The sequence below is a fragment of the Hemitrygon akajei genome, unplaced genomic scaffold (genome assembly GCF_048418815.1).
Source record: "Hemitrygon akajei unplaced genomic scaffold, sHemAka1.3 Scf000043, whole genome shotgun sequence".
NCBI classification, from domain to species: domain Eukaryota; kingdom Metazoa; phylum Chordata; class Chondrichthyes; order Myliobatiformes; family Dasyatidae; genus Hemitrygon; species Hemitrygon akajei.
The window spans coordinates 8,008,177-8,080,265 of record NW_027331929.1 but is presented as its reverse complement, the minus strand read 5'-3'; the positions used below and the strand labels follow the sequence as shown (position 1 = coordinate 8,080,265).

At 48.4% G+C, this 72,089-nt stretch overlaps 2 protein-coding genes across 2 annotated transcripts; one reads left to right on the top strand and one right to left on the bottom strand.

The window, feature by feature from the left end:
• The first annotated feature begins 13,681 nt into the window (after positions 1 to 13,681).
• LOC140720487 (uncharacterized) lies at positions 13,682 to 49,900 on the top strand. The gene is made up of 15 exons (XM_073035337.1): positions 13,682 to 13,866; positions 14,304 to 14,375; positions 17,427 to 17,546; positions 23,320 to 23,499; positions 23,723 to 23,794; positions 25,473 to 25,592; positions 27,428 to 27,544; positions 31,642 to 31,746; positions 32,843 to 32,985; positions 39,838 to 39,902; positions 40,296 to 40,496; positions 41,007 to 41,103; positions 44,298 to 44,311; positions 46,641 to 46,695; positions 49,859 to 49,900. The coding sequence occupies exons 1-15, from the start codon at positions 13,800 to 13,802 to the stop codon at positions 49,898 to 49,900; spliced, it is 1,470 nt and encodes a 489-aa protein (XP_072891438.1). The 5' UTR covers positions 13,682 to 13,799.
• Positions 49,901 to 52,660: 2,760 nt separating this feature from the next.
• Positions 52,661 to 56,917, bottom strand: LOC140720458 (C-type lectin domain family 4 member E-like). The gene is made up of 4 exons (XM_073035310.1): positions 56,734 to 56,917; positions 54,512 to 54,654; positions 54,031 to 54,095; positions 52,661 to 52,925 (listed from the first exon to the last, which is right to left on the bottom strand). Exons 1-4 carry the CDS (start codon positions 56,801 to 56,803, stop codon positions 52,733 to 52,735), a joined length of 471 nt encoding a protein of 156 aa, XP_072891411.1. The 5' UTR covers positions 56,804 to 56,917; the 3' UTR covers positions 52,661 to 52,732.
• Between the last annotated feature and the right edge of the window lie 15,172 nt (positions 56,918 to 72,089).

Sequence of the window (72,089 nt, the reverse complement as noted above, 5' to 3'; positions counted from 1 at the left end):
CTGGAGTGTTTGAAGCGTCGGTGTGCAAGGAGCTTTACTCTGCATCTGATTCTCTGGATTTGAGGTGGGAGAGTGTGGAGGGAGTTTCACTGTATGTCTGATCTCGGGAATGTGTGATGGGATGCTGAGGAGGGAGCTGCCCACTGTGTCTGACGCCGGGATGATGCAATAAATGGCTTTGTTGCCCAGTTTGGAGTTGATACGACGTTTGGCAGAGGGACAGGTCGTGTCGAAGAAACAGACAGGATGCAGTAGGACTTTGACCAATTCGGTGAATGGGGAAAAGTGACAAATGAAATACAACTTTGCAAAATTCATGGTCATGCAATTCGGTAGTAGGTTATTGGTGCGGACTATTTCATTAACGGGGTGAAAATCCAAGAATATGAGATGCAGAAGGACTTAAAGATCCTTACACAAAACATTCTGAGGGTTAACTTGCTAGTTGAGTTGCTAGTGAGGAAGGCAAATGTGAGCATTTATTTCAAAATGTCTAAATTGCAAGAGCAAGGTTGTGATGGTGTGGCTTTATCAGGCACTGCTGAGGTCTCAACTTGAGCGTTCTGAGCAGTGTTGGTACGTTCATCTTAGAAAAAGAAATGCTGGCATTGGAGAAGGTCCAGAGGAGGTTTACCAGGATATTTCAAGGAATGAAAGGGTTAACATGCGAATAACGTTTGATGGCTCTGGATCTGTACTTGCTGGAATGCAGAAGGATGAGGAGAGATCTCATTGAAACCTTTGGAATGTTGAAAGGCATAGACAGATTATATATGGAAAGAGCAAACACGAGGAAATCTGCAGATGCTGGAAATTCAAACACCAACACACACAAAATGCTGGTAGAACACAGCAGGCCAGGCAGCATCTATAGGGAGAAGCGCTGTCGACGTTTCGGGCCAAGACCCTTCGTCAGGACTAACCGAAAGGAAAGAGAGTAAGAGATTTGAAAGTAGAGGGGGGAGGGGGAAATGCGAAATGTTAGGAGTAGACCGGAGGGGGTGGGATGAAGCTAAGAGCTGGAAAGGTGATTGGCGAAAGTGATACAGAGCTGGAGAAGGGAAAGGATCATGGGGCGGGAGGACTCAGGAGAAAGAAAGGAGGGGGAAGGGGAACACCAGAGGGAGATGGAGAACAGGAAAACAACTAAATATGTCAGGGATGGGGTAAGAAGGGGAGGAGGGGCATTAACGGAATTTAGAGAAGTCAATGTTCATGCCATCAGGTTGGAGGCTACCCAGCCGGTATATAAGGTGTTGTTCCTCCAACCTGAGTCATTTATATATTGGCGAGACCCGGCGCAGACTGGGAGACGGTTTCGTGGAACACCTACGCTCAGTCCGCCAGTAAAAGCAGGATCTCCCAGTGGCCACATATTTTAAATCCACGTCCCATTCCCATTCTGATATGTCTATCCATGGCCTCCACTATTGTCAAAATGAATACAAACTCAGCCACACCCGGGCTCAGCCACAGAAGGAATCTCCCTCCACACCATCCCATCACACAATCAGGGAATCAGACACAAAGTGAAGCTCTTTCCACACCGTCCCATATAAGCTCCAACCGCCAGACGCAAAGCGAAGCACCCTCCAAACCGTCCCGTTATCACACACTCCGGCATCAGACACAGAGAGAATCTCTGCCACACCGTCCTATCACACACTCCCGGGGACAGACACAGAGTGAATCTCCCTCCACACCATCCTATCACACAACCAGGGGATCAGACAGAAAGTGAAGCTCCTTCCACACTGCCTCATCACAAACTGGTGTGTCAGATATAGAGTGAATCTCCCTCCAAACCGTCTCATCACACACTCCCGGGGTCAGACACAGAGTGAATCTCCCTCCAAACCGTCCCTTCACACACTCCCGGGGTCAGACACGGAGTGAATCTTACTCCACACCGTCCCATCACACACTCCCGGGGACAGACACCGAGTGAATCTCCCTCCACACCGTCCCATCACACATTCCCGGGGTCAGACACAGAGTGAATCTCCGTCTAGACTGCCTCGTCACACAATCACCTGAACTCAGACACAAAGTGAATCACCATGGGATCAGACGGAAAGTGAAGCTCCTTCCACACCATCCCATCACAAGCTGCCGCCTCAGACACAGAGTGAATCTCCCTCCACACCGTCCCATCACACACTCCCGGGATCAGAGAGTGAGCGAAGCTTCCTGCATACCGCCCAAGCACTAAATCTCCGGATCATACCGACTGAACCTTCCTTCACACAGTCCCATTCACACAAACACGAGATCGGACACAATTTGAAACTCCATCCACACCTTCCCATCACACTCTCCCGTGGACAGACAGAGAGTGAATCTCCCTCCATATTCTGCCATCAAACATTCCCGGGGTCAGACACAGAGTCAATATCCCTCCAAACCGTCCCATCACACTCTCCCGTGGACAGACAGAGAGTGAATCCCCCTCCACATTCTCCCATCACACATTCCCGGGGTCAGACACAGAGCCAATATCCCTCTACTCAATCCCATCACATACTCCCGGAGTCAGACACAGAGTGAAACTCCCTTCACAGGGTCTCATCACACACACACACTTGGTCAGACAGTGGGTGAAGCTCCCTCTACACCGGCCATCACACAGCTCCGGGTTCAGGCTCAAGTGAATCTCCGTACGTCGTCACATCACACAATCACGTTTCAGACTCACAGTGAAACTTCCGACACACCGTCTAATTAAAAATTCCGAGGACAGACCCAGAGCAAAGCGCCCTGTAGAGTTCCGGGTTTCAGTCACAGAATGAAGCTCCATCCATACTTTCCCATCACAAACTGCCGAACGCAGACATAGACTGAAGTTCGCTCCACACTCTCCCACCACCCACTCACGGGGTCAGACAAAGAGAGACGGTCCCTCCAGCCCGGCCCATCACAAACACCCGGGTCAGACACAGAGTGAAACTCACTGACATACCGTCGTATCACACACTCCCCGGATCAGAGAGTGAACGAGGCTCCCTCTAAACCGTTCTATTACATATTCTCGGGGTCAGACGCAGAATTAATCTCACTCCACACTCTCCCATCACACATTCCCGGGATCAGACACAAAATGAAGCTCCCTTCACACTATCCCGTCACGCTCTCCTGAGATCAGACACAGAGAAAAGCTCCTTCCACACCGTCCCATCACACACTCCTTGGGTCAGACACAGAGAGATTCACAATCCAAACAGTCCCATCGCACTATCCCCGGGTCAGACACAGAATGAAGCTCCCTCCACACCGTCCCATCACACACTCCCGGGGTCAGACACAGAATGAAGCTCCCTCCACACCGTCCCATCACACACTCCCGGGGTCAGACACAGAGTGAATCTCCCTCAACACCGCCCCATCACACACTCCCGGGGACAGACACAGTGTGAATCTCCCTCCACACCGTCCCATCACACACTCCGGGGGTCAGAGAAAGAGGGAAGCTCCCTCCACACCGTCCCATCACACACGACCGGTGCCAGACAGTGAAAAGCTCTCTTAACACCTTACCAATACATAACACGGTGGCCAGACGCAGAGACACTCTCCCTCCACACCGTCACATCACAAACAGCCAGGGTCAGACAGAGAGTGAAGCTCCTTCTACATAGTTCCATCACGGACCCCAGGTTTCAGTCACAGAGAGAAGCTTCCTACACACCGTCCCAACACAAACTCCCGGGGTCAGACATAGAGTGACGCTCCCTCCACACCGTCCCATAGCACACTCCCATGTTCAGAGAGTGAGCGGATTTACCCTCACAGCGTCCCATCACACATTCCTGGGGTCAGACACAGACAGAAACAACCTTACACTGTCCAAACACACAATGCCTGCATCAGAGACAGAACCAAACTTCCTACACACGATCCCATCAAACCCTCCGGCAGTCAGACGCAGGGCGAATCTTTCACCACACCGTCTCATCACACAATCACGGGAACAGACGCAATGTGAATTTCCCTCCACACGGTCCCATAACTCACTCCCGGGGACAGGTACAGAATGAATCTCCCTTTTCACCGTCCCATTACACTCACACGGGGTCAGACACAGAGCGAATCTCCCTCCACACTCTGCCATCACACATACAACCATTTAGCAATTACAGAACGAAAACAGTCCATCTCTGCCCTTCTAGTCCGTGCCGACGCTTACTCTCAAGTAGTCCCACTGGCCAGCACTCAGCCCATAAACCTCCATTCCTTTCCTTTACATATGCTATCCAAGTTTACTTTACATGACAATACCGAACATGTCTCTACCACTTCTACCGGAAGGTCATTACACACAACTACCACTCTCTGAGTAAAGAAATTCCCCCTCTTTTTACCCTTAAACTTTTGCCCCCTAACTCTCTAATATTGCCCTCTTGTTCGAATCCCGCCTACTGTCAATGGAAAAAGACTATCCACATCAACTCGATCTATTCTCCTCCTTATTTTAAATACCTCTATCAAGTCCCCCCTCAACCTTCTGCTATCCAATAAATATAGACATAACTTGTTCAAACTTTCCCTGTAACTTCGGTTCTATAAACCAGGTAGCATTCTAGTAAACCTTCTCTGTACTCTCTCTATTTTGTTGACATCTTTCCTATAATTCGGTGACCAGACCTATACACAATATTCCAATTTCGGCCTTATCAATGCCTTGTACAATTTTAACATTACATCCCAAATTCTATACTGAATGATCTGATTTATAAAAGCCACCATACCAAAATCTTTCTTCACCACCCTATCGGGATGAGATTCCACTTTCAAGGAAATATGCACCATTATTCCTCGATTACTCTGTTCTACTGCATTCTTCAATGCCCTACTATTTACCACGTATGTCCTATTTAGATTATTCCTACCAAAATGTAGCAACTCACACTTATCAGCATTAAACTCCATCTGCCACAAAGTGAAACTCCTCAACACCGTCCCATCACACACTCCCGGGTTCAGACACAGAGTGAATCTCCCTCCACACCGTCCCATCACACACTCCCTGGGTCAGATACAGAGTGAATCTCCGTCCACACCGTCCCATCACACACTCCCGGGGTCAGACACAGAGTGAATCTCCCTCCACACCGTCCCATCACACACTCCCGGGTTCAGACACAGAGTGAATCTCCCTCCTCACCATCCCATCACACACTCCCGGGGTCAGACACAGAGTGAATATCCCTCCACACCGTCGCATCACACACTCCCGCGGTGGGACACAGAGTGAATCTCCCTCCACACCGTCCCATCACACTATCCCATGGACAGACAGAAACTGAAACTCCCTCCACACTGTCCCATCACACATTCCCGCGGTCCCAAGCAGAGTGAATCTCCCTCCATACCGTCGCAACACACACTCCCGGTCTCAGACACAGAGTGAATCTCCCTCCACACCGTCGAATCACACACTCCCGGGGTCAGACACAGAGTGAATCTCCCTCCACAGCGTCCCATTAAAACACACCCGGAGTCAGACACAGAGTGAATCTCCCTCCACACCGTCCTATCACACATTCCCGCGGTCCGAAGCAGAGTGAATCTCCCTCCATACCGTCGCATCACACACTCCCGTGGTCAGACACAGAGTAAATATCCCTCTAAACCGTCCCATCACACACACCCGAGAGCAGGCACTGAGTGATGCTTTCTACACACTGTCCCAGCGTCAGGTCACACACTTCCGGGGTCAGACACAGAATGAATCTCCCTCCACACCGTCGCATCACACACTCCCGGGGTTCAGACACAGAGTGAATCTCCCTCCGCACCGTCCCGTCACACACTCCCGGGGTCAGACACAGAGTGAATCTCCCTCCACACCGTCGCATCACAAACAACCAGGGTCAGACACAGAGTGAATCTCACTCCGCACCGTCCCATCGCACACTCCCGGGGTCAGACACAGAGTGAATCTCCCTCCACACCGTCACATCACACACTCCCGGGATCAGACACAGAGTGAATCTCCCTTCACAGGGTCTCATCACACACACACACTTGTTCAGACAGTGGGTGGATCTCCCTCTACACCGGCCCATCACAGTGCTCCGGGTTCAGGCACAAGTGAATCGTCGTACATCGTCACATCACACAATCACGTTTCAGACTCAGAGTGAAACTCCCGACACACCGTCTAATCAAACATTCCGCGAACAGACCCAGAGTAAAGAGCCCTCTAGAGTTCCGGGTTTCAGTCACAGAATGAAGCTCCCTCCATACTTTCCCATCACAAACTGCCGAACGCAGACATAGAGTGAAGTTCGCTCCACACTCTTTCACCACCCACTCCCGGGGTCAGACACATAGTGAATCTCCTTCCACACCGCCCCATCACACACTCCCGGTGTCATACACAGAGTGAATTTGCCTCCACACACACACTCACACACTCCCGGTGTCAGACACAGAGTGAATCTCTCTCCACACCGACCCATCACACACTCCCCGGGTCAGACACAGAGTGAATCTCCCCTCCACACCGTCCCCTCACTAAGCTAGAAAGTTTGGGGTGTGGGAACCGAACAGAAGGATTGGGGAAGAGGAGGTCAGCTCACAAATAGAGAAAGCTTGTAGACAGTGCGAGAGGGAGGTTAGGCAGGTGATGGAGGAGGGTTGCGCTTAAACCGAAGGGTTGAAATGTGTCTAAGTTAACGCAAGGGGTGTTTTGAAGAAAGCCGATGAGCTTAGAGCGTGGATCACTACTTGGAGATATGAAGTGGTGACCTTTACAGAGAAATGGATGGCTCAGTGACTGGAATGGTTACTTCAGCTGCCAGGTTTTAGATATTTCAGAAAGGAGAGAGAGGGAGGCGAATGCGGTGGCGGCATGGCACTGTCGATCATTGATAGCGCCACCGCTGCAGGAATGTTGGACGCCATGGAGGGATGCTCTATTGAGTCTCTGTGAGTGGAGGTTAGGAACAGGAAGGGGTCGATCACTTTACTTGGTGTTTTTTATAAGCCGCCTAATAGTAACAGGAATATCGATGATGCAGATACGGAATCAGATCCTGGGAAGTTGTAATAATAACGGATTGTCGTGATGGGAGTTTTTAATTTCCAAAATATCAATTGGAATCTCCCTAGAGCAAGTGGTTTAGATGGGGTAGAGTTTGTTAGGTGTCTTCAGGAAGGTTTCTTGATAGATATGCCTACAACAGGAGAGGCTGTACTTGATTTGGTTTTGGAAAATGTACCTGGTCAGGTGTCAGATCTCTCAGTGGGAGAACGTTTTGAAGATAGTGATCATCATTCTATCTCCTTTACAACAGCATTGGTGAGAGCTAGGAACAGACAATTTAGAAAAGCGTTTAATTGGAGTTGGATGAATTATGATGCTATCAGACAGGACACTGGAGGCTTAAGTTGGAACCAGATGTTCTCAGGAAAACGTACGTAAGAAATGTGGCAAATATTCAGGGATAATTGTGTAGATTTCTGTATAGGCACGTTCCACTGAGACAGGGAGGTTATGGTAGGATAGAGGAAGCGTGGTGTAAAAAGGCTGTAATAAATCCAATCAAGAAGAGAAGTTTACAAAAAGTTCAGAGAGCTAGGTAATTTTAGTGATCTAGAAGATTATAAGGCTACTAGGAAGGAGCTTAGAAGGAAATTAGCAGGGCAGAACGGGCTATGAGAAGGCCTCAGCGGGCAGAATTAAGGAAGCCACCAACGCATGTTACAGCTTTGTGAAGAGCAAGAGGATAAGAAGTGAAAGAATAGGACCTATCAAGTGTGACAGTGGGAAAGTGTAATGGAACCGGAGGGAATAGCAGAGGTACTTCATGAACACTTCACTTCAGTATTCACTGTGGAAAGAGGATCTTCGTGATTGAAGTGATGGCTTGCAGCAGACGGAAAAGCTTAAGCATGGAGATATTAATAGAGAGAATGTCCTGGAGCTTTTGGAAAGCATCAAGTTGGATTAGACGCCATAACCGGACGAAATGTAACCCAGGCTACGCTGGGAGGCGAAGGAGGAGATTGCTGAGCCTCTGCCGATTAACTTCGCATCATAAATAGGGACGAGAGAGTTTCCGGAGAGTTGGAGTGTTGCGGATGTTGTTCCTTCATTCAAGAAAGGGAGTAGAGTTAGCCCAGGAAATTATAGACCACTGAGTCTTACCTCACTGGTTGGTACGTTGATGGAGAAGATCCTGAGAGGCATGATATATGAGCTTTTGGAGGGGTATAATATGAGTAGGAGTAGTTATCATGGCCTTGTCAAGGTTAGGTCGTTCCCTACGAGCCTTATTGAATTTTTTGAGGATTTGACTAAACACATTGATGATGGAAGAGTAGTAGATGCAGTCATATGGATATCAGCGAGGAATTTGATAAGGTACCCCATGCAATGCTTGCTGAGAAAGTGAGGAATCATAGGAACCAAGGGGATACTGCTTTGTGGATCCAGAACTGGCTTGCTCACAGAAGACAAACAGTGGTTGTAGACGGGTCATATCCTGCATGGAGTTCGATCTCCAGTCGAGTACTCATGGATCTGTTCTGGGACCCTTACTCTAAGCATTTATTTTTTATAAATGACCTGGATAAGTATGTGGAGGGATGGATTAGTAAATTTGCTCATGTCACTGAGGTTGGAGTTGCTGTGGATAGTGTGGTGGGTTGGCAGCGGTTACAGCGGGACATTAATAGGATGACAAAATGGGCTTAGAAGTGGCAGATGGAGTTTAACCCAGATAAGTGTGAAGTGGCGCGCTTTGGTAGGTCAAATATGATGTCCGAATATGGTATTATTGTTAAGACTCTTGGCAGTGTGGAGGATCAGAGGGATCTTCGAGTCCGAGACCATAGGACACTTAAAGCTGACCCGCATGTCGACTTTGTGGTTAAGAGGTGTTACGGTGTACTGGCCTTCACCAATCGTGGAATTGAATTTAGGAGCCGAGAGTTAATGTTGCAGATCTATAGCACCCTGGTCAGACCCCACTTGTGGTACTGTGCTCAGTTCTGGTCGTCTCACTACAGGAAGAATGTGGAAGCCACTGAAAGGGTGCAGAGGAGATTTGGATTTCACCTGGATTGGGGAGCATGCCTGATGAGAACAGGTTGAGTGAGTTCGGTCTTTTTTCGTTGAAGCGAAGTAGAATGAGAGGTGACCTTATAGAGGTGTACAAAATAATGAGAAGCATTGATCGTGTAGATTGTCAGAGGCTGTTCCCCAGGGCTGAAATGGTTGTCACAAGGGGACACAGGTTTAAGATGCTGGGGAGTAAGTGCAGAGGAGATGTCAGGGGTAATTTCCTTTACTCAGAGAGTGGTAAGTGCGTGGAATGGGCTGCCGGCAACGGTGGTGGAGGCAGATACAATAGTGTCTTTTAAGAGGCTTTTAGATAGATACACGGAGCTTAGTAATATAGAGGGCTATAGGTAAGCATAGTAATTTCTGAGGTAGGTATATGTTCGGAATAACTTTGCGGGCTGAAGGGCCTGTATTGTGCTGTAGGGTTTCTATGTTTCACTGTTTCCAGTTAGCTTAACCTCAGTGGCTGGGAGAGTGTTGGAGTCTATTAATAAAGTTGAGGTTGCGAGGCACTTGGTGACTAATTCTAAAATTAGTCAAAGTCAGCTGGCTTCTGTCAGGGGAAATTATGCAGACAAATCTGTTAGAGTTCTTTGAGGATGTAACGAGCAGGGTTGTCAAAGGACAGGCAGTGGATGTCATTTACTGGATTTCCAAACGCATTTGGAAAAGTGCCATGAATGAGGTTGCTTAACAAGACATAATCCCATGGGGTTACCGGAAAGGCACAGGCATGGATAGAGGATTCTCTGACCGGCAGGAAGCTGCGAGTGGGAATAAAACGGGCCTTCTCCGTTTGGCTGCCAGTGACGAGTGGGAATAAAATGGGCTTCTCCGGTTGGCTGCCAGTGACGAGTGGGAATAAAATGGGCTTCTCTGGTTGGCTGCCAGTGACGAGTGGTGTTACTCAGGGGGGACTGTGTTGAAACCGCTATTTCTCACATTGATTTTCAATGCTGAGTGGAACAGATGACTTTGTGGCAGAGTTTGCAGATGAAACGGAAGTAGGCGTAGGGATCAACTGCATTTACAATACCATTGAACAAAGGTTTTATCGAACAGTCTATTAAAAGACCCCATTGAATCCGGCTCGAAGACCATCGCTAGAAGTGCATTCTCTCTCTGTGGCAGTCCACCACTCTCTGTGTGAAAAAAACATTTCTCCGACAGCGCCTTCTACCATCATCCAAGCACCTGAAAACTACAGAACATAGAGTAGTACAGCACAGTACAGGCCCTTCGGCCCACAATGTTGTGCAGAACTTTAAACCCCGCCCACCATATAACCACCCAACATAAATTCCTCCTTATACAAGTCTAGTAGTCTCTTAAATTTCACTAGTGTATCTGCCTCCACAACTGACTCAGGCAGTGCATTCCACCCACCAAATACTCTCTTCAAAAAAACTTCTTCTAACATCCCCTTTGAAATTCCCACCCCTTACCTCAAAGCCATGTCATCTTGTATTGAGCAGTAGTGCCCTGGGGAAGAGGCGCTGGCTGACCACTCTGTCTATTCCTCATAATATCTTGTATGCCTCTATCATGTCTCTTCTCATCCTCTTTCTCTTCAAAGAGTAAAGCCCGAGTTCCCTTAATCTCTAATCAAAATCCATACTCTCTAAACCAGGCAGCATCGTGGTAAATCTCCTCTGTACCCTTTCCAAAGCATCCTTCCTATAGTGAGGCGACCAGAAATGAACTCAGTAATCCAAGTGTGGCCTAACCAGAGTTTTATAGAGCTGAATCAATAACTCGCGACTCTTAAACACTGTTCGTCCAATTATGAAAGCTAACACCGTTCTTAACTACCGTATTACCTGTGATAGGTAGACCTGTTGGGTAGGGTAGTTAAGAAAACTATGACCCCCACCACTCGACAAACGAATACTTTTTCTTGACAAACAACGTGAAACAACGGGACGGTGTGCAGGGTGATGCGATGGTGTGGAGCAAGCTTCTTTCTGTGTCTGACCCCGGGAGTGTGTGACCCGGCTGTTTGGAGAGAGCTTCATTCTGTTTATGTTGAAAGATTGGAGTGACTGAGCTTGTATACAGTGGAATTTAGAAGAATGAGAGCGGATCTGATTGAAACATGTAAGATTATTAATGGATTGGACACGCTAGAGGCAGGAAACATGTTCCTGATGTTGGCGGAGTCTAGATCCAGAGTCCACAGTTTGAGAATTAGGGGTAGGCATTTAGAACGGAGTTCAGGAAAAACTTTTTCACCCAGTGAGTTGTGGATCTGGGGAATGCTCTGCCTCAGAAGGCAGTGGAGACCAATTCTCTGGATCGTTTCAAGAAAGAGCTAGATGGACCTCTTAAAGATAGCGGAGTCAAGGGATATGGGGAGAAGGCAGGAACGGGGTACTGATTGTGGATGATCAGCCATGATCACATTGAATGGTGGTGCTGGCTCGAAGAGCAAAATGGCCTATTAATGCATCTATTGTTTATTGCCTATTGTCTACTGTCTATTGTTTCTGACCCGGGAGTGTGTGATGGGACGGTGTGGAGGGAGATTCACTCTGTGTCTGACCCCGGGAGTGTGTGATGGGACGGTGCGGAGAGAGCTTCTCTCTGTGTCTGATCCTGGGAGTGTGTGATGGGACGGTGTGGAGGGAGATTCACTCTGTGTCTGACCCCGGGAGTGTGTGATGGGACGGTGTGGAGGGAGATTCACTCTGTGTCTGATCCCGGAAGTGTGTGATGGGACGGTGTGGAGGGAGCTTCACTCTGTGTCTGATCCCGGGAGTGTGTGATGGGACGGTGTGGAGGTAGATTCACTCTGTGTCTGACCCCGGGAGTTTGTGTTCCGGTGGGGTGGAGAGCGGGAGGTGAGCGAGGGTGTGGTGGGAGGAAAGAGAAAGCGAACGAGGGAGCGGGGGGTGGCGGTTAATGGGAGACTTGGAGAGAGGAGGGCGCTGTAGATAGATGGCCGGCTGCCCACGGCCAAATGCCATCTAATCTCTCCCCCATCCATCATCGCTGGAAAGGCGGAGGGGACGGGATCCAAAATGCAGGGGGCTTCCTGGTAGTGGTGCAATGGATGGGTGGGTCGCGATATCTCCAGATTACAGCGACGGTTTGGGAGGGAGTGGTGGTGTTAGAGGAGATTCGGTTTTGGGCCGATGGATGAAAGAGTAAGGGAAGGTAATGTGGAGGGGGAAGTGAATTAAGACGGGATGAAGCGGAGGGAAGGGTGAGGAGGGCGGCGGGAGATAATGAGAGAGAAAGAGCGATGGGAGATGGGGGAAGAAGGAGAGCTGAGAGAGAGAGAGGAATAGAGAGGAAGAGAGAGAGAGAGAGAGAGAGAGAGAGAGAGAGAGAGAGAGAGAGAGAGAGAGAGAGAGAGAGAGAGAGAGAGAGAGAGAGAGAGAGAGAGAGAGAGAGAGAGAGAGAGAGAGAGAGAGAGAGAGAGAGAGAGAGTGAATGGCAGGACTTTCAAATGAACAAAGACTGTATCGACTAGGCTTATACTCACTGGAAATTAGAAGATTGAGAGGGGATTGAGGGGGGATCTTATTGAAACGTATAAAATTCTAAAGGGATTGGACAGGCTTGCTGCAGGAAGATTGATTCCGATGTTGGGGCTGTGCAGAACGAGGGGTCACAGTTTAAGGATAAAGGGGAAGCCTTTTCGGACCGAGATGAGGAAAAACTTCTTCACACAGAGAGTGGTAAATCTGTGGAATTCTCTGCCACAGGAAACAGTTGAGGCCGGTTCATTGGCTATTTTTAAGATGAAGTTAGATATGGCCCTTTTTGCTAAAGGGATCAGGGGGTATGGAGAGAAAGCAGGTACAGGGTTCTGAGTTGGATGATCCGCCATGATCATACAGAATGGCGCTGCAGGCTTGAAGGGCCGAACGACCTACTCCAGCACCTATTTACTATGTTTCTACCACAGGACTAAGTTCACCTCTCTCACAGGGAGGGGGCTCACTCAGCTGTGTGGATGTGCTGCGTCTTTGTCCTGAGCCGTGGTTTCTTGCTGAAGATCCGGCGATGGTCAGAAGCTGTGGAAGCATCCGATGCGCAAATGAGGAACCAACCGCTGGGTGCAAATCACAAGGAGAATAGAGGCTCTATATGAGGAATTCAAATCCCTCCGACATTCCCACCTTCTCTACATCCTTCCTTCCCTCCTTTCTTTTCCCCTCTCTACCCCTCCGATCCCTCTCTCCATCGTCTAAATTTATTCTCCCTCATCTCTCCCCTGCATTCACACGATTCCTCTCTATATCGCTTTCTCTCTCCTCCCAATTCTCATCTCCGTTCCCCTCATTCCATCATCCCTTTCTTCACCCCGTTCGCTCACCGTCTCTTACCTCCCTGTTCCTCCCAATCTCTCTCCAATTCACCCATTTCAATTTCTCTCCTTTCTTCCTCCCTCCTTTCCCCGCCTCTATCGCTGTCAGTTCCCTCTGTTCCCACACTACCCCACTCTCTCCCTGACACCCCGCTTTTCTCTCCAATTTTCCCTTCTCACTCCTTCTCCCACCCCCCCTCTTCCTCCCCACTTTCACTGTTCTACCCCGCCACTGTAATCACTTTCTCCAAAGCCCCCATCCTCTCTCCTCCCCGCAACCCTCCGCCTGTTCTCGGTTCCTCTCTTTAACATCTGTCCATCTGGTGTCAGTCGGACACGCTTGTAAACACGGGCTTCCTCTGACAACGGCTGCTTCCCCTTTTGAGCTCAGAGAAGCAGAGAACCCTCGACAGGATGGACGACAGCGAGACTTACATGAATGTGAAGTTCACAAAAACGGATTCACCGTCTCCTTCCCGAGGTGAGTGGGGCAGAGAGACCGAGGCAGGGAGTTTCACTCTGTGCCTGATACCGGTTGTGTGTGATGTGACGGTGTGCAGGGACATTCACTCTGTGTCTGACCCCCGGGAGTGTGTGATGGGACGGTGTGGGGGGGAGATTCACACTGTGTCTGACCCCGGGAGTGTTAGATGAGACGGTGTGTGGAGGGTGATTCACTCTGTGTCTGACCCGGGGAGTGTGTGATGAGACGGTGTGGAGGGACATTCACTCTGTGTCTGACCCCGGGAGTGTGAGATGGGACGGTCCGGAGGGAGATTCACTCTGCATCTGACCCCGGGGGTGTGTGATGGGACTGTGTGGAGGGAGATTCACTCTGTGTCTGACCCCGGGAGTGTGTGATGGGACTGTGTGGAAGGAGCTTCTCTCTGTGTCTGACCTTCACTGTTCTGTCCCCAGCTGAATCTGATGTATCGTATGCGGAACTTAACGTCAAGACCCTCTCGGCGCCTCGGGACCCGGCTGATGGAGGTCAGATTCATCTTTGTTGCCCTGTCTGTGTTTAGCTGATGTGTCCAATCCTGTTGAGAGATCTCAGGAAAAACGTACAGTTGAGCCTAGTGATTCTCTGCTGGTGCATCACGATTGGGGGTTAGGGGGTTGTTTGGTGTACTTTGTGGGAGGGACAGTGGGGGTGGGGGGGTGCCGTGCGGAGTGAGAACCGGGAGGGGCAGTATGGAGGGTGCGCCATCGGATGAAAATAAATAATGTGAGAGATAATGAGAGATATGTTGGGAGATAATGAGTGAGAGAGAGAGAGAGAGAGAGAGAGAGAGAGAGAGAGAGAGAGAGAGAGAGAGAGAGAGAGAGAGAGAGAGAGAGAGAGAGAGAGAGAGAGAGAGAGAGAGAGAGAGAGCTAAGTTAGAAAAGGTAAAAGAAGATATGAGGTTGTTTTGGCAAGTAAGGCGAAAATAAATCTGAAGGGTTTCTACAGTTGTATTAATAGCAAAACGATAGTGAAGGACAAAATTGGTTTCTTAGAGAGTCAGAGTGGACAGCTACGTATGGAGCCGAAGGAGATGGGGGAGATTTTGAACAATTTATTTTCTTCGGTGTTCATTAAGGAGAAGGATATTGAATTGTTTAATGTAACGGAAAAAGGTAGGGAAGTTATGGAAACTATGAAGATTAAAGAGGAGGAAGCACTGGGCTTTTTAAGGAATATAAAAGTGGATAAATCTCCGGTCCTGACAGGATATGTCCTTGGACATTGAGGGAGGTTAGTGTACAAATAGCAGGGGCTCTGACAGAAATATTTCAAATATCATTAGAAACGGTGATGGTGCCGGAAGATTGGCGTATTGCTCATGCGGTTCCATTGTTTAAAAAGGGTTCTAAGAGTAAACCTAGCAATTATAGGCCTGCAAGTTTGACGTCAGTGGTGGGTAAACTAAGGGAAAGTATTCTTAGAGATATTATATATACTTATCCGGATAGACAGGGTCTGATTAGGAACAGTCAACATGGATTTGAGCGTGGAAGATCATGTTTGACTAATCTTATTGAATTTTCTGAAGAGGTTGCGAGTAAAGTTAACGCGGGTAAGGCAGTGGATGTTGTCTATATGGACTTCAGTAAGGCCTTTGACAAGGTTCCGCACAGAAGGTTAGTTAGGAAGGTTCAATCGTTAGGTATTAATATTGAAGTAGTAAAATGGATTCAGTGGCTGGATGGGAGATGCCAGAGAGTAGTGGTGGATAACTGTTTGTCAGGTTGGAGGCCGGTGACTAGTGGTGTGCCTCAGGGATCTGTACTGGGTGCTGATCTGGATATAGGGTGTTAAATTGGATGAGTCAATATGCTAGGTAGGTGGCGTTGTGGATAATGAAGTAGGTTTTCAAAGTTTGCAGAGAGATTTAGGCCAGTTAGAAGAGTGGGCTGAGAGATGTCAGATGGAGTTTAATGCTCATAAGTGTGAGGTGCTACATTTTGGAAGGAATATTCCAATAGGACATACATGGTAAATGGTAGGGCATTGAAGAATGCAGTAGAACAGAGTGATCTAGGAATAATGCTGCATAGTTCCTTGAAGGTGGAAGCTCATGTGGATAGGGTGGTGAAGAAAGCTTTTGGTATGCTCGCCTTTATAAGTCAGAGCATTGTGCATAGGAGTTGGGATGCAATGTTGGAATTGTACATGGCATTGGTTAGGCCGAATTTGGAGTATTGTGTACAGTTCTGGTCAACAAATTTTACGAAAGATGTCAACAAAATGGAGAGAGTACAGAGAAGATTTTCTAGAATGTTAACTAGGTTTCAGCACCTAAGTTAGAAGGAAAGATTGAACAAGTTTGGTCTTGACAGAGGTATTTAAATTATGAGGGGGATGGATAGAGTTGACGTGGATATTTTTTTTTCTATTGAGATTAAGGGAGAATCAAACAAGAGTTGAAACTTAGGGGAGCTAAAGTTTAACGGTAACTTGAGGGGGAATTTCATTACTCAGAGATTGGTAGCTGTGTGTTATGAGCTTCCAGTAGAAGTGGTAGAGGCATGTTCGGTATTGTCAATGAAAGCAGAATCGGATCGGTATATGGACAAGAATGGAATGGAGGGTTATGGGCTGAGTGCGGGTCAGTGGGATTAGGTGAAAGTTAGCGTTCGGCTCGGACCAGAAGGGCGGAGATGGTCTGTTTCTGTGGTATAATTGTTATATGGTTATATCGTTATATGCTTTGTTTGAAGAGAGAGTTCTATGAGAAGCGTCGGTGAGGGGACAGCACGGAATTAAGCCATAACCGCCCTCTCCCTTTTCAAACCCCACTCTTTTTTCCCTCTTTCCTTCCTCTCTCCCCTCCATTATCTCCTCGTTTTCCCTATTATCTCCCACAGTCCCCTTCACCCTCTCTCATTTCCCCTTCTCTCTCCCTTCTTTCCTCTTATCACAGTTACCGTCTCTAACACTCTCGGTGTTCCCCCTTGCAATTTCCCTCTCTCTCCGCTCTCTCTCTCGCCCTTTCCCTTCCGCCCCTCCCGGACTTCCAACTGCTCCCTGTCCCTAAATTTTCCGCTCATCTCCCCACGCGCCTTCTCCTCCTGCCCATCCGCGCCTCTCTTCCTACCCTCGACCGTCTCTCCTCTCGCTCTTCTCTCTCTCTCAAATTCTCTTATTCTCTCATCCCCATCAGTCTCCCACTTTTCTCCTCCCCTAACTCTCCCTTCTCTACCCACTCTCTTTCGCTGTCTCTCACACCTCTGCCCCCTCACTGTTCTCGATTCTCTCTCCCTCTCACTTTAACCCCGTTCTCCCTTCCCATTCTTTCACTCGCATCTTTCCACTCATCGCCCCTGTCGCTCTCTCCCCCTCTCAGTCCGTTGCTCTTCTCTGTTCTGCCTCCCTGAGTCTCTCCGCGCTCTCCCCTTCTCCCTCACCCCCACTCTCGCTGTCTCATCCCCTTTCTCCCCATCACCTATTCCTCTCTCTCTCCTCTCTCTCTCCCGACACCCTCCCCCCTTCTCCTCCGCTCTCACTGTTCCTTATCTACCCATTCGACTCGCTCTCTCTCTCTCTCTCTCTCCTAGAAGGTCTGAACTCCACCTACTCAGAGCTGAACTTTAGGAAAGAGGAAACCCGCATCGATGAGGACGAAGAACCTTCCATTTCCTCAGGACCCGGCAGGATGACAACCACTGCACAAACAGGTCAGAGTTCACAGCGATCACGTCAGTCTGGAGGGGTCACGTGCCATACTCCCAAGTGCACAAGTTTCTAATGCATCTGTCTCGACCACTTCCTCTGCCAGCTCGTTCCACTGACTGACCACCATCTGGGTTAAAAAAGGTTGTCACTGGCTCCCCAATGAAATCTCTGTCTGTGAAGTAAATAAATTGTCGATGGGTGAATTAGAAACATAGAAAAGATACATCACAATACAGGCGCTTCGGTCCACAAAGTAGTGCCGAACATGCCCCTACCTAGGAGATACCTAGGCTTTACCCATAACCCTTTAATTTTCTAAGTTCCTTGTAGCCATCCAGGAGTCTCTTAAAAGACCCAGTCGTTTCCGCCTCCACCACCGCCATCGACAGCCCATTCCACGCACTCACCACTCTGTGCGTAAACAAAACCTGCCCTCTATACTTACTTCCAAGTACCTTAAAACCATGCTGTTACATACCCCGTAAATGGGTGTCTGACCAGCAGAGAAAGGAGAATCCGTTGGAGTCTCGTTGTACTATATTCGAAAGTGTTTATTAGTAAAATAAGAAAATCGATACCAATAATGCCAATATATAGATAACTATAGTTAGCAGTAATATACCTAAAAGTGTAGGATTAATAATAAGCAAGCTCTATCGATGTCTAGGGGTAAATGAATTGTCATAAAAAAGTATAAAGTTCAGTTCAGTTCATGCGTGCTGATGTAGTTATGGTAGTTGTGTTGTAATCGTTGGAGAGGGGGAGAGAGAGAGAGAGAGAGAGAGAGAGAGAGAGAGAGAGAGAGAGAGAGAGAGAGAGAGAGAGAGAGAGAGAGAGAGAGAGAGAGAGAGAGAGAGAGAGAGAGAGACAGAGAGACAGAGAGACAGAGAGAGACAGAGAGAGCTAGAGAGAGAGCTAGAGAGAGAGAGAGAGAGAGAGAGAGAGAGAGAGAGAGAGAGAGAGAGAGAGAGACAGAGAGACAGAGAGAGAGAGAGAGCTAGAGAGAGAGCTAGAGAGAGAGAGAGAGAGAGAGAGAGAGAGAGAGACAGAGAGAGAGAGAGAGAGAGCTAGAGAGAGAGCTAGAGAGAGAGAGAGAGAGAGAGAGAGAGAGAGAGAGAGAGAGAGAGAGAGAGAGAGGAGAGAGAGAGAGAGAGAGAGAGAGAGATGTAACAGCAACTGCTGCAGCAGGCAAACATTTTTACTCCTTTCTTAATCCGTCGTGTCATTGTGGCCATTCAATTATGACGCTCTGTCATTCAGATAGACCGTTCTTCTGTGGTGGACTCGGCACTCTGGCATGAGTGAACACACACACAAGCTGTAACATTGTGTGTTTAACTGACCGATCTCCTGGTTCGGTCACCGATGCCCTCACCTTTCCTGTGGGTTCCAACACTCAATCAGTGTCCACTCGTGTGTCTCCTGGTGTGTCTGAAGGGTGTCTCCCCAGACCTCACTTTTATCCCTACTCACGGGGTCTCAGTTGTCAATCAATTTTGAATGGCTGTGTCCATCAAACCAGCCCACTCCAGCTGTCCACTGAGGAATGTTAATGAACAGAATGGTACAAGATAAATAACCCTCTCAGAAGTCATAATACGGTGAATCAACAAGTCTCTCTCACTCTCTTATCTCTCTGTTATCTGCAGCAGATGTTCTTGATTGTTTTCTTTTCCATCTCTCTCTCTCTCATGAGCAGAGGATTCAGGAGCGATGCCAGACTTAGAACTGATCGTCCTAAGTAACTTGGAACGAGGTTACTCGGACACGAGTCAACCAACGAACTGGCAGCTCCTTCTTGTTATCACAGGGTCTTTATCCCGCATTTTCTAATGGGAAGCAGGTGTGTGTAGTTCCGTGGAACCTGGGAGTGATTGGAAATTAAGATTCAAGATTCAAAAACTTTCTTGTCATTCCAACCATACATCAGCTCTGCAGGGCAGAATGAGACAGAGTTTTCCCGGGGCAAGTTTAATCATAGCATAACAAACGCAACAATAAATAGTAAACACAACAATAAATAGTAAAACACAACAGCCACATGTCGGTTAAAATCAAGTTATAAGTGTCCAGTGCAAGTTAAATGTATCCAAAGCAGAGTCAGGTAGAGCAGCTATTTAGCAGTCTGACTGCCTGTGGGAGGAAGCTGTTTAGTAGCCTTGTGGTTTTAGTTTTGATGCTCCTGTAGCGTTTACCTGATGGCAGAAGATCAAAGAGTTTATGGAGAGGGTGTGAGGCATCTTTCATGATGTACCGTGTCTTCTGGAGGCATCGACTCTGAAAGAGGTCTTGGACAGAGAGCAGGGAGACACCAATAACTTTCTCTGCTCCTCTAAACACCCTCTGCAAGGCTTTTTTTGTCGGCAGCACTGCAGCTGGAGTACCAGGTTGTGAGGCAAAAGGTCAGCACGCTATCAAGCACGCCTCTGTAGAATGTAGTTAAGATGTTAGTGGGGAGTGATGCTTGTTTAAGTTTCCTCAGAAAGTTCAATCTCTGCTGGGCCCGTTTCACAATCCCAGGGGTGTTCCTGGACCAGGTGAGATTGTCGGAGATGTGCACGCGAAGGAATTTGATGTTTTCCACTCTCTCCACTGTGAAGCCGCTGATGATGATGGGTGTATGCTCAGGCTGCGACCGTGATTGAGACCTGTCTCCTAAGGTAAATAGCAAGGTGCCAGAAGGGACCACGACGGTCACGGCTGCAGAAAAGGTGGACGCCATGGAGGAATTGTCTACGGAATCTCTGTGTGTGGAGATTAGGAACAGGAAGGGATCAATAACTTTATTGGGCGTTTTTCTTTATAGGCCGCCCAATAGTAGCAGGGGTATGGAAGAGCAGATAGAGAAATAAATCCTGGAAAGGTGCAATAGGAGATTTTAATTTCCGAAATATCGATTGGTATTTCCCTAGATCTATTGGGAAATTAACCCGGTCAGGTGTCAGATCTCTCAGCTGGAGAGAATTATAGAGGTAGTGATCATACTTCTACCTCTTTTACAATAGCATTGGAGAGAAATAGGAACAGATATGTTAAAAAGCGTTTAATTGGAGAAAGGGAAAATTATGAGGCTATCAGGCATGAATTTGGAAGCTTAAATTGGAAGTATATGTTCGCAAGGAAATGTAAGGAAGTAAGATGGCAGATATTCAGGAGTTAGTTGTGTGGAGTTCTGCATAGGTACGTTCAAATGAGACAGGAAAGTTATGGTAGGGTACAGGAACCGTGCTGTACAATAGCTGTAATAAATCTAGTCAAGAGGAATAGAAAAGCTTAGAAAAACTCCAGAGAGCAAGGTAATGTTAGAGATCTGGAAGATTATAAGTCCAGCAGGAAGGAGCTTAAGAAGGAAATGAGGAGACCCTGAACGGGCCATGAGAAAACCTTGGCGGGCAGGATTAAGGAAGACCCCAAGGCAGTCCACAAGAATGTGAAGAGTAAGAGGATAAGACGTGAAAGATTAGGACATATCAAGTGTGACACTAATACTAAATAAATTACAGCCTCTCCTCTTGTAGGCCTGTTTACATATTGTGTCAAAAAACTTTTCAGAAGAGACCTAGCAAACTCCACCCCTGCTAAACCCCTTGCTCTAGGGAGATGCCAATCGATATTTGAGAAATTAATATCTCCCATATCCGGCAAAACTTCGTCCTCTTAACCGTGGTCCTGAAAATCCCTCTCCCACACCTGCTCCACAGGGAGGTGTTGATGCTCCAGGGTAATGGAGCCGGACGGCGTCGCCAATGCCGAGTTGGGCATTGCAGCGTGGAGCTCCCTTATCTCAGCGCTCCACCAGGGAAGCTCGTCCCGTGAGGGCCGGTCACAACTGGATTTCGGTAGTTCCGGAGCGAGGCGTGGATAGGGAGGGAGGGTTGGAGGTGAAGGTTCAGAAGGGTGAAAGGCACGTTCAAGGAGGAAGGAGTAAAGGAAAATGTGAGGTGGATGAGGAAATATGAGGGAAGAGGATCAAAGAAAATGATTAAGGTAGGTAAAAGAGGGAGGGTGTAGAGGAGAGAGGAACTGAAGAGGGAAGGTGCGTGACAGGGAAGTCGTGAAGGGGGGAGGGGAGGTAAGGGGGACAGAAGGACCCAGTGCGAGGCGATGGTGAAGAGAGAAGTGAGGGACTGAGGGAGACGGAAGAAAGAGGAAGAGTGGGAGAGAGAAGAGAGAAGGTGTGATGGGAGAGAATGGGAGGCGGGTGAAGAGCCGAAGGAGATGAAGGTGGACATTCAGAAGGGACGGGGGAATAGAGAAACCATCGGTAGCTGTTCAAGCACATCTGCGCGTCAAGGCAACAGGAGTGTCGGTCGTGGAGAGAAGAAAAAGTGAGGGGCAGATGGGGGAGCGAGTGGAATAATATAATGGGGAAGAGGAGACAGCGGAGCAAAGGTGGGCGAGAGGAGGTAGAGAAAAGAGCAAGTGTTGAGGAGGGGAAGGAGATGGGATAGAAAGTGAGAGAGAGAATGGTGGGAGGGAAAGGGAGAATGACAAGAGGAGAGTGGGGAAAGCTTGTCGAGGGAGATCGAGAGGAAGTGACAGAGAACGCTACGGAATAAGGAGGGAGGGAGATGGAGAGTGCGCCACAGGACGAGGAAAGCGAGGAAAGCCTGTGGAAGGAAGGAGTTTCGAGGTGAGCTGTTCACCTCACTCGGAGGGATGGGGTTCACTCACATCGGCGGGTTTTGGGTGGATCTCCTGCTTTTTCACAGACAGGGAGTCTGAAGCCCCGGCCATGAGCGGGAGCAATGGGAGCATCCAATGCTTAAAACAGGAACCAAATGTGGGTACATTTGTACCGGATAATTCAGGCTCAGTGTGATTGAGAAAATCCATTGGACGTTCCCTCCTTCCTCATTCCTGCCCTCCGTTTCAACTCACCTCCTCCAAATCCTTTCCGTTCTATGTCCCTCCTTCGATTCCACATTCCCTCAGTCCTCCCAGAATCCACCTTCCATCTCCACAGCGCTCTCCATCCTTCCTCTCCTCCTCTCCACTGTCTTGTTCCACCGCGATCTCCATCCTTCCTGTCCTCCTCTCCGCTGTCTTCTTCCACCGCGATCTCCATCCTTCCTCTCCTCCTCTCCGCTATTTTGTTTCACCCCGATCTATATCCTTCCTCTCCGCCTCTCTGCTGTCTTGTTCCATCCCGATTTCCATCCTTCCTCTCCTCCTCTTCGCTGTCTTGTTCCACCGCGATCTCCATCCTTCCTCTCCTCCTCTCCGCTATCTTGTTCCACCCCGATCTCCATCCTTCCTCTCCTCCTCTCCGCTGTCTTGTTCCATCCCGATTTCCATCCTTCCTCTCCTCCTCTCCGCTGTCTTGTTCCACCCCGATCTCCATCCTTCCTCTCCTCCTCTCCGCTATTTTGTTTCACCACGATCTCCATCCTTCCTCTCCTCCTCTCCGCTGTCTTGTTCCACCCTGATTTCACTCTCTCACCTCCGTTCACCGGCCCGCACTCTGTTCCCAATCACTGTCCAACTCTGCCGCCTTTATTTCTCTAAGTCTCACCCTGTCTGCTCATTTTCCCCATCTCCATCAATCCTTCCTCCCTCCTCTCCCCTCACAACCTTCTCTCGCTCCCTTCTCCCCAGTCTGTCCATTGTCACCCACCTCTATTTCTCACCGACACTGAATCCTCCCCTCTTTCTCCCCACTCTGATTACTCTTCCCTCGACTTCTCTCATTTTTCACGATCACCCTCTGCAACACCCTCAATTTCTCTGCTTCCCGCAGTTCCTGCTCCTGATCTAGGTTGCTCTATTCATCAGCTCTTCATCCGGCGTTGGTTGGTACCAATCGAACCCACTTGGTAACACAGGCTTCCTCTGACAACAGTTGCTTCTCCTATCTGCGCTCAGAGACGCAGAGAATCCTTGGCAGGATGGACCGGAGCAAGAGTTACATGAATGTGAAGTTGGGAAAAACTGACTCACGGTCTCCTTCCCGAGGTGAGTGGGGCAGAGAGACAGGCGACAACTCTATTCTTCAGCTTATCCCCGGTGTGTGTGATGGGACGGTGTGGCGGGAGCTTCACTCTGTATCTGAACCCCGGGAGTGTGTGATGGGACGTTGTGGGGGGAGATTCACTCTGTGTCTGACCCCGGGATTGTGTGATGGGGCAGTGTGCAGGGAGCTTCACTTTGTCTCTAACCCTCGCTGTTCTGTCCCCAGCTGAACCTGATGTATCGTACGCAGAAGTTAATTTCAAGACGCCCTCGGCGTCCCGGGTCCGGACAGATCGAGGTCAGTTTTGTCTTTGTTCTTTTGAGGAGCGAGCGCTGTGGGATGGTTTGAGGAGAGTGGGCAGTGAGAAGGGTCGGCGAGGAGAGGTAGCATGGTGTGTGCCGTGTGGAGGAAGGGACGATGAGCAGCGAGCGCTGTGGGATGGTTTGAGGTGAGTGGGCTGTGAGAAGGGTCGGTGAGGAGAGGTATCATGGGGTGTGTCGTGTGGAGGAAGGGACGATGAGCAGCGAGCGGCGTGGGATGGTTTGAGGTGAGTGGGCTGTGAGAAGGGTCGGCGAGGAGAGGTAGCATGGGGTGTGCCGTGTGGAGGAAGGGGCGATGAGGAGCGAGCGCTGTGGGATGGTTTGAGGTGAGTGGGCTGTGAGAAGGGTCGGTGAGGAGAGGTATCATGGGGTGTGTCGTGTGGAGGAAGGGGCGATGAGGAGCGAGCGGCGTGGGATGGTTTGAGGTGAGTGGGCTGTGAGAAGGGTCGGTGAGGAGCGGTATCATGGGGTGTTCCGTGTGGAGGAAGGGGCGACGAGGAGCGAGCGCTGTGGGATGGTTTGAGGAGAGTGGGCAGTGAGAAGGGTCGGTGAGGAGAGTTATCATGGGGTTTTCCGTGTGGAGGAAGGGGCGATGAGGAGCGAGCGGCGTGGGATGGTTTGAGGAGAGTGGGCTGTGAGAAGGGTCGGTGAGGAGAGGTAGCATGGGGTGTTCCGTGTAGAGGAAGGGGAGGTGAGGAGTGAGCGCTGTGGGTTGGGGTTGCGGAGATGAGTGAGCGCCGTGTCAGTGTGGTGAGGAGGGACACAGTTGGAGAGACGGTGAGGAGGGAGCGTGGTATGAATCTATAAACGCTCGCACTTTTCTTAACCCCTCTCTCATTTCCTTTTTCCCCTTCCCACCCCTCACTCACCTCTTCACACCCTCTCCGCTCTCCCTCTCTCTCTTCCTCCATCTCCCCGTTTTAACCACTGTCGCCCACAAGTCCCGTTCTCCTCACCCTCTCTCATTGCTCCTCTCCCTATCATCACTCCTCTATCACAGTCACCGTCTCTACCACTCTCCTTCTCCCACTCGCGCTCTTTCCTTCTCTCTCCGTTCCCTCTCATCCTTTGCCGTCCGCCCACCGCCCCCGCCGGTCTTCCAAACTCACTGTTTCCCTAAATTTGCCCCTCAACTTCCCTCACGCCCTGTCCTCCTCTCTATCCACGGCTCTCTTCCTTTCCCCGACGCGCTCTCCCCTCACTCTTCTCACTCTCTCTCAAATTCTCTTTTTCTCTCTTTCCCATCCCTCCACACTTTTCCCCCTCACTCTCCCTTCTCTATCCCCCTTTCTTTCGCCCTCTTCTCACACCTCCCACTGCACTCTCCCTGTTCCTTACTCTCCCCTCTCTCTCCCCCTCTGTCTCCGCCCCTTTCACCCCGTTCTCCCACCCCATTCTTTCTCTTACATCTTCCCGCCCATCGCTCCTGTCGGCACCTCCCCCTGTCTGCCCATCGCTCTCCTCTGCTGCCCCACCCGAGTCTCTCCTGTCTCCACCCCTGTCCCCCACCCTGTCTTCCTCATTCTCACTTTCTCTCTCCGTCACTTGCCTCTCTCTCTCTTCTCACCGTTCTCTATTCTTTCTCTTCGCGACACCCTCCCACATTCTCTAACACTCTCGCTCTCTTTCTTATCTGCTCTCTCTCTCTCTCCCAGACGGTCTGAACTCCACCTACTCTGAGCTGAACTTTCGGAATGAGGAACCCCGCATCGCTGAGGACGAAGATCCTCCCATTTCCTCGGGACCCGACGGGTTGTCAACCACTGCACAAACAGGTCAGAGTTCACTGTGATGACGTCAGTCTGGAATGTCATACTCCCAAGTGCCCAAGTTCCTAATGCATCTGCCTGGAACAATTCCTCTGTCTCCCATAGCCTGACCACCATCAGAGTAATAAAACTTGGCACCTCAATTAATCCCTGTCTGTGATGTATCTAAAAGATCTAGATGAATTTGCAGATGGGTGGGTTAGAAACCTAGAAACATAGAAAATATACATCATAATACAGGCCCTTCGGCCCACAAAATTGACCGCATGTCCCTAGCTTAGAAAACCTATGCTTTACCCATAGCTCTCTATTATTCTAAGTTCGATGCAACCGTCCAAAAGTTTCTTAAAATACCTTATCGTTTCCACCTCCACCGCCGCCGCCGACAGCCCATTCCATGCACACACCGCTCACTGAGTTAAAACACTTACAGCTGACATCCCCTCTTTGCCTCCTTCCATGCACCTTAAAACCAGGCCCCCTCGTGCTAGCCATTTCCGCCCTGGGGAAAAGCCTCTAACTATCCACAAAAGCAATGCCTCTCGTAACATTATACATCTCTATTAGTTCACCTCTCATCCTCCGTCGCTCCAAGGAGAAAAGGCCGAGTTCACTCAACCTATTCTCATCAGGCATGCTCCCGAAACCAGGGAACATCCTTGTAAATCTCCTCTGCACCCTTCCTATGGTTTCCACCTTTTCCCAAGGCGACCAGGACTGAGCACAGTACTCCAAGTGGGGTCTGAACAGGATCCTATACAACTGCAAAATAACCACTCGGCTCTTAAATTTATATAAATGATGTGCATGAAATTGTATATGTTAGATGTAGATGTAGATTGTTAGTAGGTTTGTAGATGATACGCGAGAGGCGGCGCTGTGGAGAGCGGAAAAGGCTGGCAGAGAATTCAGTGGGACGTCGCTGAGTTACAGATATGGCTTGGAGACGGGGATATGGAGCTTAACAGGAACAAACCTAAAATGTTGCATGAACATTGACTTCCGTTAATGCTCCTCCCCTTCTTACCCCATCCCTGACATATTTAGTTGTTTGTTTTATTCTCTCTCTCAGCCCATCACTCTGCTGGTTCTCCATCTCCCTCTGGTGCTCCCCTCCCCCTTTCTTTCTCGTTAGGCCTCCCGTCCCATGATCCTTTCCCTTCTCCAGCTCTGCATCTCTTTTGCCAATCACCTTTCCACCTCTTTGCTTCATCCCACCCCCTCCGGTCTTCTCCTATCATTTCGCATTTCCCCCTCCCCTTCCTGCTTTCAAATCGCATAGTATCTTTCCTTCTCGCTAGTCGTGACGAAAGGACTCGGCCTGAAACGTCGACAGTGCTTCTTCCTATAGATGCTGCCTGGCCTGCTGTGTTCCACCAGCGTTTTGTGTGTATTGTCTTTATTAGTCGGGGCATTGAGTACAAATGCCAGGGAATTATGTTGCAACTTTATAAAAATCACTAGTCAGGCTGAATCAGGCGTATTGTATACATTTCTGGTCACCCCATTATCGGAAGGATGTCAGGGCTGGGGAGCCTCCGGAGAGGTTTAACAGTAATCTGCCGGGATTCGGTGGCGTGTGTTACAACGGAAGGTCGGACACCTGGGTCGCTACCTCTGGAGCGGAGGAGGCTCAGGGGAGATCTGATAGGTCAGACACCTGTCAGCCTTTGCCAAGTCAAGGAATTGGGACTGTCGGGGATGACGGCTGAAAGTCGATGAGATTGAGAGAGGGAGGGGGGTGAATGTGGTGGAAGGAGAAAGGGCGGATGGTGGGTGGGAGGGAGTCCAATTGGGGAAGATGTCTGAATTCACACACACGCTGAATGGTCTCTCTACAGGTGCGCAGAAACAGGCGCCGAAGCAGAACACCGGAAATAGATCCTGCCGTAAGAACTGTCTACTCTGCCTAGTTACGTTCGGTCTCGTCGGGATAGTGGCCGGGCTCTCGATCTATGGTGAGTCGAACGGAACTTGTTGACGGTGAACACAATATGAGTGAGACTGAAGTTCTGGAGTATGTTGATATGACGGAAGAGTCTGTGTTGAATTTGGTAAAATGCAGTAAGACGGAATATTCCCCAAGCTGTTCCACGAGGCGAGGGAAGAGTTTGCTGAGCCTCTGAGTAGTATCTTTATGTCCTCGTTGCCTAAGGGAATGGTACCGGGGAACTGGAGGGAGGGGAATGTTGTCCCCTTGTTCAAAAAAGTTAGTAGGGATAGTCTGTGTAACTTTGGACAAGTAATCCTTACGTCTGTGGTGGGAAAGTTCTTGGAAAAGATTCTTAGAGATTTGATCTGTGGGCATTTCGAAAATCATGGTCTGATAAAAGACAGACAGCATGGCTTTGTGAAGAGCAGACTGAGCCTAACAAGTCTGATATAGTTTTTTGAGGAGGTGACCAGGCATATAGATGAGGGTAGTGCAGTGGACGTGATCTACATGGATTTTAGTAAGGCATTTGACAAGATTCCACAAAGTAGGCTTATTCAGAAAGTCAGAAGGCATGGGATCCAGGGAGGTTTGGCCAGGTGGATTCAGAATTGGCTTGCCTGCAGAAGGCAGAGGGTCGTGGTGGAGGGAGTATATTCAGATTAGAGGGTTGTGACTAGTGGTGTTTCACAAGGATCATTTCTGGTACCTCTACTTTTCGTGATTTTCATTAACGACCTGGATGTGGGGGTAGAAGCGTGGGTTGGCAAGTTTGCAGACGACACAAAGGTTGGTGTTGGTCTGGATAGTGCAGAGGTTTGTCTGAGACTGCAGAGAGATGTTGATAAGATGCAGAAGTGGGCTGAGAAGCGGCAGATGGTGTTCAAACCGGAGAAGTGTGAGGTGCTACACATTGGAAAAACAAACATCAAGACATAGTACAAAGTAAGTGGCAGGATACTTGGTAGTGTGGGGGAGCAGAGGGATCTGGGGGTACATGTCCACAGATCCCTGAAAGATACTTCACAGGTTGATAGGGTAGATAAGAAAGCTTATGGAATGATAGCTTTCATAAGTCGGGGGATAGAGTTTAAGAGTCGCAAGGTAATTATGCAGCTCTGTAAAACTCTGGTTAGGCCATACTTGGACTACTGTGTCCAGTTCCGGTTACCTCAGTACAGGAAGGATGTGGAAGCACTGGAAGGGTACAGAGGAGATTTAACAGGATATTGCCTGGTTTAGACAATATGCATTATGATCAGAGATTAAGGGAGCTAGGGCTTTACTCTTTGGAGAGAACAGAATGAGAGGAGACAAGATGGAGGGAGACAATATATTAAGAGGAAGAAACAGAGTGGACAGCCACTGCCTCATCCCCAGGGCACCACTACTCAATACAAGAGGACATGGCTTTAAGGTAAGGGGAGGGAAGTTCAAGGGGGATATTAGTTGAAGGATTTTAACTCAGAGCGTGGTTGGTGCATGGAATGCAGTGCCTGAGTCAGTGGCGGAGGCAGATACACTAGTGAAATTTAATAGACTTCTAGATAGGTATATGGAGTAATTTAAGGTCGTGGTTTATAAGTGAGGCGGGTTTAAGGGTCAACAAAACATTGTGAGCCGAACGGACTGTACTGTACTATTCTATGTTCTATGTTCTATAACACGGATACACACCTAACCGTGATAAAAACACGGTCTTTACAATAACAAAATCAAGACTCGTCCTGACACCGACACGCTATTCACCACAACATGATAACTCACCGGAGCATGGCCACGACCTTCAACGAGACACAAATGCACTCCTAACCGCGACACTGACACGAACATCGCCGTGACACACATATGGCAGTCTCACTGACCGCAACGTACCCATCACTACAATGGACATGCTCCTGACGGTGCTTCTTTCTTTCTTTTTAATTTTTTTTATTGATTTTCATACAAAACATAGTAACAGTAATATAGAGAGATTGGGAATAGATAGTTAATAGAGCAGTATATACAAGTATAAATTGTAGATAACACAAATGTACAAACCCTCCCAAACTCATCCTGTATTTGTATAGAAGAAAGAAAAAAAAAACAACTTGAAATAAAAACTAACGAACTTGCAAATTAAACTAAAAAATCCTAGGATATTATATTATAACGGATATAACGAGACCTATCAACAACTCCACTCCTCTTTCCAAATATTTAAGGGTAATAAAAAACGGTCAGGAAAAGTCGATTTAGCTCATATGAAAGTGTTGAATAAATGGTCTCGAGCTTTCTTCAAATTTAATCGAAGGGTCAAAAATAAAACTTCTGATCTTCTCTAAATTAAGACAAGATATAGTTTAGGAAAACAATTGGAATGTAGTTGGATGACTCATCTCTTTCCAGTTCAATAAATTGGATCTTCTAGCCATTAATGTAACAAATGCAATCATCCAAGGAGCTGATGGGGATAAATAACTTTTATCCACCATTGGTAAGGCAACAATTGCAGAAGTAGTGGGAGGATGTAAATGAATACTCCTCACTGTTGAAATAATACCAAAAAATATCTTTTCAATATTTCTCCAAATAGAGCAAGACCAGAACATGTGAGTCAAAGAGGCTGCTTTGGAATGGCATCTATGACAGATAGGATTAATGTGGGAGTAAAAACGAGCAAGTTTGTCCTTAGACATATGGGCCCGATGCACCACTTTAAATTGTATAATTCTTAATTTTATCTCACACGTCACTGTAACACCCATCACCGAGACAGTATCACCCCTCAACATTAACACAGATGCACCGCTCACTGAGGCAATTACCCACCCCTCACCCTGACACTGGAAAGCCCCTTACCATGATTCTGACACCTAAATTCACAATGACACCGATATAGTCCTCTCCATCACACCGACACACACCTCAGCGTGACAATCGGACACACACCGTGGCCATAACATGCCTCTCACAGTGACACAGACACACTCCTCTCAACGAGACCAGCACCCACACATTACACAGCGACTCCACCCGCCGTGACATGACCAGACCCCTCACTCTGACACGATCACGACCTTCAACGAGACACAGATACACTCCTAACCGCGACCATCGCCGTGACACACACATGGAAGTCACACTGACCGCAACGCACCCCTCACTGTAATATAAATATGCCTCTGACGGTATTACTGATCAACTCCTCAAGGCAACACCGAAACACACCTCACAGTGACAGCGACACGTTCTTCACCGTGACACTGAGGTGCCGTACACCGTGACATCATCACGCTCCTCAACGTGATCCGCTCCGCTGCGCATCGCGACAAAGACTCAGAAGTAATTGGAATAGCCCTTACCGAGACAGTATCACCCCTCAACATAACACCGATGCACCGGTCACTCACGCAATTACCCACACCTCACCCTGACACAGGCAAAACTCTTAAAGTGATACAATCGCCTAAATTCACAATGACACCGACATAGTCCTCTCCGTAACACCGACACACATCTCAGCGTGACCCTCTCACACCCACCGTGGCTATGACATGTCTCTCACCGTGACACAGACATAAACCTCTCCGTGAGAACAGCACACAATGACACAGATACTCCACCCACGGTGACACCACAAGGCACCTCACCCTGAAATATTCCTCGTCTTGACATCGTGACACACTTCATTGTGACCCGGTACACCTCTCGCCGGGACACAGTAACTCCTATCATAGTGACTCCGACACGTCCGTCACAGCAACTCGGACAGGTTCCGGACGATTCTGATACCGACCCCTACGGTAACAACAACAAACCCTTCACCGGGACATTGATATACCCCTCAGCGTGACACAGACACGCACCTCCAGGTGGCGCCGACGCCTCTCACTGAGCAAACAGCTCATCATTCACTGTTCCACCCTTCACCGTCACATTGACACAACACTCTGTGACCCGTTCTGTAGCGTGACGCTGCCTCACGTGTCACTGTAAACAGTAAGCAACCTTCACCATCTCTCTCAGTATCACAGATTCGTCAGTGTAATATCACCTCCGACCGAAACTACCATGAGTTAAACTCAACCCTTCAATCCAAGCTTTCTGCGCTCAACTCTAATCTGTCCGTTCTTAAAGGAATGCACAGCGATCTCCGTCACCAGTTCACTGAGTTGGAAACGAAGTACAGATCTGTCAACGAAACCAAGGCTCGAATCTGTGAATTGTTGACCAGCAGAAGAGGTGAGGCATCATCCCCCTCTTTCACCCGCTCCTTATCACAGGGCAGGCATGGAGAGAGGAAGCGTCACTCTGTGATTGACATCAGGACTGTGTGAAGAGATGGTATAGAGGGTGATTCACTGTGTGTTTGACCCAGTGACTGTGTGATGGGGCTGCGTGGAGTAGGTGTCACTCTATCACTGAATCCAGGAGAGTGTGATGGGACGTTGTGGAGGTGGATTCACTCTGTGTCTGACCACGGGATTGTGAGACGTAACATTACAGCTTCACTCCATGTCTCACTCCGGGAAGGTCTGATGGGACAGTATAGATCTAGCTTCACTCTGAGTGTGACAGCGGGATTGTGTGATCTATCAGCGCCCAGAGAGATTCACCCCTTGTCTGACCCTTGAAATTTGTTATGGCATCGTGGAGAGGCAGGATCACTCAGAATCCGGGAGTGTGTGACGGGACGGTGCAGTGGGGGCTTCACGCTGTGTCTGGATCCGGGAGTGAGTGATGTAAGTTGCAGAAATGGATTAACACTGTGTTTGAATCTGGGAGTGTATAATGGGACGGTGTGGAGGGAGTTTCACTCTGTGTCTGACTGTCAGAGTGTGTAATGGGATCGTAGAGAGAGAGTTTCCGTGTCCGACACCGCGAGTGTTTGATAGGACAGTGCAGAGGGACGAACATTCTATGTGAAACAGGATTATGTGATTGGATATTGTGGAGGGAGTCTGACCCCGTGAAGGTGCCATGGAACGTTGTGGGCGAAACTTCGCTTTGTGTGAGAAAACAGAAGGGTGTGAAAGGACGGTTTAGAGAAAGCCTTACTCTGTGACTCGCCAGGAATTGTGTGATTGGGACGTAAGGAAGGAGATTCTCACTGTGTTAAACTCTGTATGTGTGATGACACGGTGCGGAGGAAGGTCCACTTTGTGTCTGGCTGCAAGAGTGTATGATTGTATGATGGGACGGTGTGAAAGGAGCGACACCTGCTGTCTGAGTCCGGGATGGGACGTTGTCAAGGGAGATTGTCTTTTTTTCTGATCCCAGTCGGTGCAATGGGAGTTATGGAGGGAGATTCACTGATTTTTTTCCGCCTGATTTGCAGAGCAAACGTGTCCTCAGAATTGGAATGAAAACGAAAATCGGTGTTATTTCATATCCACCTTTGAGAAACCTTATGATGGAGCGAGGGAACATTGTTCAAACTTTGATGCAAGGCTCCTCGAAATAAATTCCAACCAGGAAGAGGTCTGTGATTCCCGGAGTCTAACATAGACTGAATCATTCCACACCGTCCCATCACATACACTCGGGGTCAGACACAGAGTGCATCTCCCTCCACACCGTCCCATCACACACTCCCGGGGTCCGACACAGAGTGAAACTCCCTCCACACCGTCCCATCACACACTCCCGGGGTCAGTCACAGAGTGAATCTCCCTCCACACCGTCCCATCACACACTCCCGGGGTCAGACACAGAGTGAATCTCCCGCCACATCGTCCCATCACACACTCCCGGGGTCTGACACAGAGTGAATCTCCCTCCACACCGTCCCATCACACACTCCCGGGGTCAGACACAGAGTGAATCTCCCTCCACACAGCCCATCACACACTCCCGGTGTCAGACACAGAGTGAATCTCCCTCCACACCGTCCCATCACACACTCCCGGGGTCAGTCACAGAGTGAATCTCCCTCCACACCGTCCCATCACACACTCCCGGGGTCAGACACAGAGTGAATCTCCCTCCACATCGTCCCATCACACACTCCCGGGGTCTGACACAGAGTGAATCTCCCTCCACACCGTCCCATCACACACTCCCGGGGTCAGACACAGAGTGAATCTCCCTCCACACAGCCCATCACACACTCCCGGTGTCAGACACAGAGTGAATCTCCCTCCACACCGTCCCATCACACACACCCGGGGTCAGTCACAGAGTGAATCTCCCTCCACACCGTCCCATCACACACTCCCGGGGTCAGACACAGAGTGAATCTCCCTCCACATCGTCCCATCACACACTCCCGGGGTCTGACACAGAGTGAAGCTCCCTCCACACCGTCCCATCACACACTCCCGGGGTCAGACACAGAGTGAATCTCCCTCCACATCGTCCCATCACACACTCCCGGGGTCAGACACAGAGTGAATCTCCCTCCACACCATCCCATCACACACTCCCGGGGTCAGACACAGAGTGAATCTCCCTCCACATCGTCCCATCACACACTCCCGGGGTCAGACACAGAGTGAATCTCCCTCCACACCGTCCCATCACACACTCCCGGGGTCAGACACAGAGTGAATCTCCCTCCACATCGTCCCATCACACACTCCCGGGGTCAGACACAGAGTGAATCTCCCTCCACATCGTCCCATCACACACTCCCGGGGTCAGACACAGAGTGAATCTCCCTCCACATCGTCCCATCACACACTCCCGGGGTCAGACACAGAGTGAACCTCCCTCCACATCGTCCCATCACACACTCCCGGGGTCAGACACAGAGTGAATCTCCCTCCACATCGTCCCATCACACACTCCCGGGGTCAGACACAGAGTGAATCTCCCTCCACATCGTCCCATCACACACTCCCGGGGTCAGACACAGAGTGAATCTCCCTCCACACCGTCCCATCACACACTCCCGGGGTCAGACACAGAGTGAATCTCCCTCCACATCGTCCCATCACACACTCCCGGGGTCAGACACAGAGTGAATCTCCCTCCACATCGTCCCATCACACACTCCCGGGGTCAGACACAGAGTGAATCTCCCTCCACATCGTCCCATCACACACTCCCGGGGTCAGACACAGAGTGAATCTCCCTCCACATCGTCCCATCACACACTCCCGGGGTCAGACACAGAGTGAATCTCCCTCCACATCGTCCCATCACACACTCCCGGGGTCAGACACAGAGTGAATCTCCCTCCACACCATCCCATCACACACTCCCGGGGTCAGACACAGAGTGAATCTCCCTCCACATCGTCCCATCACACACTCCCGGTATCAGACACAGAGTGAATCTCCCTCCACACCGTCCCATCACACACTCCCGGGGTCAGACACAGAGTGAATCTCCCTCCACATCGTCCCATCACAAACTCCCGGGGTCAGACACAGAGTGAGTCTCCCTCCACACCGCCCCATCACACACTCCCGGGTTCAGACACAGAGTGAATCTCCCTCCACATCGTCCCATCACACACTCCCGGGGTCAGACACAGAGTGAATCTCCCTCCACACCGTCCCATCACACACTCCCGGGGTCAGACACAGAGTGAATCTCCCTCCACATCGTCCCATCACAAACTCCCGGGGTCAGACCCAGAGTGAGTCTCCCTCCACACCGTCCCATCACACACTCCCGGGGTCAGACATAGAGTGAATCTCCCTCCACACTGTCCCATCACACACTCCCGGGGTCAGACACAGAGTGAATCTCCCTCCACACCGTCCCATCACACACTCCCGGGGTCAGACACAGAGTGAATCTCCCTCCACACCGTCCCGTCACACACTCCCGGGGTCAGACACAGAGTGAATCTCCCTCCACACCGTCCCATCACACACTCCCGGCGTCAGACCCAGAGTGAATCTCCCTCCACACCGTCCCATCACACACTCCCGGGGTCAGACACAGAGTGAATATCCCTCCACACTGTCCCATCACACACTCCCGGGGTCAGACACAGAGTGAATCTCCCTCCACACCGTCCCATCACACACTCCCGGGGTCAGACACAGAGTGAATCTCCCTCCACACCGTCCCATCACACACTCCCGGGGTCAGACACAGAGTGAATATCCCTCCACACTGCCCCATCACACACTCCCGGGGTCAGACACAGAGTGAATATCCCTCCACACTGTCCCATCACACACTCCCGGGGTCAGACACAGAGTGAATCTCCCTCCACACCGTTCCATCACACACTCCCGCGGTCAGACACAGAGTGAATCTCCCTCCGCACCGTCCCATCACACACTCCCGGGGTCAGACACAGAGTGAATCTCCCTCCGCACCGTCCCATCACACACTCCCGGGGTCAGACACAGAGTGAATCTCCCTCCACACCGTCCCATCACACACTCCCGGGGTCAGACACAGAGTGAATCTCCCTCCACATCGTCCCATCACACACTCCCGGGGTCAGACACAGAGTGAATCTCCCTCCACATCGTCCCATCACACACTCCCGGGGTCAGACACAGAGTGAATCTCCCTCCACATCGTCCCATCACACACTCCCGGGGTCAGACACAGAGTGAATCTCCCTCCACATCGTCCCATCACACACTCCCGGGGTCAGACACAGAGTGAATCTCCCTCCACATCGTCCCATCACACACTCCCGGGGTCAGACACAGAGTGAATCTCCCTCCACATCGTCCCATCACACACTCCCGGGGTCAGACACAGAGTGAATCTCCCTCCACACCGTCCCATCACACACTCCCGGGGTCAGACACAGAGTGAATCTCCCTCCACATCGTCCCATCACACACTCCCGGGGTCAGACACAGAGTGAATCTCCCTCCACATCGTCCCATCACACACTCCCGGGGTCAGACACAGAGTGAATCTCCCTCCACATCGTCCCATCACACACTCCCGGGGTCAGACACAGAGTGAATCTCCCTCCACATCGTCCCATCACACACTCCCGGGGTCAGACACAGAGTGAATCTCCCTCCACATCGTCCCATCACACACTCCCGGGGTCAGACACAGAGTGAATCTCCCTCCACACCATCCCATCACACACTCCCGGGGTCAGACACAGAGTGAATCTCCCTCCACATCGTCCCATCACACACTCCCGGTATCAGACACAGAGTGAATCTCCCTCCACACCGTCCCATCACACACTCCCGGGGTCAGACACAGAGTGAATCTCCCTCCACATCGTCCCATCACAAACTCCCGGGGTCAGACACAGAGTAAGTCTCCCTCCACACCGTCCCATCACACACTCCCGGGTTCAGACACAGAGTGAATCTCCCTCCACATCGTCCCATCACACACTCCCGGGGTCAGACACAGAGTGAATCTCCCTCCACACCGTCCCATCACACACTCCCGGGGTCAGACACAGAGTGAATCTCCCTCCACATCGTCCCATCACAAACTCCCGGGGTCAGACACAGAGTGAGTCTCCCTCCACACCGTCCCATCACACACTCCCGGGGTCAGACATAGAGTGAATCTCCCTCCACACTGTCCCATCACACACTCCCGGGGTCAGACACAGAGTGAATCTCCCTCCACACCGTCCCATCACACACTCCCGGGGTCAGACACAGAGTGAATCTCCCTCCACACCGTCCCGTCACACACTCCCGGGGTCAGACACAGTGTGAATCTCCCTCCACACCGTCCCATCACTCACTCCCGGGGTCAGACACAGAGTGAATCTCCCTCCACACCGTCCCATCACACACTCCCGGCGTCAGACCCAGAGTGAATCTCCCTCCACACCGTCCCATCACACACTCCCGGGGTCAGACACAGAGTGAATATCCCTCCACACTGTCCCATCACACACTCCCGGGGTCAGACACAGAGTGAATCTCCCTCCACACCGTCCCATCACACACTCCCGGGGTCAGACACAGAGTGAATCTCCCTCCACACCGTCCCATCACACACTCCCGGGGTCAGACACAGAGTGAATATCCCTCCACACTGTCCCATCACACACTCCCGGGGTCAGACACAGAGTGAATATCGCTCCACACTGTCCCATCACACACTCCCGGGGTCAGACACAGAGTGAATCTCCCTCCACACCGTTCCATCACACACTCCCGCGGTCAGACACAGAGTGAATCTCCCTCCGCACCGTCCCATCACACACTCCCGGGGTCAGACACAGAGTGAATCTCCCTCCGCACCGTCCCATCACACACTCCCGGGGTCAGACACAGAGTGAATCTCCCTCCACACCGTCCCATCACACACTCCCGGCGTCAGACCCAGAGTGAATCTCCCTCCACACCGTCCCATCACACACTCCCGGGGTCAGACACAGAGTGAATATCCCTCCACACTGTCCCATCACACACTCCCGGGGTCAGACACAGAGTGAATCTCCCTCCACACCGTCCCATCACACACTCCCGGGGTCAGACACAGAGTGAATCTCCCTCCACACCGTCCCATCACACACTCCCGGGGTCAGACACAGAGTGAATATCCCTCCACACTGTCCCATCACTCACTCCCGGGGTCAGACACAGAGTGAATATCCCTCCACACTGTCCCATCACACACTCCCGGGGTCAGACACAGAGTGAATCTCCCTCCACACCGTTCCATCACACACTCCCGCGGTCAGACACAGAGTGAATCTCCCTCCGCACCGTCCCATCACACACTCCCGGGGTCAGACACAGAGTGAATCTCCCTCCGCACCGTCCCATCACACACTCCCGGGGTCAGACACAGAGTGAATCTCCCTCCACACCGTTCCATCACACACTCCCGCGGTCAGACACAGAGTGAATCTCCCTCCACACCGTCACATCACACACTCCCGGGGTCAGACACAAAGTGAATCTCCCTCCGCACCGTCCCATCACACTCTCCCGGGGTCAGACACAGAGTGAATCTCCCTCCACACCGTCCCATCACACACTCCCGGGGTCAGACACAGAGTGAATCTCCCTCCGCACCGTCCCATCACACTCTCCCGGGGTCAGACACACAGTGAATCTCCCAACCGAAGCAGAATCTGAATCAGGTTTATTACCAACGGCATGTTACGTAAAATGTGTTAACTCAGCAGCAGCATTCAATGCAATACATAATCTAGCAGAGAGAGAAAAAATAATAATAAATAAAATAAAACATAATAAAAATAAACATGTAAATCATTCACGGATATTGAATTGATTATTTAAAATGTAAAAAAAAAACAGAAATGGACTACCTTATGCAAAGTGAGTTAGTGTCCAAAGCTTCACGTCCATTCAGGAATCGGATGGCAGAGGAGAAGTAGCTGTTCCTAAATCACTTAGTGCGTTCCTTCATGCTTCTGTATCTCCTACCTGATGGTTCCAGAGAGGAACGGACATGCCCTGGGTGCTGGTGGTCTTTAATAATGGACGCTGCCTTTCTGAAACACTGCTATCCTGGTACTTTGTAGACTAGTCCCCAAGATGGAGCTGACTAGATTTACACCCTTCCGCAGCTTCTTTAGGTCCTGTGCAGTAGCTCCTCCATATCGGACAGTGATGCACCCTGTCCGAATATTCTCCGCGGTACAGCTATATAAGTTTTTATTTAGTGTGACCGAATGAAGTCCCTCCACTCCGTCCTGTCACACACTCCCGGGGTCAGACAGGGAGAGAAGCACACTCCACGCCGTCCCATCACACATTCCTGCGATCAGACACTGGGTAAATCCATCTCTGTGCCATCTCTTCTCATGCTCCTGTGGTTATACATGGAGGGAGGCTAAAAGTATTCCTCAGGTTCGACAAGCATGCGTTTGTCTGGGGATCGGCGGGTCGGCGGGCGATACTGCCTCCGGCCAGGTCAAAATGAAAAAGCACGATTGTGTGGATGTTGCGTGATGTGTTGGCCGGTTACAAATCAATCCCACGAAATATCGAGAGGTACAGCATTTGCAATTAAACGATTGGGCTTTATGATTCTTCATTTGACTACAGGGTTAGTACAGAAAACAAAGAGAAAAAGGGCCCATTTTTATGAAACAGTCCAATGCGCTCCTTGGAGCTCACTGTTTTCCCGTCCGTCCGTTCTCCATCGATTTCCCCCGGGCGTGGTCGACTCCCGACCCCATTCCAAGTCCACTCAGGCATGCAGACTACGATTACCCCGTTCTGGCATCTTCTCTCTCCATCTTCTGCCGAACAAAAGCCCGCGAATCCCTCGCTCTCGGGCTCACAGGAAAGAAAACCCCTCCCATCATGGGACGCCACACATTCCAAAGCCCCCGTTATCTCTCGTCATAACACAAACACACTGCCGCTACAGAGAAACCATTACATTAGCAGTGAAACATTTCCCAGGGCGTTAATGCACATTAATCGAAGGGATTTCATTTCACAGGATTTTGTTTCCATCTCTATCGGCCATCGAATCGGAACTTACTGGATTGGAAAATGTAGAAACGGGTGAGGTTTGTACAGTTACAGGTCGGTGGTGTGGGAGTGACACGCGGTCGTGGGGAGAGAGTGGGTCAGTGGGATAAATTTGGAGACTGACAGCGGGCTGTGTGGGGAGTGGGACATTGGGATTCGTTCGTTGACTGACGCAGGGTTTTCGGGAGGGGTGGTGCAGTGGGTAAATTTGGGAACTGAGTCGCGATTGTAGGGGAGTGTGGTGTAGTGGGATTCGTACGGCCGTGGACCCGGGACTGTGGGAAGAGCGCGGTATCATGGGATTAGTTTCGAGGCTGGCAAGGGGCTGTGGAGAGAGCGCAGATTAGAGGGATTGGTTTGGCGACGACTCCGGTTGTCTGCTGGATCTGTTTTGTCTCTGTTGAAATTGTCTAACCTCTTTGATAGGAATGTGGTCTCTAATCTTCTGTACAAGATGTTCAACAGACCGCCCACCTGCAGTAAGTGTTACTCGTCCGGTTGGAGTTACACTTACAGTTGCAACATGAAACACAGATTCATTTGCGAGAAGGCTACACATTTGTACCCGGATATTCCGGAAGAGATCCAAGATCTCTGTCAACAGCCTGTCGGACCGGCTTCAGTCAAGTGAATTCACCCCACTACTCCCCATTCAATCTACCCCACTCTCAAACCCCCATCCTTTCACCTCTTTCCAATTTCTCTTCCCCTCCTTCTTACCCCAGTCTCCTCCTCTACTCGTAGCCCCATTCTCCCCAACACTCTCCCTCTCTGATCCATACCTCTCTGCCCCGCTCTCCCCGCTCCCCCTTTTACTCCCCCATTCTACACCGTTTCTCTTTTTCCCCTTCTCTCTAACTCATTCCCATTCCACCCCTCCTCTTCCCCTCGGACCCCTTTCTCTGCCTTTCCTCTCTCCGTTCTCTCCACACACTCTAACCTCAATTCTGTGCACTCTGCCTCTCAATTCCCCAACCCAGGGGAAAAGGACTGTGCGCATTCACCCTATCTGTGCCCCTCCTGGCTTCATATCCACGCTTCAAGGTACACAGACACATCATTCTTGCCTTCTCACCAGAACCCAGACCCTCGGGTCCCGGCAACATCCTCGTTAATCTCCCCCCGCACTCTTTCCAGCTCAGTGGCATCTTTCCTGCAGGAGGGCGACGAGAACCTAACACCACCCTCCAAACGCGGCCTCACCGACGCCTTGTACAACTTCAATGTGACCTCGGTACGATGCAAAGATGTAAAATTAACGTAAATTGTGAGAATTAATAAATACTGCAACAAAGTTGAATACCGAGGGAGTGTTTAAGTGTTCAGGGAGCGTTCGCAATCTGATGACGGAGGGGAAGCAACTGTTTGTAAATTGTTGAGTTTAAAGGCGCCTGTACCTTCTCCCCGATTGTACCGATGAGCACAGGGCATTTCCCGGCTGGAGGGGGTCCTCGCTGATGGATGAGGTCTTCCCGAGGCATTCCTGCTTGAACATGTCCTCGATGGAGGGGAGGCTTGTGCCCGTGATGGGGTTGGCTGAGTCGAGAACCCTCTGCAGCCTCTGGCGACCCTCTGCGTTGCAGCCTCCACACCAGGCGGCGATGCGACAAGTCAGAACGCTCTCCACAGTACATCCGGAGAAATTCGCGAGTCCTCAATAACAGACCACATCCCCTCAAACCCCTAACCTTGCAATCCCCTCTGTACCGGGAGAGATATGGATGGTGGAGAAGGCAAGGGCCGGGCTGAGACCAGAATACACTCCGGATCAGACTCGAAATAAACAAGACCACAGTGATGAAATCCACAGATAAAGTCACAAACAGCAGTACAAGAAATGGATCCCGTACGGTTGAGCACTGAGTGCTCGGCGCGAGGCCTTCACCGACATACAGTCCATGAGGAACATTGTCAGACAATAATTGCCAGTCTGAGTCTTAAAGGGAAAGTGACAGCGAACTACTCTCCGAGGAATGGGAGTGCTGTTAGCTGGATTCCTGAGGCTGTTCTGTCAGGAACATGACACGTTTTTCATGTTACATGAATGTGTTGTGCCTAGTGTAGACCCTCTGAGATGCTGATACCCCGTATCCCAGGAACTTCAAATACCATCATACCACAGAGTAGTAGAATTAAGCCATTTGCTCCATCGGGTCAGTCCACCATTTGATCATACAAAATGCACCCGTATTCCCAATGTCCAGCCTTCTCTCCGTATCCCCTCATGCTCTGTCTAGTCAGGAATCTATCACTGTCTGTCTGAAATATGCCCAGGAACGTCTCGTCCACGGCCGTGTGTAGCAACGGATTCCGCAGATTTACCCGTCTCTGGCAAAATAATTTCCTCTCAATCTCTGTTGTAAATTGACATCGCTCTATCCTGAGGCCATGTTCGCTGGTTTCAGTATCCCCCCGACCCCACCTTAGGAAGCCTTCTCTCCAGAGCTACTCTATCGAGATCTGCAACATCCAATAGATTTCAATGACGTCACCCCTCATTCTTCTGAATTCCACTCAGGGCAGACCCAGATCAAATGCTCCTCCTCTGATAAGCGTTTCAATCCCAGAATCATTTTCCTTCACCCAAGTGGAACGCACTACAAAATCTCGGGCTCCTCTAGCGAGGCAATTATAGTGTATTTGAGGAATGGGAAAGGTGCAGTAGCACTTATTGGGGTTTGTTACTACACCTTTTTACAACACTTACAGCCCAGAAACAGGCCATCTCGGCCCTTCTAGTCTGTGCCGAACGCTTACTCTCACCTAGTCCCACTGGCCCGCACTCAGCCCATAACCCTCCATTCCTTTCCTGTCCATATGCCGATCCAGTTTTACTTTAAATGACAAATGTTTGCGGATAACGAGAAGGTGGGAGTGGAGGATGCTATCACGTATTTGCTGCACAAATCACTCTCTCACATCGAGGGGGTCAGTTGTGCTGTGAGGATTACATTCCTTGACTTCTCTAGTGCCTTTAACACCATCCAGCCCAAGATCTTAAGGCACAAACTAACGGAGATGGGAGTAGACTCTCACATGGTGGATTGGATAGTGGACTACTTGACAGATAGACCTCAGTATGTGCGGTTGGGAGACTGTAGGTCTGACACGGTGGTCAGCATCACAGGAGCGCCGCAGGGAACCGTACTCTCTCCGGTCCTGTTCACCCTGTACACATCAGACTTCCAATATAACTCGGAGTCCTGCCATGTGCAGAAGTTCGCTAATGACACGGCCATAGTGGGGTGTGTCAGGAATGGACAGGAGGAGGAGTATAGGAAACTGATACAGGACTTTGTGATATGGTGCAACTCAAACTACCTGCGTCTCAATATCACCAAGACCAAGGAGATGGTGGTGGACTTTAGGAGATCTAGACCTCATATGGAGCCAGTGATCATTAATGGAGAATGTGTGGAGCAGGTTAAGACCTACAAGTATCTGGGAGTACAGTTAGACGAGAAGCTAGACTGGACTGCCAACACAGATGCCTTGTGCAGGAAGGCACAGAGTCGACTGTACTTCCTAAGAAGGTTGGCGTCATTCAATGTCTGTAGTGAGATGCTGAAGATGTTCTATAGGTCAGTTGTGGAGAGCGCCCTCTTCTTTGTGGTGGCGTGTTGGGGAGGAAGCATTAAGAAGAGGGACGCCTCACGTCTTAATAAGCTGGTAAGGAAGGCGGGCTCTGTCGTGGGCAAAGTACTGGAGAGTTTAACATCGGTAGCTGAGCGAAGGGCGCTGAGTAGGATACGGTCAATTATGGATAACTCTGAACATCCTCTACATAGCACCATCCAGAGACAGAGAAGCAGTTTCAGCGACAGGTTACTATCGATGCAATGCTCCTCAGACAGGATGAAGAGGTCAATACTCCCCAATGCCATTAGGCTTTACAATTCTACCGCCAGGACTTAAGAACTTTTTAAAAGCTATTATTAATGCTTTTTGAGATAGTGATTTAGATGCATATCATATTTTTTACTGAGTTAAGTATTGTATGTAATTAGTTTTGCTACAACAAGTGTATGGGACATTGGAAAAAAGTTGAATTTCCCCATGGGGATGAATAAAGTATCTATCTATCTATCTATCTATCTATCTATCTATCTATCTATCTATCTATCTATCTATCTATCTATCTATCTATATCGAACCTGCCTCCACCACTTCTACTGGAAGTTTATTCCACACAGCTACTACTCTCTGAGTAAAGAAATTCCCCCTCGTGTTACCCTTAAACTTTTGCCCCCTAAGTCTCAACTCCTGTCCTCTTGTTTGAATCTCGCCTCCTCTCAATGGAAAAGCCTATCCACGTCAACTCTATCTATCCCCCGCCATAATTTTAAATACCTTTATCAAGTCCCTCTTCAAACTTCTACGCTCCAACGAATAAAGGCCCAACTTGATAAACCTTTCCCTGTATTTTAGGTGCTGAAACCCAGGTAACATTCCAGTACATCTCCTCTCTACTCTCTCTATTTTGCTGACATCTTTCCTATAATTCTTTTCTAAGGAAAGCAAGTCTACTCCCATTCCCCCAAATCAGTCCTCACCTGTGTCTTTTAAAGCCTTAAAATTATATCCTTGCATTTGCTGTATATTCCCGCCCTCTGGAAATGAATGCTAACATTCGATTTGCCTTCCTCACCACCGATCCCATCTGTAAGTCAACCATCAGGGAATCGTGCAACAGGATTCCCAAATTCCTTTGCACAGCAGATATTTGATTCTTCTCCCCACTTAGGAAAATCGTTTATACTTTTATTTCTTCATCCAAAGAGTATGACCACACACTTTTCCACACTGTACTCCATTGTACTTTTTTGCCTATTTCACTAATCTGCCTTCAACACTACCTGTAGATGGGAACAGTTATGACAGATCTACATTGTCTGTGGTTTCCCGATGAGAAGGGTCACAGCCGTCTCCATTTTCTGAGGAGACTGAGCTCCTATAACATCTGCCGGACGATGCTGAAGATGTTCTACGAGGCTGTGGTAGCCAGTGCTATCATGTTTGCTGTTGTGTGCTGGGGCAGCAGGCTGAGGGTAGCAGACACCATCAGAATCAACAAACTCATTCATAAGGCCGATGACGTAGTGGGGATGGAACTGGACTCTCTGACGGTGGTGTCTGAAAAGAGGACGCTGTCCAAGTTTGATGCCATCTTGGACAATGTCTCCCATCCACTACGTAATGTACTAGTTAGGCCCATGAGTATATACTGCCAGAAACTCATTCCACCGAGATGTTACACTGAGCATCATAGGAAGTCATTCCTGCCTGTGGCCATCAAACTTTACAACTCCTCCCTCGGAGTGTCAGACACCCTGAGCCAATAGGCCGCTCCTGGACTTATTTCCACTCGGCATGATTAACATTATTATTTAATTATTTATGGTTTTATATTGATATATTTCTACACTATTCTTGTTTGGTGCGGCTGTAACGAAACCCTTTTACCCTCGGGACCAATAACGTATGTCTGTCTGTCTGAGAAAGTCAAACATTCTCTTGTAGAGGGAGATACCGAGGTCCAGAATTTGCAGCCTGTTGATTAGAACTTGGGAAATGATTATTTTCACACTGAGCTGCGGTCAGTAAACCGCAGCCTGACGTAGGTATTGTTATTGTCCAGATGGTCCAAGGCCCAGTGCAGAGCAAGGAGAGATTTTGTCGACTGGGACGGCACTCGCTGGAATTCAGAAAGTTGAAAGCAGATCTTATAGAAGCATATAAAATTATGAAAGGGATAGATAAAATATAGGCAGATAAATTGTTTTCACTGTAGGTCAGACTAGAAAGAGGGGGCGTAGCATCAAGATGCGGGGTTGAGATTGAGGACGGAGATGAGGACGAAGTGTTATTCTCAGAGAGTGGTGAACTTGTGGGAATCTGCACAATGAAACAATGGATGCTACCTCACTAAATAGGGAGAGGAAGGAAAAAGGAATGGGGAAGAGGAAAGAGGAAAGGTGTGGTTGGAGAGAGTGGAAAGTGAGGGAGGGTGCATGGGGATGGAGCGCGGTGGGACGAAGGAGGGGGAAGTCGGATAATGGGGGTAATGTGATAGAGCAAGTGGAAGGAGAGAGAATATGAGAGACTGCTGGGTATCCTGGGGCAAATGTCACGTGATCTCCAACACCTGACCAGGGTTTTATATAGTTGGACGTTTGCCAATCGTTTCTGAAACACAATCCCGAAGTTGATGAAGGACAACTGAAGGTACGCCTTCTGAACAGCAGAGTCAAACCGCTCAGCAGCTTTGAGCGTCCTATGGACTCGGACACCAAGATCCCTCTGATCCTCCAAACTGCCAAGTGACTTATCATTAATACTATATTCTGCCATCATATTTGACCTGCAAAAATAAGCCACCTCACACTTCTCTGCGTAGAGCTCCATCTGCCAATTCTCTTCCCATTTTTGCATTCTATGGGTCGCACAACAGATCCATGAGGCACACCACTGGCACCAAACTCCATGCAGAACATGACCCGTCTGCAGCCACTCCTTACCTTCTGTGAGCAAGCCCATTCTGGATCTACAAAACAATGCCCCCTTCGATCATATACCTCCTTATATTCTCTATAAGCCTTGCATGGCGCACCTTGTCAAATGCCTTGCTGAAATCCATATACTCTGTATCTACTGTTCTGCCTTTATCAATAGGTTTAGTCAGGTGCTAATTAATTCAATCAGAGTCGTAAGACACGACCTGCCTTTGAGAAAGCCATGCTAACTATTCCTAATCATATTACGCCTTTCCAGATGTTCACAAGTCCTGCCTCGCGTGATCTTCTCCGTCAACTTACCAACCACTGAAGTAAGTCTCACTGTCCTATAATTTCCTGGGTTCTCCCTACTCCCTTTCCTGAATGAGAAAATAACACCTGCAACCCTACAATCCTCCGGAACCTCTCCCGTCCACATTGATGATGCAAAGATCATTGTCAAAGGCTCAGCAATCTCCTACCTCCCCTCCCACAGCTGGCTGTGCTACATCTCATCCGGTCCCGGAGACTTATCCAACTTGATGATCTCCAAAAGTTCCAGCACATCGTCTGTCTTAATGTCTATCTGCTCAATCTTTTTAATCCGCAGTAAATCACCCCAACAATCGCCAATATCCTCTTCGTAGTGACTACTGAAAAAATGTACTCATTTAATACCGCTGCGATCTCCTCGTGTTCCATACAAACGTTTCTACTGTCCAATTCTCTCATTTCGTATCCTCTTGCTCTTCACAAACTCGTAGAATGCCTTGGAATGTCCCTATATCCTGCTCGCTAAGGCCTTCTCATGTCCCGTTCTTGCTCTCCTAATTTCATTTTTTAGCTCCTTCCTGCTAACTTTATAACTTTCTAGATCTCTATCATTACCTGTTTTTTCGGAAACTTCCGTTAGCTTTCCTTGTCCTCTCGACTTCTCGACTAGATTTTAAACAGACTTTGTATACACTAGCTCCTGTACCGTTCTATCATTTCCCTGTCTAATTGGAAATTACCTATGCTGAACTCCACACAAAAGCCCCCTGAACATTTTGCCACATTTCTGCCGTACATCTGTTCCCAATTTATGCTTCCTTGTTCCTGCCTAAAAACCTCCAATTTCCCCTTAGTCCAATTAAACGCTTTCCCAACTTGCCTGTTCCTATCCGTCTCTAATGCTATGTCAAATGATGTCACATTTGCTCTGGGAAGATGCCAATCAATATTTGGGAAATAGATATCTCTCAGCGCGACAACCTGTTATTAGTCTACCTTTCCAGAACCTGTCTCCCTATCTGCTCCTCGATATCCCTGTTACTATTGGGTGGGCCATTAAAACGCCCTGTGGAGTTATTGAACCCTTCCTGTTCCTAATGTCCACCCGCAGAGTCTCAGTACACAGTCCCTCATGACTTTCTCCTTTTCTGCATCAGTGACACTATCTCTGATAAGCAGTGCAATGCACTCACCTCTTTTGCCTCTCTCCCTGTATAGGGGGAGAAAGGGAGAGAGAGGGAGGGCGAGCATGGTGTTAGGAAGGGAAGTGAGAGTGCACCAGTAAACGAAGAAGGCGACGAAACCCTGTGGAGGTAACAAGTTTCTTAACTTTCTCGGACGGAAGGGGTGTGTGTTCAACGCACCTCAGCGTGGGTTGGGTGTTTGTCCTGGAGGCACATATCTTGGAGACGGAGGGTCTGAAGCGCTGGTAATGAGCAGGAGCAGTGGAAATGTCCGACGCGCAAACCAGGATCCAACAGGAGAAGCATCGGTCCAGGAAAATAAAGGTTTTCTATTTGTGATACAAATCCCTTCGTCATTCCTCCTTTCTTCACTCCAGTCCTCGATATCTATTCCCTTCGTTCCATCCATTTTCCCTTTCTCTTCCTAGTTCTCTTCCCCTCTTCATCCATTGTCTACATTCCTTCTCCTCATCCTTCACCCCTCACGCAATCCTCTTCCCTCTCTGAAGCACTTTCCCCCCTCCTCTCCTGCTCTCTGTTTCCTCTTATTTCGTCTCTCTGCCCCTCTCAGTCCTCTGTTCACTGTCCCTCTTTTTTCCCTGTCTGAACTGTAGATTGCAAAGTTTGAAACAATACATGTATAATCATCAAATAACAGAGCAAAAACGAGTATAATTTCTAACTTAACATTTGTATAAACAATCAGCTATTATGTTGTCAGTACCTTTCACATGTTTGATTTTAAGTCATATTCTTGCAATATCAGACTCCAGTTTGATAACCTGCAATTGTTATCCTTCATTTTAGTAAGAATCACCAACGGATTGTGATCCGTACAAACCACGTGGTCTCTGGGCAGGAGAAACTTAGACCTCAAAATCCTGTAAATCCAGAATAAGTGATAGCCACTCCTTTTCAACAGTGGAATAATTTTCCTGGTGCACACAAAACTTCTTTGAGAAATAAGCTACTGGGTGTTCAATCTCATCCACACACTTCTGTAACTGTACTGCCCCAGCAGCGTCATCGCCAGCGTCTGTTGCTATGGAAATGATTTGAATAAATCAGGTGCTTTGAGCACAGGACGATAATGAGCATGGTTTTCAGACGTTCTAATGCCTCTTGGCAAAGGTCATTCCATTCAAATCTTTCATTCTTCCCTAGGAGTTTTGACAGGGGGAGAGCGATATCTACTAATTTCTCACAAAACTTTCGATAATACTCCACCATTCCTAAAAAAATCTTCATAACCCTTTCTTGCCAGTCGGAACAGGAACCTCAGCAATAGCTTGAACCTTGTACAGGAGCAGTTGGCCCTGCCCTAATACATAGCCCAGATATGTAACTGCGGCATTGCCAAACTCTCTTTTAGCGAGGATCACAGTAAGACTGGCCTCAGACAGCCTTTCAAATAGCTTTTCTATAGCTGTTACATGCTCTTCCGACGTGTCACTCCAGAGCACTGAATCATCGATATAAGCCCCTGTGTTTTCTGAACCTCTGATCACAGAATTGATCATTCTTTGAAATGTCCCTGGAGCATTTCTCATCTCGAAGGGTAAAACATTATATTCATACAGCCCTGAAGTCGTGCTAACGCTGTGATTTTTTTGGCCTTTTGGTCAAAGGAACACGCCAATATCCTTTTATCAAGTCAATTTCTGTGAGGTACTTAGCCTTTCCCACTTTACCAAAACAGTCATCCAGCTCGGAATAGGACAAGCAACTGTCTTGGTTATTGCATTGATTTCCCTGTAGTCAGTACAAAATCTCCTGCGACCGTCCGGTTTAGGCACAAGAACGAAGGGCGACGCCCAGTCTGAATTAGTTTGCCTGACGATACCGGTTGCTAGCATGTAGCCATTTTCCTTTTCAACCCCTTGGCTTTTCCCGAACTTCATTCTGTGAGGATGCTGTTCAATGGGCTGGGCTGAGTTTATAATGACGTCATGCACTGCAACGGTGCTCCGTCTCGGAATGTCAGGAAATAAATCTTTATGCTTGCTAATTAGTTCTTGCAATTGCTCCCTCTGTGCAGGCTCTAGATGACAGGCTTTATCAGCAAGCTCTTTCAAATTAGTGGAATTCTCAAGTCTTGTTGGTACAGTATTCAGTTTATCAGAATGATCTTGCACCTCATTGTCGAATTCCACAGCCCCATTTGTTTCAGTAACAGTGCTTATTGGTACCGTCTCAGAGTCATAATGAGACTCCAACATGTTTACGTGTACTAATTGTGTCGCCTTCCTTCTGTCGGGAGTTTCAATAACGTAATTCAGCCAATCAATGTTCTTAATTATGCGGTATGGTCCATGAAATTGTGCATGGAGGGGTTTGGTCACTAGGGGAACAGAACCAGCACTTTATTTCCAACCTCGAACACCTGCTCTCTCGCTCTCTAATCAAACCAACGTTTCGTTTTAATTTGGGAGTTTTGCAGATTCTTCTAGGCAAGGTTACAAGCCTTGTTACGACTTTCCCGGAATTTCAAAACGTAATCCAACACACTGACAGACACATTTGGATTAGACCATTGCTCTCTGAGCAAGTTCAAAGGTCCTTTGGTCCTATGACCGAAAATGAGCTCAAATGGAATAAACCCCATTAACTCTTGCATGGTGTCTCTCACGGCAAAAAGTGTTAAGTGTATCTCTTCATCCCAGTCCCTGTCATTCTCATGACAGTAGGCTTTAATCATGGTCTTTGAAGTGGAATGAAACCGCTCCAAAGCCCCTTGAGACTCCGGGTGGTAGGCAGATGACACAATGTGTTCAGCCCCCAGTTTCTATTTGCTGGAATGTTCCTCAAGTAAAACTACTACCCTGGTCAGATAGAATTTCTTTAGGTAAACCTACCAGTGCGAAAAAGTACTTGCTGAGTGCCTTTACCTCAGTCTTGGCCTGGATGTTTCTGAGAGGCACGGCTTCAGGGAACCAGGATGCAGCACAGATAATTGTTAACAAATAATGATGGCCTCCCTTTCCCTCTCTACACCTCTCTGCTTTTCACAGGGATCGATCCCTCCGCGACAGCCTGGAACACACATCCCTCCCCACAGATCTCCCACCTGGCACTTATCCCTGCAATCGTAAGTGCTATACCTGTCCCTACACCTCCCCCCTTACCACCATTCAGGGCCCCAAACAGTCCTTCCAAGTGAGGCAACACTTCACTTGTAATTCTGTTGGGGTCATCTATTGCTTCCGGTGCTCCCGTTGCGGCCTTCTCTACATCGGCGAGACCCAACGCAGATTGGGGGACCGCTTAGTCGAGCACCTACGCTCCGTCCGCAATAACAGACAGGATCTCCCGGTTGCCATCCAGTTCAACTCTGGTTCACGTTCCCATTCCGGTATGTCCATACATGGCCCACTCTACTGCCATGATGAGGCCAAACTTCGGCTGGAGGGACAACATCTCAGATACCGTCTGCGTAGTCTCCAGACCCTTGGTATGAGCATCGAATTATCCAACTTCCGGTAATCCCCTCCCTCTTCCTTCCCCCATCCCACTTTCACTCTGCTTCCTCTTCTACCTGCCTATCACCTCTCATGACTCTGCCTTCTTCTACTACCCATAGTGCTTTCCCCTTACATTCCTTCTTCACCTCTGCTGCCTATCCCCTCCCTTCTTCACCACCCCCACCCATTGATCTGTCCTCTGATTGGTTTTCCAACCTTCCCTCACCTTATTTATAGGGCCCCTGCCCCCTCCTTCTTTAGCCCTGACCAAGGGTCTCGACCCGAAACGTTGACTGCTTCTTTCAACGGATGCTGCTCGACCTCTTGACTTCATCCAGCATTTTTGTACGTATGATGACCAGCTGCAGTTTTTGCCAATGGGCCTGAACAATCCACTATGACCCTGGAAAATGGTTCACCAAACGCAGGTATCGCCCGAAGTGGAGCTTTTGGGATGGCCTGATTAGTTTTTCCCACCAGCTGGCACGTATGACACCCTCTACAGTAATTGACAATATCTTTCCTCACGTTAGGCCATTTATTAGGTCTTCATTAATATTTGTAAATTACATTAATTTTACATCGATGCTGCAAAAATCCAAGCTGTGTAACTCTCAGATAATAAATCAAATAGCGATTCCGTTGTAAAACATCCGATGCGAGTGGACAGGACACTTGGCCCGCTGGTCTTCACTGGTCAGGACACTGAGTACAGGTGTCGGGAGGTCACGATGCGAGTGGACACACACTTGGCCCGCTGGTCTTCACTGGTCAGGACACTGAGTACAGGTGTCGGGAGGTCACGTTGCAGTGGTACAGGACGGCACAGTTTTGGTCACCCTGCTCTGGGTAAAATGCCATTGAGCCGGAGAGAGTGTCCAGGGAGATTTACAGGAATATTGCCGGGGCTCGAGGGACAGAGATGGAGAGAGGAAGGGGGCTTTATTCCCTGGTGCGTAGCTGTTACCTTACAGAGTTGCATGAACTCAAGAGGGACACGGACAGTGGGAATGCGCACAGACTTTAACCCAGAGTTGTGTTATCGAGACCCAGACCAGACAGGATTGAGGTGAAAGTGGGTGGGAAGGAGAAAGTGTGAGAGATCGCGGAGACGGAGGTGTGGAGGGAACGGACAGGGGAGGGAGAGAGTGCGGTAGAGAGGGAGAATCGGGAGGGATAGAGAAAAGAGGTTGCAAGAGGGAGCGGAGAAACAGCGGACGGAGAAAGGTCGAGGAAGTAGGGTGAGGAGAGGGTGTAGAGAGAGAGATGGCGAGAATGGGCGAGGTAGATGGAAAGTGGGGTTGTCCATGTATGGTGCGGAGAATGGGGTTGCGAAAAGAGGAGATTAGATCAGCAGGTAGGGTCAGAGACTGCAGGGAGGATTTTGAGTGGATGGGCTGAGTGAGAGTGGAGGAGAGATAAGGAAGGGAAAGACAGGGTAATCATTTGATTCAAGTCGGCTCTCCGGGCTGTTGACAGAGAACCTGGATCTTTTCAGGAATATCTGGGCTGTAGGGTGCGGACTTCTCGCAGATGAAATGGTGTTGATGGAAAATGCAATGTTCACCCCTTCTATTTGGTTTACATTCACTGCAGGAGGACCTTCCTGAAGGCACCATGTACAGCAGATCAAAACCACCATTCCTGTCAATAAATTATTTTAAAAAATTGAACAGAGATAAAACAGATCCGGCGGAACACGAGACCGTCGCCAAGCTAGTCCCATTAAATCCGGGCAATCCCCACAGTCCCGTGTCGTTCCCAAAATAATCCCTGTGTCCAATGTCTCCCCACTGCACTGTGTCAGTCGCCAAATTTATCCAAATACACCAACTCCCCCACAGCCTCCGGCCCGTCGTCCCGCGGTCCCCACAGTCCTGTGGCAGTCCCAGTGCGACTCGAATACACCCATTTCTCCCGTCAGATCTATTTCAGTCACCAAACAGATCTCAATATCCCACCGACACCGCAACCCCCTCCCCCAGAGGGATACGCGGTCCCCAAATCCATCCCACAGCTCCTTCCTCTCCCGACAGTTCACGTCCGTCTCCAGATTAATCCCATTGCCCCTCACTGTTCCCTCAGCCCTGCGTCAGTCCGCAATCTGGACCCACTGACCGACTCTGTGTCCACACCCCCGTATCGGTCTCCAAACTAATCCAGTTGTCCCACTCTCTCCCCCCAGATCAGTGTCAGACCCCAAACTGATCCGGCTGTCCCACTCTCTCCCCCCAGATCAGTGTCAGACCCCAAACTGATCCAGTTGTCCCACTCTCTCCCCCCAGATCAGTGTCAGACCCCAAACTGATCCAGTTGTCCCACTCTCTCTCCCCAGATCAGTGTCAGACCCCAAACTGATCCTGCTGCATAACTCACAGAGTAAGGCCTGTCGTCAAACTAATCCGACTCTGCCTCCTGCTCCTCACAGATCTATGTCAGACCCCGAACCAATTCCACTGCATCTCCCAACCCCGCAGCCTGCGTCAGTCACCAAAATAATCCCAGGGAAATAATCCCCGGAACCCACTGACAATCGTCAAAATGTTTCATTGCCCTGTCCCGTGACAGACCCGTATCGTTCCCTAAAATATTCCCATTGTACCCAACAAGCTCGTACAGTCTTCAGACAAATCCCAGTCCCCCTCCCTCTTCCCAGAAACCTACTTCCGTCCGTAAACTATTCCCATTTTCTCCCCTCAGGACAGCATAATTCCCCAACTACCACCCCACATATCAGTCCAAATCTCACCTGCTATCGCATTTTCCAACCCAGTAAGTGATGTTTCGGGGGATAGGAGATCGAAAAATAAAACGCTGTAAAATTAAATTCCGTTGTTAATGCCGAGAATCGAAAACAATTTACGGGAGAGTGTGATGATGCTGTCGAGGGAGATTCACTCTGAGTCTGACCCCATGCGTGTGTGATGGAACAGTGTGGAGGAAGATTCACTTGCGTGTTTGACCTCGGGAGTGTGTGATGGGACGGTGTGAAGGCAGGTTCACTCTGTTTCTGATCCCGGGAGTGTATGATGTAGCGGTGTGGAGGGCGCTTCACTCTGTGTCTGACCCCGGGAGAGTGTGATGGGACGGTGAGAAGGGAACTTCACTCAGTGTCTGACCCCGGAACTGTGTGACGGGAGTGTATTGTGGGTTTTTATTCTGTGTCTGACCCCGGGGGTGTGTTATACTTCCTGTGTTACTGTGGGATCTTCTCGTGCTGTGATACATACCGCTTCATCCCATGAATTAATTCTGAGCAGCCTTGAATAACGGTTTGAGCATTCATGGACTGCTTTGCGGAATGATGCTTCAAACGTGGATGCGTAATAACACCTGTCTTTATTTCTGAACCAGTATTTGGAACACGGTTGCTCTGGAATTCAGGAATAAATACGAATGAGACACAGAGTAAATCTCTCTTCACACTTTCCCATCACACACACCCGGGGTGACACACAGAGTGTATTTCACGCCAAGTAGTCCCATCACTCACACCTGGGTTCAGTCATTGGGTGAACCTCCCCTACAACGTCCCATTGCACATTCACAAGGGTCAGGTACAATGAACTTCCCTCCAAACCATCCATCACACGCTCCCGGGTCAAGACACAGATGGAATCTCGTTCCACACTGTCCTATCGCACACTCTCGCGGAGAGACACAGAATCAAGTTCCCTCCACACTCTCCCATCGCAAACCCCTGGGTTAGACACAGTGTGCTTTCTCTCTCTCTCTCTCCTCTCTCTCTCTCTCTCTCTCTCTCTCTCTCTCTCTCTCTCTCTCTCTCTCTCTCTCTCTCTCTCACTCACTCTCTCTCTCTCTCTCTCTCTCTCTCTCTCTCTCTCTCTCTCTCTCTCTCTCTCTCTCTCTCTCTCTCTCTCTCTCTCTCTCTCTCTCTCTCTCTCTCTCTCTCTCTCTCTCTCTCTCTCTCTTCCCCCACCCCTCCACGGCCCCTTCACACAGACATGGGTTCAGACTGCACGCTGCTCACTGTCAAATCACACGCTCTTTGCGGAGAGTCACAGAGTGAAGCTCCCCCCACCCCGTCCCGTCACATATTCTCGGACTGAGACGCAGAGTTAATCTACTGTCACATTGCCCATCGCACGCTTCAGGGATCAGACACGGTCCGGTCACTGACACCGGAAGAATGACATGGAGTGAAGCTCTTTCTCACTCTCCCATGACAGACGCGCAGGGTCAAAAACAGTGTGCACCGTCCGTACCGTCTCATCACACGCTCGCGGGATCAGATACAGAGTGAATCTCCCTCCACACCGTCCCATCACACACTCCCAGGGTCAGGCAAACACTGAATCTCCCTCTACACTGTCCCATCACACACTCCCGGTGTCAAACACGGAGTGAATCTCCCTCCACACTGTCCCATCACACTCTCCTGGGGTCAGACACAGAGTGAACCTCCCTCCAACCGTCCCATCTCACACTTCCGGGGTCAGACACAAAGTGAATCTCCCTCCACTCCGTCCCATCACACACTCCCGAGGTCAGACAGAGAGTAATCTCCCTCCACACCGTCCCATCACACACTCCCGGGGTCAGACAGAGAGTGAATCTCCCTCCACACCGTCCCATCACACACTCCCGGGATCAGACAGAGAGTGAATCTCCCTCCACACCGTCCCATCACACACTCCCGGGGTCAGACACAGAGTGAATCTCCCTCAACAACGTCCCATCACACACTCCCGGGGTCAGACAGAGAGTGAACCTCCCTCCACATCGTCCCATCACACACTCCCGGGATCAGACACAGAGTGAATCTCCCTCCACACCGTTCCATCACACACTCCCGGGGTCAGACACAGAGTGAATCCCCCTCCACACAGTCCCATCACACACTCCCGGGGTCAGACACAGAGTGAATCTCCCTCCACACCGTCCCATCGCACAATCCTGGGGTCAGACAGAGAGTGAATCTTCCTCCACACAGTCCCATCACTCACTCCCGGGATCAGACACAGAGTGAGTCTCCCTCCACACCGTCCCATCACACAATCCTGGGGTCAGACACAGAGTGAATCTCCCTCCGCACCGCCCCTCACACACTCCCTAGGTCAGAGAACAGGGTTTAAATCCCTCCACAAAGAACAATCACGCAGAGCCTTGGTCCGACACAGTGTGAATCTCTTTCCCTACGGCACTATCACACCCTCCCTCTGCACCGTCCCATCACTGAATCAGGCACACTCTAGCTCTCTCTCCAAGATAACATCACACACTCCCGGGTTCAGACACAGAATGAAGCGCCTGTTGCACCGCCCCGGCAACACTCCCAGATTCAAAGTGAAACTCTCTCTGCATGGTGCCATAACACATTTTGGGGACACACATGGGATGAATCTCTCTGGCCACTGTCCCATCACACAATCCCTCTCTCCATGCCTGCCCTGTCATGAGGAGCGGGTGAAAGAGGGGACTGGTGCCTCACCTCTTCTGCTGGTCAACAATTCACAGATTTGAGCCTTGATTTCGTTGACAGATCTATACTTCGTTTCCATCTCAGTGAACTGGTGACGGAGTTCAGAGTTCACTCGCTTAAGTTCGGACAGATTAGAGTTGAACGCAGAGAGATTCTTGAGACAGGATCTCCGGGAGTTAACTCCGGAAATCTCAGATATCTTGGATTGAAAGGTTGAGTTTAGCAAGTGGCAGTTTCGGTCGGAGGTGATCTCTGACTGACGAATCTGTGAAACTGAGAGAGATGGTGAAAAATGTTTAGAGTTTACAGTGACACGTGAGTCAGCGTCACGCTACCGAACGGGTCACAGAGACTGTTGTGTCGATGTCTCGGTGAAGGGTGTCAAAGTGTAGGATATGCTGAGGACACAGTGAGAGGCGTCGGCGCCACCTTTCGGGGTGTGTCTGTGTCACCCTGAGGGGTTATCAATGTCACCGTGAAGGTTTCCTTATCATTAAAATGGGGTCTGTGTCAGTATCGTGGTGATGATCGATTCCCTGTCTCAGCGCGGGGCATGTCCGAGTTGATTTGGGTTACGTGTCGGTGTCACTGTGGTAAGTGTTTCTGTGCCCCAGATAGATGTGTGCCGGGACACACTGAAGTGTATCTCACTGTCACGGCTTGGGAAATGTCAGAGTGAGGGGTCTGGCAGAGTCACGGTGGAAGGAGTATCTGTGCAATGTCTGTTTGCTGGTGTCATTGAGAGGAGTGTGTCTGTGTCACCGGGAGAGGCATGTCATGGCCACGGTGTGAGTCCGATTGTCACGCTGAGCTGTGTGTCAGTGTGATGGAGAGGACTATGTCGGTGCCATTGTGGATTTAGTTGTTGGTATCACGGTAAGGGGTTTGCCTGTGTCAGGGTGAGGTGTGGGTAATTGCCTCAGTGAGCGGTGCATCGGTGTTATGTTGAGGGGCGATACTGTCTCGGTGAGGGTTGTTACAGTGACGTGTGAGTCCTTGTCACGGTTCGGAGCTGGGCCGTTGACGTTGAGAATCCGGTAGGTGTCGCTGGTGTCTCAGTGTCCGGTGAAGGCGGTGTCGTTGTCACTGTGACGTGTGTTTCGGAGTCGCCATGAGACAGATTCTGTGCGAGAGATCCAGGTGGGAAATCTCAGATATGTTGGATTCAAAGTTGAGTTTAACACATGGACTGGCAGTCGACATTGGTGTTGTGTCCTGTTCATCTCCTGACGTTCTTCCCAAAGGAGTATGTAGTTTCGGTCAGAGGTGATCTGAGATGGTGAAGGATCTTTGGCGTTTATAGGGCGTCAGCGTTAGCGTCAAGCAACTGAGCGGGTCAGGTTGAGTGGTGTGTCACTGTCATGGTGAAAGGCGCTGTTGGCACAGTGAGGGGCGTCGCCGCCACCGCCAGGTACGTGTCTGGGACACGCTGAGGGGTATAACCGGTTACCAGCGAGGTTTTTGTTGGCGACCACGACGGGGGCTGCGTCAGTATTCGCGGTGATAATTGATTCCCTGTCACACTGAGTTGGTGTTTCAGTGAGAGACGTGTGCCTGTCATTGTGATAGGTGTTTCTGGGTCCATGTGAGAGGTGTACCGGGTCACATCGCGGTGTATCTCTATGTCACGGTGAAAGATATGTCGGGGTCACAGTGCGAGGTTTGACGTTGTTGCAGTGAGAGACTCGTTGCTGTCATCGGGTCACGGTGGATGTGTTGTTGTCTTTTCTCTCTTTTAAATTCGTCTTATTAATCATTATTTCAGATCAACAAAAATACATTAAGTCAGTATGTCATTATGTTCAATGAAGAATTAAATTAGCAAATGTCTGATTAATAAAGCGAAGCAGTATATCAATAATAAGAAGAAAAAATAACGCGTTAAGAATTTTTGAAAGGAATAAAGAAAGAAAAAAATAACCCTGCTAACTCAGAGTAAAAAAAAGTACTAACTGAAAAAAAAACCCGAAAAAAAAAGAAAAGCATCAATCCGCCAACTCAAATCCATTTGAAGAAAAATCGGAAGGAAGCCATATCAATTAACTCAAATCAGATGATAGTGGCGGGCAAATGAACCCCACCCTTTACTCAAAATCAAATCGAGAATCAAAAATTCGACTTCTGATTTTCTCCAAACTAAGACATAGCATCACCTGAGAGAACCATTGAATCAATGTAGGAGCAGAAGCATCTTTCCATTTCAACAAAATAGCCCTTCTGGCCAATAATCTAACAAACGCAATTACATGTTGGTATGGTGGAGAAATACCATGAATATGTTGTGGGATTATAACAAATAAAACTGTCAGTTTATTAGATTTTAAATTAATGTTTTTAAACGTTCGATATTGTAGAGAAAATGGACTTTCGAAAATGTTTCAATTCAGAACACGACCAAAACATATGTTTCAATGCGGTTGCCTCAGTTTTACATCTATCACACAGACTATCAACATTAGGAAACATTTTAGACAATCGCTCCTTTGTCAAATAGTAACGATATATAATATTAAATAGAATTTAAGAGTGACTGCAACAGATCGAAGGAGATTTAACCAACTTCAAAATCCGCAGCTAAACTTCTGTTATCAAGGTCATGTTAAGCTCTCTCGCTCAATCCTAAGTGAAGGGTAATTGTGCTGTTGAAACAATAAATTATAAATTTTCCCAATAAAACATTTAACTGAAGGATTCATTTTTAAAATAATATCTAATAGGACAGAACCCTGTATATCTGGAAAATTACTTAAATATTATTGTAAGAAGTGTCTGACCTGAAGATATTGCAGGAAATGTGAATCCGAGAGAGAGTATTTAGTTAATAATTTCTTAAAGGATATCAAGGGACCATCTAGGAACAGCTCCATTAAGGAATAAACTCTTTATTCCTGCAAAGAAGAAAGGTAGCATCACCTAATGGAGGTTTAAATAAATAATTTCGATAACTTAAACTAAAAAGTTTATATTTCTGAGATTAAAAAAAATTAGGAAACTGGAACCAAATTCGTAATGACTGCTTAATCACAGGGTATAAATTTAAATTAGTAATTTCGGCCAGTTGCACAGGCAGAGAGCTCCTAATAATGAAGTTAAGTGAAACTGTTTCATAGCATTCAATTCGAAATCAGCCCATAGTTGTCGTTCATTTTTATCAGCCCAGTATAACCAAAAACACACATTACGTATGTTAACAGCCCTATAATACATTCTTAAAGTAGGCACAACGAGACCTCCATTTTAAAAAATTAAGTGATATTTACCAATGTTTGCTCTTTTGTTATTCCAAACAAAAATGAAATAATAGAGTCAACCTGATCAAAAAACGTCTCAATCAAAAATAGGGATATTTTGATCTACATATAAAAGATTGCTAAAATCATTATTATATTTGCATGAATTCGGCCGGCTAACGAAAGTGTAAAATGGATTCCATCTACCAAATATTTGCTTCATAAAATCCACTGAAAGAACCAAATTAGCTTTATAAATCTCTTTGATTATTGGTAATAATGATACCTAAATGTTTAAATGAGTCAGTAACTCTGAAAGGAATGTCATCATATAGAGAAGCAGAATCATTTAGGAGAAATAATCCCTTTTATGAAGGTTTAGTTTATATCCCGCACACTTTCTAAAGTCGTTTAAAAGTTTCAATAAACTAGGAATGGATTCTGCAGGATTCGAAATATAAACTAAGAGATCGTCAACATAAAGGAAGATCTTATGAGCAGTTCCATTTATGATAAATCCATTAATGTCTTTAGCTTCACGAAGTGCAATAGCAAAGGTTTCGAGCACCAAATTAAATAACAAAGGGCTTAACGAACATCCTTGTCTCGTACCCTGGGAAAGCCGAAAAAAGGAGATCTGCAATTATTATTAATAACAGCAACAATATGGTTTTTATATATCATTCTGATCCACGTTTTAAAATTATTACCAACGCCAAATTTCTCTAAAACATCAAATAATTATTTCCATTCAACTCTGTCAAATCCCTTTCAGCATCAAGAGTGACAACACATTGGGGAGTCTTAGAAAAGGAAGAATGTTTAATATTTAAAGGTATCGGAACATTAGAAAAGGAATAACGGCCCTTTACAAAACCTGTTTGGTCTTGAGCGAACATTTTAGGCATATTCCAAACCGATTAACTATGATTTTTGAAAGAATTTCAGAATCCACATTTAGTAATGAAATAGGTCTATATGAAGCACAGTCTGCAGGGTCTTTATCTTTCTTAAGAGTTAAAGAAATAGCTTCATCAAATGCGGGAGGTAACTTATCTATAAAAAAAAGCATTTGTAATCATTTCCAACATAACATGGATAAATAAATTTGTCAGTTTTTTTTTTACAATATCCTACAGAATAACGATCCAGTCCTGGAGCTTTACCAGATCGAATTGGAAAAAAAAAAAAAACAACAACAATAAAAAACAGCTTTCTAAATTTCGTTTTCAGCAATAGGAGCATCAAGAGTTTTTTGATCTTCAACAGAGATTCGAGGAAAATCGATCTTTTGTAAAAAGGCATTCATTTTAGAAGAATCAACTGGAAACTGAGATTTATAAAGTACGACTTTAAAAGTCTTAAAAAATATTACTATCTTCATAATTACATGCTAATCTGTCATTTCCCCTACATTTTTTTGAAAATGTGTCTTCTTAGCTCTAGCTGCTTTTAATTGAGCGGCTAATAGCTTAACACTTTTTCATCTCCAAACGCATAAAATTGACTTTTTAAAATTTCAATTGGATAAGTTAATAATAAATTATATTGTGATTGTAGTTCAACTCATTTCTTTAATACATCAATGTTAGGAGAGACTGCATAAGTATTATCCAAGTCTTTAATTTGTTGGAAATCTTATCTAACTCTTTTTTGTCTGTTTCTTAAGCTGAGCTGAATAGGAGATTATCTGACCGCGCAAATATGCTTTAAATATATTCCATATAATCAATTTCGACACATTTCCCGTATATTAACTTTTTTCAAATGATTTTAGCTGAGACTCAATAAATTTGACAAAGATCTAACTTTGAAATAACTTTTCTGGAAAACGCCAGGGCAATTTTGCAATAACGACGTTATTCAATTCTAAAGCTAAGTTTAAAGGCGCATGAACCGAGAAAAATATAGCATCATATTCATATTTCTAGACTTTGGACAAAAATCGGTGATCAGCTATAAAATAATCGATTCTCGAATATTTTTTGAGAACATGTGAAAAAATGGAAATATCTCTATCATTGGGATGCAAATGTGTCCAAATTTCTTCCAGGCCGCAAAATAAAAGTTAATAAGTGATGCAGAAAAACTCTGAGGCCGGAGATTGTTTGAATTCTTGTCAATCAAAGGATTTAAACAACTGAAATCACCACCCATTAACATATATTAATTTCATCCGGCAATAAAGAAGGATCGTTTACATCAGGTCCTTATAGGTTAACCAGAATACGAGTAAATCTGCAGATGCTGGAAATTCAAGCAACACTCACAAAATGATGGTGGAACGCAACAGTTCAGGCAGCATCTATAAGGAGAAGCGCTGTCGACGATTCGGGCCGAGACCTATCAGCATTTTGTGCGTATTGGTAGGTGAACCAGAACAAGTTTTCTATTACGAATTGCCCTTTAACAGTTAAAAATCTACCATTAATATCTGACAGAATGACTTTTTGGATGATTAAAATATTAGATTTCATAAAAATAGATAATCTGTTCTATGTTGACAAGTAGCGTGTCATTGAAGGCCTTTCCACATTTTATAAAGTCTATTTTGATCGCCCGCTTTGATATGCGTTTCTTGAGCAAACATTATATCAAGTTGGAATCGATTAATGATTTAAAAAGACTTCCTTCCCTTTATAGGATGGTTCCAACTACTTACGTTCCAACTTCTAACGTTTATTTGTTTAGTTACCATACAAATGTTTTATTTAATTCATAAATACACGCATACCAGCGTGGCTAATCAAAACTGGCGGTGCTAAGTATAACCATGTACAAAACATGCATGCTCCTGAAATCCATAATGGGAAAAAGTACAAAACAGAAAGCTAAAATTAAACCTAAAGGTAATCCTGTAACTCAAAATTAACCCCAATCCTCCCACCACCCCGAAGGCCCGAAATTCGGCAAAAAAGCCGAAATGCGTCCCCATGGAGTATCACAGTCAGTGTAGTGTTATTGTTACTGTGAGGACTGAGTGGGTGACGCTCTGAGGGGCTTGTCGGTGTTACGGTGAGGGATGTGTCTTTATAACGGTGAGTGATATGTCGGTGTTTTGGTGGATGTGACAGTTACTGTTATGATAAAAAAAGAAAACTGATGGACGTGTCCGTGTCACAGTGAGGCATGTGTCCACATCACAGTGCGTGACCTGTCGGTGCCACGGCGAGAGGCGTGTCAGTGTTGCAGTGAATCGCTATTACATTAGGTTGTGTGTATGCATCAGGTTGAGGGATATGTCGGTATCATGTTGAGGGATGTGTTGATGGGGGATGTGTCGGTGTCACGGTGAGCGATGAGTCGTGGTCAGGCTGAAAGACCCGTTATTACCACATTGAGGGGTGTGTTGGTGGGGGATGTGTCGGTGTCACGGTGAGGGGTGAGTCGTGGTCATGCTGAGAGACCCGTCATTACCACATTGAGGCGTGTGTTGATATCACCGTGAAGAGCGTTTCTGGGAAATGTTGGGAATGTGTGACTGTTATAGTGGACATTGTTATTCTTTGCGGTTTGGTCTTTCCGACCGGTGATAAACTCACCGTGAATCCTCCAGCAGATACCCGTGATAATGAGGGCCGCTGTTAAAAAGCAGATTAGCCAGATGCTTGAATCTAATCTATCTCTCCTTGTGGGTCGTTCACTGCCCATACCGTCTGTGGAAAAAAGTCGTTACTTGTCTTTATCAATCCATCGTCATATTCCCTGATCTAACCCTCCCCTGCTCATCCCACCCTCTAAGTTGAGCAGAGCTATACGTCAACTATACGTCAAGCCTAAATCGTTTTTACCGACATAATGTTCATCTCCCTCCAATCCCTGCACACCCACGTGACTGCCAAAGAGCCAATTAAACGTCTCTATCGATTTACTTCTACCACTACCTATGGCAGCACATTTCTGTCACCCACGCTCTCTGTGTATATAAAACCTTGCCCTTCACCTCTCCTGAAAAGATACCCCCTCTGAGCTTCCACTCCGTGGTATTAGACATTTCTCTCTGGGGGAGAAATGCACCGGTTGCCTGGTCTATCTCTGTCTCTCGCCATGATAGAAACCTGTATCAACTCTCCCCTCAGACTGAGGAATATATGTAATACCATATGAATCCATACATATTGCATGAATGTCATACCGATATTCTACATCTGCTTGTTATCTTTGTGTGTTTTGTGCCGTTTTGTGGCCGTTCGTTTTGTGTTTGGCATCTGGGTCCTGCAGTAACGCAGACTCGTTTGTCTGTATTGATGGGTGTTCATGTATGGTTGGGTTGCAATGCAACTCACATTGAATTGAAATCCTCTCTTCTGTGCCGGTCGCACCTTCTTTGGAAGAGAACCCAATGAGGCAAATACTCGAAGCCCCTTTCACTGAAGTTCGCCTCATCTTCCCCACCCTATTCCCCGTCTAAGAATGTGTGGAGTGGGAGATGAGTGGAATTGGATGTGGGGGCACCGAGAGAGGACGAACAGGAAGATCGATAGAGAAAGAGAGAGTGTGTGTGGGAGACGAAGCATAAAGTGTGCAGACAGAAAATATAAGATGTCGCGGGACCAGGAAGAGCGGGACAGGCGTGGTGTCATAGAGAGGAAACAGCAGAGTGTTCGGGCAGTGAGAGAGTGAGACAGAATGGAGGGGAGCGTGGGAAGAAAAGGAGAGGAGTGAAAGAGAGGGGATTGAAGGGGTTGAGAGATTGAGACAGGCAAGCGGGAGGTGAATTCGAGAGAGAAGGGGAAAACAGGGTGTGAGAGAAAGTGGAGAGAGAGAGAGAATGAAAGAGACGGAGGGAAGAGAACAAGGGAAAGAGAGAGAGAGAGAGAGAGAGAGAGAGAGAGAGAGAGAGAGGGATAATGAGAGGGAGGTAGCTGGAGAAGGAGGGAGCGCAGAGGGGTGAAGAGGGAGCGGGGAGAGGGGAAAGAGAGAGGCAGAGAGGAAGAGAGAGAATAGAGAATGAGTTAAGCGAGAGGAGAGTGAGGTTAAAAGTTTATACAGCGCCTCCACTGTCCTCTAACTCATCAGTCCTCCCTCGATGTTTCCTACCCCCCGCCCATCGAGACAGTGCTCCTTTCTCAATACACGCTTCTCAACACCCCTCCCACGGCACAAACTCCACACCGCCCTGCCTATGGTATTCTCTCTTCACTGACACCTCCCACAGTGTTCTCTCTTCTTCGGATTCCATAGCTCTCCCCCTACGCCGCCCCTCCCCGGCGCTGCCTCCACGCCCAGTCCCCGAGTGCAATCTCCTCACAAACGTTCCGTCAGATCTCCCTCCTCACCGCCTCTCCCATTCGTTCAGCTGGGGACAGAACTGTGAGAGTCAGTGAGGTTCCCTCCATTCGTCCGATAGCGCACATCGGGGATTAGACACAGAATGGATCTTTCTCCCCCGCCCCCGTTTTTCTGCCCCACTCACCGTTGGAAGGAGACTGTGGGCCCGTCTTTGCGAACTTCACATTCACGTAAGTCTTGCCGCCGTCCATCTTGTTCAGGAGTCTCTGTGTCTCTGAGCTCACGAAGAGGAACGAACCGTTGTCAGAGGAAGCCCATGTTGCGAAGGCGGTCAGACCGACAGCAGCAAAGGCCAGGTGGGCAGCTGATAAAGAGAGGAACTGAGAGCAAAGGGTGGAAGTGCTGGAAGTACAGAGAATGAGGACGTGGGAGAGCCTGGTCGAGATAGATTAGAGTGGCGGGTGTTGGGAGAATATTGAGAGTGTGCAGAAAGAGAGGGGTTGAGAGGGGAAGATTAGGGATCCGGGGAGAGAGAGGAGAGCGGCAGTATACAGAGGGTAGAGGGGTGAGAGAAGGGTCAGTGTTTGGAGAGAGAGAGAGAGAGAGAGGGGGGGGGAAGCGTGACCGAAATGGGGAAACAGGAGTAGGGAGCAGTAATGTAGGAAATAGAGGATGAGGAGTTTCGGTGAAAGATTGGAAGCGAGCGGGATTAAAGAGGCGGCGAACGGGAGAAAGAGAGGGAGACAGAGAGAGAGCCGGAATGACAGGAGGTTGAGTGGAGGAGAGGGAGGGAGAGAGGGAGCGCTACAGAGAGTGACAAACGACGCTTGGGGAGGAATGGAAGGAAGGGAGGAGATATTGAGGGCAGGAGGGAGTGTCGGAGGGATTTGTGCCACTCATACAGAGCGTGCATTCCCCGGGAGATTTGCATCCACCATTCTTTCCTGGTTTGGGCGTTGGTTGTTCCTGCTCATCGCCGGGGCTCCAGGCCTTCAGTCCGTGAGAAGTCACGACCCCAGGTCAAAGCCCGAACTACGCCCTCTCTCTACACCCCTTTCCGCTTCTTTTCTCACATCGACGCAATCTCACGCCTTATTCACTTCTTATTTCACTCTTTCCCCATCTGCCCCACTCTCTTTCTCCGATCCACCACTAACACTCCCGTCGCCCTGACCTGCAGATTTCCGCACCCACCCACCGATTGCAACCTCGACCACGGAGCTCCCTGCGTATTCCCCGTCCCTTACACCTTTCGGGGGTGGGATTTGGGTATGAGGAGCCATTTGCCTGGGATGCCCAGCCGACTCTCACTTTTACTCTCTCCTTCCCGTTCATTTCTTCCATTGCCCCATTACGCTACCTCCATTTTGGCCCATCTCCCTCCCTCCTTTCACCCCTCCTACCATCACACTACCTTACTTCCCGATCTCTCCCACCACACATTCCCGCTTTTTGTCGAACCTATTTCTCTACCTTTCGTCTCCTTATTTAATAAGTTGCTTCCTCGGACAGAGAATTCCACAGATCCCTCACTCTCTGGGAAAACCAGTTCCTCCTCATCTCCCTCCTAAATCAACAGCACGAAACTGGAGGCAACGTCCCTTCGGTCTCGTCTCAGTTCCCTGTGGAACAACTTTAATGCCTCTATCTAATTTATCTCTTTTTTAAAAAAAATGTTTTTCTAAGATCTCCTCTCTCTCTTTAGATTCCGTTGAGTAGAGCACCAGGTGAGTCAATCTCTCATATATCGGCTCCTCATCGCTGGAATGAACCCTGTGGGTCTCATCTGCACCAGCTCAAAATCCAGCATAGCATTCCTCAAGTGAGGAGACCAGAACTGTACGCAGTAGACCTGGCGTAGCTTCACCGGGACCATGTACTGTTGCATCTTAACCTCCCTGGTCTTTAGTTCAGCCCCTCTCGTAATGGAAAACGACATTTCATTTGCCTTCCTGACAGATTGCTGCACCTGCAACCCAAACCTTTGTGATTCATGCACAGGAACTTGTAAGTCACTCTGCACAGCAGCATGCTGCAATCTTTTACCAACTAAGTAATAATTTACACTTCATTTTCACTTCCAAAGTGGATGGCATCCCATTTCCCAACATTGTACTCCACCTGCCAGACCCTCGCCCACTCAGCCTATCAATATCTCTCAGCAGTCTCTCCGTATCTTCCATAAATTGGTCTTTCCATGCAGCTTAGTAACATGAGCAAATTTAGATAAGCTGTGTTCGATCCCTTATTCCAGATCGTTAACGTGTACCGTGAATAATCCCTGGCGCAGCACCGACACCTGCGGCAGGCCGCTACCACTGCTTGCCAAACCGTGGGATTGTTATTCAGAGCGGAGAGATAAAGCTACAGCTATATTGGAACAGACTAGGAATTCTGTGCTCAATTCTGGTCAGTGCAGGAAGAACGTGGAAACCACAGGAGACTTTGCAGCGGAGATTTACAAAGATGTTGCTTGGATTTGGGAGAATACATTATGATGCCGAAGCGCTTGTGTTGTGCTGTAGTTTTTCTATGTTTTTCTGTTTCTAAAGTGTGCGTTCAAATATAAAACCTTCAGTACGCCATTCATCCTCTTTGATTTTGACCACTTTATAATTTTCGGCTAATCCTACTGACGGCAAATTTGCCCTGTCAATAGCCTCTCCTCACGACACATTGCCGCTGTTTGTAACCCAGTCACCTCATCTTCACCACAATAATCCGCCATTCCTACGATCCTTACTTTATTGAAATATATGAGGACAAAGATACTGTTCTGAAAATGATGAATATATCTATTGAAAACTGTATCTGAGTTTTTAGCAACAGCCTCCCGAATCAAACCTATTGCATTTCCTGGGAGTCAGCGTCTCAGTGACTTAATACTGGGACAAACAAATTAGCCCGCTACACTTTGTCTCTCCACAATCGGTCTCACAGGGAGCAATCTCACTTGCTCTCCACTGGGACTTCGACCGTCTGGACAATAGCAATACCATGTCAGGGGACGGATTATTGACAACAGCTCAGCGTTCAGCACAATCATTTCCTCATTTCTAATCAGCAAACTCCAGATCCTGAGTTAGTAAATCCCCCTCTGCAACAGAATGTTTGACTTCCTCATCGGGAAACCACAGTCAGTGTAGGTCGGTCATAACATTTTCCATTTCCCCTTTGAAGACAGATTAGGGAAATGGGCAAAGCTGTGCCAGATGGAATACACTGTGGGGAAGTATACAGGCATGTAGTTTGCTACAACAGTTAAAAGCAGAGATGATTCTCCAAACGGGGAGAAAAATCAAATAGCTGCGACGCAAGGTGATTTGAAGGTCCTCGTGCAACATACAGCACGCTGCTGTGCAGAGAGACTCAAGGGTTCTTGTGCATGATCAGAAAAAGATTGGTTTGCAGTTACAGCAGGCTGTCAGGGAGTCAAATAAAATGTTGGCCTTCATTGCTGGAGGAATTGAACTTAAGAGCCGGGAAGTTATGCTGCAACTGTACCGGGTACTGGTGAGGCCGCATTTGGAGTGCTGCGTGTAGTCCTGGTCTCCTCACTTGAGCGAGGATATACTGAGTTTGGAGTTTGTCAGAAGAGATTCCCCGGGTTTGTTTCAGAGATGAGGAGTTTAGACCATGAGCAGAGATTGAGCCCACTGGGACTGTACTCATTGTAATTCCGAAGAATGAGAGGAATTTATATTGAAACATAAAATTACGAAACGGAGAGATTGATTACCTTCTTAGTCCCAATCTCACGCAGTGGCCTCGTATCTCTTCATTCGTAGAATAGTCAGGAAGCTATCACCTTCCCACTGAAATATGTCAAGTAGCTTCTCCTTCATGGTCATGTGGAAGCGAATTCCACACATTCACCCCTGTGAGGGTAAAATAATTTCCTCCTAATCGCCGTTGTAAATTGACAACTCTCTATTCAGAGTTTCTGTTCGCTGGTTTTAGTATCACCCCGCTGCACCTTAGGAAGCTTCAGCTGCACAACTACTCAGTCGAGGATCTTCAACATCGGATAGGTTTCAATGAGGTCACCCTTTATTCCTCAGAAAGCCATTGAGTACAGACCCAGATCAAACGCTCCTTGTGTGATAAGCGTTTCAATCCATGAGTCATTGTCATTCATTCCAATGGAACACAGTGCGAAGTCGGCACCTCCTTTAAGGGACTCAGACCTGCTCAACAGACTTTAAAATAGGCCTCACCAATGCCTTTTAAAGCCTTAACATTAATTTTTTTTTCAACGTCTCGACCTCTGGAAATGAATGCCAAAAATCGTTTTGCGTTCCTCACCGACAACTCCAGTAAGTTAACCATCGGGGAACCGTGCACGAGGATGCCCAAATTACTTTGCGCCGCAGCTATTTGATTTTTCTCCCGGTTTAGAAATTCATCTCTGCTTTTATTTGTTGTAGCAAACTACATGCCTGTATACTTCCCCACACTGTACTCCATCTGCCACTGCTTTGCCAATTCACTAATCTGTCCTCAACACACCCTGTAAATGGGAACTGTTATGACCGACCTAAACTGACTGTGGTTTCCCGATGAGGAAGTCAAACATTCTGTTGCAGAGGGGGATTTACTGACTCAGGATCTGGAGTTTGCTGATTAGAAATGGGGAAATGATTGTGCTGAACGCTGAGCTGTTGTCAATAATCCGTCCCCTGACATGGTATTGCTATTGTCCAGACGGTCGAAGTCCCAGTGGAGAGCAAGTGAGATTGCTCCCACTGAGACCTATTGTGGAGCGACAAAGTGTATCGGGCCAATTTGTTGGGCGCAGCATCAATTCACTGAGATGCTGACACCCAGGAAATGCAAGAGGTTTGATTCGGGAGGCTTCCGCGGGGTGCTGCTGCTAAGAACTCAGACAAAGTTTGCAATCGATAGGTTAATCATTTTCTGAACAGTGTCCTGGGCTGCATATATTTCAAACAATGAAGTATCGTAGGAAAGGCGGATGATTGTGCTGAAGATGAGGTAACTGGTTTATAAACAGAGGCAGTGTGTAGTGAGGAGAGGCTATTGACAGGGCAAATTGTCAGTCAGTGGGATGAGTTGCACAGTAGACGGCGGACAGAATCGAACAGGATGAATGCAGGACTGGAAGTGTTATATTTGAACGCACACGGTACACGAAATTAGAAGTTGAACTCGCAGCGCAGTTGCAGATGGGCAGGTATGACGTTGCAGGCATCACTGAATGATGGATGCGGGAGAGATTCGCATGGGTGGAGGAGTGGCTCACTGAATGATGGATACAGGAGAGATTCGCATGGATGGAGGAGTGGCTCACTGAATGATGGATGCAGGAGAGATTCGCATGGGTGGAGGAGTGGCTCACTGAATGATGGATGCAGGAGAGATTCGCATGGATGGAGGAGTTGCTCACTGAAAGAAAGCAGAGTGCTGGGATACATGGGGGTTACTCAGTTTGACAATCAGTGGTGAGCGGTGTGCCGCAGGGGTCGGTGCTGGTCCCACAACTGTTCCCGATTCACATTTACGATCTGGAAGAGGGGAGCAAGTGCAGTGTATCTAAGTTTGCTGATGATACTGAATTGAGTAGAAAAACAAACGGGGTGGAACACACGTAGGGTCTGCTGAGAAATATTGACAGGTTAATTTTGCGAGGGTCTGGCAGATGAAGTGCAATGTTGCTAGATCAAATGTCATCCACATTGTAAGGAAAAATGGAAGCGCAGATGATTATTTAAATGGTAACAGATTGCCACATGCTGCTGAGCAGCGGGACTTACAAGTTCCTGTGCATGAATCACAAAGGGTTGTTTTGCAGGTGCAGCAGGCTGTCAGGAAGGGAAATGAAATGTTGGCCTTCATTGCTAGAGGGATTGAACGTAAGAACAGGGAGGTTAAGATGCAATTGGACTGGGTCCTGGTGAAGCCACACATGGAGTATTGTGTGCAGTTCTGGTCGCCTTCCTTGAGGAAGGATATACTGGATTGTTAGGTGGCGCAGATGAGACTGGCCAAGTTCATTTCAGAGATGAGGGGATGAGAATATGAGGAAAGATTGAGTCGCCTGGGACACTACTCACTGGAATCCAGTAAAAATAAAGGAGTTCTGTGAGAAGCAAATAAAATTATGAAATGGGTAGAAAAGATAGAGGCAGAAAAGTTGTTTCCACGGGAGAGGGGAGAGTCTAGAACTAAGGGACATAGCATCTAGTTTCGTGCTAATTGATTTAGGAGGGAGATGAGGAGGTACGGCTTTTCCCAGAGAGTGGTGAAACTGTGCACAATTCTCTGCACAATGAAGCAATGGAGGCCTCTTTAGTAAATTGGGAGAGTAAAGGAAGAGAAAGGTGCGACGGAAACCGGGGATGTGTGGAGGGAGAGAACTGGAAGTGAACGAGTGTGGATGTGTGGAGCGGGGTGAAGGGAGGGAGGGAGATGGGCAGATGTAGGTGGAGGTGGCGTTATTGGACACTGGAAGATAAAAAGGGGAAATAGAAAGTAAAAGTGAGAGGTGGCTGGGCATCCCAGGCAAAATGGCACCTCATCTCCAAACCCCGCCCCCGACAAGTGCAAGGGACGGGGAATATGCAGGAAGTTCTGTGGTCGGGTTGCAATCGGTGGGTGGGCGGGTGAGGATATCTCCAGGTCAGAGCGACAGGGATATTGGTTTTGGGGCCGAGGAAGAAAGTGGGGCAGATGGGGTGAGAGGGAAATTGGAGAATGAGAAATTGTTGGAGTAGAACGAGAGAGAGATACAGGAGAGGGGAGAGAGGGGAAAGAGAGAGTGAGGGGGAAGAGAGAGAGGGAGGGAGAAAGCGAAAGAGAGGGAGAGTGAGAGAAGAGGGAGAGAGAGAGAGAGAGAGAGAGAGAGAGAGAGGGGAGAGAGAGAGAGAGAGAGAGAGAGAGAGA

What these genes read in the sequence shown, in the direction of transcription:
- LOC140720487 (XM_073035337.1), top strand. Translation starts at nt 13,800, where the DNA reads ATGGACGACAGCGAGACTTACATGAATGTGAAGTTCACAAAAACGGAT. An exon ending in CTCACGGTCTCCTTCCCGAG is followed by an intron (nt 23,500 to 23,722) that starts GTGAGTGGGGCA and finishes TTCTGTCCCCAG; the next exon opens with CTGAACCTGATGTATCGTAC. An exon ending in TCAACTTACCAACCACTGAA is followed by an intron (nt 46,696 to 49,858) that starts GTAAGTCTCACT and finishes CCCTCTGTGCAG; the next exon opens with GCTCTAGATGACAGGCTTTA.
- LOC140720458 (XM_073035310.1), bottom strand. Translation starts at nt 56,803, where the DNA reads ATGGAAACGAAGTATAGATCTGTCAACGAAATCAAGGCTCAAATCTGT. An exon ending in TTAATTCATGGGATGAAGCG is followed by an intron (nt 54,096 to 54,511) that starts GTATGTATCACA and finishes TTAATTTTACAG; the next exon opens with CGTTTTATTTTTCGATCTCC. An exon ending in GTTGGAAAATGCGATAGCAG is followed by an intron (nt 52,926 to 54,030) that starts GTGAGATTTGGA and finishes ATTTATTGACAG; the next exon opens with GAATGGTGGTTTTGATCTGC.